At 50.9% G+C, this 71,142-nt stretch overlaps 3 protein-coding genes across 3 annotated transcripts; 2 read left to right on the top strand and 1 right to left on the bottom strand.

The window, feature by feature from the left end:
* Positions 1–11,148: 11,148 nt before the first annotated feature.
* Positions 11,149–12,126, top strand: LOC132320210 (olfactory receptor 14J1-like). The gene has a single exon (XM_059832482.1). It carries the CDS (start codon positions 11,149–11,151, stop codon positions 12,124–12,126), a length of 978 nt encoding a protein of 325 aa, XP_059688465.1.
* Positions 12,127–38,938: 26,812 nt separating this feature from the next.
* LOC132320209 (olfactory receptor 14A16-like) lies at positions 38,939–39,907 on the bottom strand. Its single transcript, XM_059832481.1, has one exon. It carries the CDS (start codon positions 39,896–39,898, stop codon positions 38,939–38,941), a length of 960 nt encoding a protein of 319 aa, XP_059688464.1. The 5' UTR covers positions 39,899–39,907.
* A 19,599-nt stretch (positions 39,908–59,506) lies between these two features.
* Positions 59,507–70,139, top strand: LOC132320208 (olfactory receptor 5AP2-like; the record flags this gene model as incomplete). Its single annotated transcript, XM_059832480.1, has 2 exons — positions 59,507–59,638; positions 69,270–70,139. Coding segments are annotated over 2 exons (1,002 nt in total), but the record flags the coding sequence as incomplete, so codon positions are not given.
* Between the last annotated feature and the right edge of the window lie 1,003 nt (positions 70,140–71,142).

Here is a 71,142-nt window from a genome sequence, read left to right as displayed (position 1 = left end):
TGCACCCCCACGCCAGGTTTCTAGCTGTCTCCTGGGTAGCCTGTTCCTCCTCTACCTTCTCTGCACTTCCTTCTGGTGTGTGAAATCCCAAATCAGGGCGTCCCTGTGCATACACACCAACCTCCTGCCAAGTCCTGCTCTGCTCCCTCCACATCAGACTGATGTGTTCCCAGGCTTTGAGGATGTTGTCCCTGAGGAGCTAAAAGTGCCTCACAGCCCATTTGCCCTCCAGTCAAAGTCCAAGCAGACCCTCCGCCAACTGAAATCAGCTCTCCTGCAGTCCGGCACTGTGATTCTTCCTGCTTTGATACCATCTCACAGTCATTACAGCCATGGCTGCCCTCAGAGTTCATGTCCCCATCCAGATCCACCTTGTCTCTGAGTAAGATACCAGCCCTGGTCAGCTCATTGACCGTCTGTGCCAAAATGTTGTCTTCAACACCCTCCAGGAACCTCCTGGGTTGCTTGTGCCTGTCCTACTGCCCTTCCAGCAGGCTGTGGGGTGCTTCAGCTGCCTCTGGTTTTGAGGAGCTGTGACCATGAGGCTTCCTCCAAGGCAAGGCTCTGTGCACACCAGCCTTCCCTTTGCCCCGAGCTCACCTCCACCTCCTCACCCTCCTGCCTGCCTTCCTGACAAGCCATCACCACCCACGGCTTCCCTCCCACCACCCGAGCTGTCCACCACGACTCTGCAGTCCCTGTGGACGAGCACATTTCTGCCTGTGCAGCAGCAATGACAGCACCGGTGAGGGGAGAGGAGAGGTCGGCAAAGGGGAAGTGCCTGGGAGTTTGGCTGGAAGGTTATTTCTGTTGTGGGAACAGGGAGATGCGAGGAGAGGCAGCCACGAAATGAGTTTGAAGGCCCTTTTTTTTGCAACAACTCAATTGGTCAGGTGCTGAGGCAGGTCTAGTGATGTCACCTGGAGTATCAGAAAACCTCCCCAGCAGTGCTAAGAGCTGAGGAGAGGGGAGAGGTAGAAGAAGGTGAAGGTGACATGGCTGGAAGGTGGAGTGTGATGCCATTTCTATTGCAGTAACCTGACTGACTTGCAGGCAGGCAGATACCATGACACCATCAAGCACACCAGAAACCCCAGTGTGACCCAGATGACACCTCAGAGAGGGGAGAGGGAGAGAGGTGGCTAAAGCCAACAGAGTTGGGCTGCTGCCTGTGAGGTCATCTCATCACAGCAACATGATTGGGCAGGAGCAGTCAGGCATCATGAGGTCCTAAAGAACTCCAGAGGCGAAAGCTGCAGGCAGATGAGTAGACCCCTGGTGAGGTCCTGCCCTGGGGTGAAGCCACCTGTACACGACATGGGAACCTATGGGCCATGGCATGAGAGATTTCAGGATGTGGCAGAGAAGAGTGTGAGAAGGGACCAGAAGTACAGGCAAGACCATGTGCGCTGACTGGATCTCACATGCCGTTGAAGGGTAGAGATGTGAGAAGCAGCCAAACAGCACTGATAACTGGAGAGGAGCGTTGAGGAGCTTCTAGGCAGACAAGACTGGAAAGGCCAGCAGTGCCAAGACAACCCCTCAGTGGTGCCATTTAGAGGCCCAGATGGCCAAGGCAATGGTATATGAACCAGGAAATGAGGGTACAACTGGTGAGGGGTGTTAAATGTGGAGGAGACTGGGGCAGAGAGAGGGAGAGGTCAAGATGGACTGGGAGGAAGAAGCCTGATCACCACAGTTTTGCTTTCTTATTAAACTCTGCTCCCGGCTATTGGCTGTGTGAGTGTACTCACTGTTGGGTGCGTGTTTGGGGTGCATGTATGTACATGCTTTGCTGGCCAGCTCCAGGTGAGGGTGGCTGGAGAAGGAGGACACCAGGATCTGGAGAGACCTAGGGCTGGAGCTGCCAAGTGGGTAACAGCCCTGAGCCTGGTCAGGGCCCCTGCACAGACCCAAAGGCCAGGCCCACACTGGAGGGACTGCGGGTGTTTTTGTGCCCATGGGTAAGTTCTGCAGGGGATGCACGGACCACTTGTGACCTTCACATCAGATCTGCCTGAGAGAGGGAAAGTATGGGGCTGTTTGTGCTGCTTATGATTGTTTGAGTGCTGCTGGTTGTGTGGTAGATGTAAAGGTGCTGTTCCCTGTTGGAGTTGGTCTCTGTATGATTGGCTGTGTCCATCCTGTGTGTGTGTGCACCTGTGTATGGCTACAGGATTGTGTGTTAGATTGTTCATGTGTGTACATGTGTGTGCATTTGCCTGTTGGCATGAGGAAGTTGGGGCTTCTGGGGCAGACTCTCCTTTTTGTTCATTCACCAACCACCTGGGCTTGATCTTTGGAGTGAGGGATGCTGCTTGAAGACCCCCATTGGGGTGGTGTACAGGGCCCCAGGTTCTCCTCCACATGCTCCCTCCTCCTACGGCTCTCACAAAGACCACCAGCTCCACAGAGAAGCCAAGAAAGGGCTCATCCTCCCCATGATCACAACTGAATCCCAGACCTCCAGCTCAACCCTGTCTGAGAATCACAGAACCACAGAATTACAGAATCACAGTATCAAAGAATGGTTGAGGTTGGAAGGGACCTCTGCAAACCTCCCTGCTCAAGCAGGGCCACCTAGAGCCAGATATGCAGGATCATGCTCAGAGGCTTTAGAATATGTCCAAGGATGAAGAATCCACATCCCTGGGCCACCTCTGCTGGTGCTTGGTCACCTTCACAGTCAAACAGTGCTTCCTGATGATCAGAGAGAAGCTCCTGTGTTTTGGTTTGTGCCCATTGCCTCTTGTTCTGTCGCTGGGCACCACTGAGAAGAGCCTGGATCCACCCTCTTTCACCCTCCCTTCATGGATTTATAGCCAATCAGAAGATCCTTCCTGAGCCTTCTGTTCTCCAGGCTGAACAGTCCTGGCTCTCTCAGCCTTTCCTCATGGGGGAGATGCTCCAGTGCCTCATCACCTTGATGCCTCTTTACTGGACTCTCTCCGGTATGCCCAAGCCTCTCTTGTCCTGGAGAGCCCAGAAATGGACACAGCACTCCAGGTGTGAGCTCACCAGTGCTGAGCAGAGGGGAAGGATCCCCGCCCTCGACCTGCTGGCAATACTTCAATGCAGGCGAGGATGCTATTAGCCTCCTTTGTCACAAATGCCCATTGCTGGCTCATGGTCAGCTTCGTGTCCACCAGAAACACCCCGGGCCTTCTCTGCCAGGCTGCTTGCCTGCTGGGTGGCTCTGAGCATGGACTGGTGCCTGGGGTTACTCCTCCCCAGGGGCAGGACATTGCACTTCTCCCTGTTGACCTGCATGAGGTTCCTGTTGGTCCATTTCTTCAGCCTGTCAAGGTGCGTCTGGTTTGCAGCAGGACCCTCTGGTGTATCAGCCACTCCTTTGCCCCATCACTCAGATCATTAATGAAGATGTTAGACAGGACTGGAACCACTATTGACCCCTGGGGTGCACCACTAGTTACCGGCCTCCAACTAGACTTCATGCCACTGATCACCATGCTCTGGGCCCAGCCATTCAGCCCGTTTGCAATCCACCTCTCTGTCTGCTAATCCAGCGCACACATCAACAGCTTCTTTACCAGGACCTTAGGGCAGACAGGGTAGAAAGCCTTCCTGAAGTCCAGGTACACAATAGCCACTGTTGTCCCCTCATCTCCCCTCATCAAGATAATCACGTAGGTCAAACATGATTTCCCCTTGGTGAATCCATGCAGACTCTTCCTGATGACCTTCCTGTCCTTCATGTGCCCACAAATGGTTTCCTAGGGATTGAGGTGAGGCTGACTGGGCTGTAGTTCCCTGGGTGATCCTTCCTGCCCTTCTTGAAGATGGGGGTGACATCTCCTTTCCTTCAGTCTCCGGGGACTACTCCCAGTCTCTGGGAGACCACTCTCTGGTGTTGATCAAAGATTATCGAGCGTTGCCTCACAAAAACATCTGCCAGCTCCCGCAGCACTCGTGGGTACAGCCCATCTGGGCCCAGGGACTTATGTCTGTCCAGTTTGCCTAAGCATTCCCTGACCAGATCTACTTCCACCAAATGCACCTCTTCCTTGCTCCAGCCTTTTCCCCTGGTCTCTGGGACCTGGGATTACTGAAGGCCAGTCTTGCTAGCAAAGACTGAGGCAAAGGTGGCACCTGGTACCTCAGCCTTTGCCATGTCCTGTGTAATCAGGTCTCCTGTCTTGTTGAGCAATGGACCTACACTTTTCCCTAGTCTTCCTGTTGTCTCCCATGTCTTTACAGAAGCCCTTCTTGCTGTCTTTGACATTCCTGGCCAGATCTAATTATTGCATTCCTTTTGGGCTTTAGCTTTTCTGTGTTAGTCCCTGGATTCTCAGACAATGTCTCTATAATGATCCCAGGTTACTTGTCTGTGGTGGGTTGACCTTGGCTGGACATCAGGTGCCCACCAAGCTGCGCTATCACTGCCCTCCTCAGCAGGATGGTGGGGGAGAGAAAAGGAGATGGAAAAAACTTGTGGGTCAAGATAAAGGCAGTTTAAGCCAAGGCCATGCGAAGAAGCCAAGGAAAACAAAAGGTTTATTCTCTACTTCCCATCAGCAGGAGATGTCCAACCACTTCCTGGGAAGCAGGGCTTCAGTACGTGTGGCGGTTGCTCTGGACAAGAAACGTCATCATAACAAATGCTCCCCTCTCCTCCTTCTTCCTCTTAGCTTTCATTGCTGAGCAGACATCATACGGTGTGGAATATCCGTTTGGTCAGTTTGGATCACCTGTCCCAGCTATGTCCCCTCCCAACATCTTGCCCACCCCGAGTCGAGTAGCCTTTGGGGGTGAGGGGGGAGAATGTTGGAGAGACAGCCTTGATGCTGTGCGAGCACCACTCAGCCAAAATACTGGTGTGTTATCAACACCTTTCAAGCTATCAGAACAAAGCACAGCATTATGAGGGCTCCTATGGGGAAAGCTAACTCCATCTCAAGCAAGTAAAAAAACCCTGGAGATCTGCGCCTGCTTCGCCACCTAACGTTCCACTCACACTCTCACTCTCGCCAGAGCCCAGCTCCAAAATTGAAAACATCCAGCAACTGCTCCTACATGGAAGGTTAAAGCACTAAATGCTGTTGCTGGCCCTCACCTTCCCTTGGCAGCGCTTCTTTCCTCTACTGGGGACTGGAGGCCCCAAACTCAGTGCAGTGCTGTGTGTGTGGTCTAGTGAGGACTGGATAGAGGGGGACAATCCCTCCCCCTCATCTCCTGGCCTTGCTCCTGTTCATACAGCCAACATGCTGTTGGCCTTCTTGGCTGCCAGGCCTCACCACCTACTTATATGCACCTTCATGTTCCCCACGACCCTCAGGGCCTTTTCTGCTGAGCTGCGCCCCAGCCAGGGCTGTTGCGCAGGGTTAGGCAACCCCAGTGGCAAGACTTGGAATTTCTCCTTTCTGAAATGTAGAAGCTTCTTGTTGGCCCACTCTTCCAAGCTGTTGAAGTTCCTCCCGAAGGCAGCCTTCCAGTGTATACACTGGTCCCCTGCCTCAGTTTTGTGCCATCTGCAAATTCTGTCAGGTCCTCTAGGACATTGATAATATCATTAAGTCCCAGGAGAGAACCCAATGCATCCAATCAGTCTTTTACTCACCTTTTTGCCCAGCCTCAACTGGGCAAGGAAGACAAAATATAATGAAAGGCTCGTGGGTTGAGATAAGGACAGGGGTATCACTCAGCAATCACCGTCACAGGCAAAAGAGACTCGAATTGGGGACATTAATTTACTTCATCGCGAATCAAATCAGAGTAGCATAATGAGAAAATAAAACCAAAACTTAAAACACCTTCCCCCCACCCCTCCCTTCTTCTTGGGCTCAAGTTAGTCCTGATTTCTCTACCTCCTCCCCCAGAGTGGCACAGGGGGATGGGGAATGGGCGTTGAGTCAGATCATCACATGTTATCTCTGATGCTTCTTCATCCTCACACTCTTCCCCTGCTCCAGAGTAGGGTCCCTCCCATGGGAGACAGTCCTCCAGATACTTCTCCAGCTTGGGTCATGTCCACAGGGTGCAGTCCATCAGGAACAGACTGCTCCTGTGTGAGCTCCCCACGAGGTCACAAGTCCTGCCAGCAAACCTGCTCCAGTGTGGGCTCCTCTCCCAAGGTGTCCACAGCTGCGTCCAGGAGCCTGCTTCAGCATGGGCTCTCCACGGGGTCACAGCCTCTTTGGGTGCTTGCCCCTGCTCCGGCAAGGGGTCCTCCATGGACTGCAGGTGGATATCTGCTCCAATGTGGACCTCCATGGGCTGCAGTGGGACAGCCTGCCTCACCATGGTCTTCACCAGGGGCTGCAGGGGAATCTTTGCTCCGGTGCCTGGAGCACCTCCTCCCCCTTCTTCTTCACTGACCTTGGTGTCTGTGGAGTTCTTTCTCTCACATATTCTCACTCCTTTGAGTGACTTGATCCCCACCCACTGATAGCTGTTCTCCATGGGTTCTGCCTCAAGGCACCAGGGTCTGGGAGACCTTGCTGATGAAGGCTGAGCCAAAGACAGCATAGAGCACCTCAGACCCATTTACACCTGCTCTTGCTAAATTCTGCAGTGGCCCCACATGGTCTTGGTTTCTTCTTTGACTCTAACGTCAGTGGTAAGAGCTCGTCTTGGTGCCATTGAATTCCCTTGAGAGAGTCAACTGGATGTCCATATGGGCCATTGCAGGAGGCTGTCCTTAAAGACCGGCTGTACTGAGCTCTGCTCAGTGTGCAGTACTTGTGCTCTGCCCTTCAGTGCTCCTGCCCCTAAGTTCCCCAACTGAAAACCCCCAGAACCGGCCACAGTTTACCCCTCTGAGGTCTTGCGTCTGCACTTGTACTCTCCTTTTAACACTCTGCTCAGGAGCTGGGACCCACTGCTCTTTCATGGTTGCTACAACAGAGTGTGACGCTGGTTTTCACATCCCTGACCAGCACTTCCATGTTTGCAAGTACCAGACCCAAGCAAACATCACCTTTGTTGGGCTCCCTGGCAGCTGTGAGAAGAAGTTTTCCCAAAAACCTCCAGAAACCTCCTGCACTGTGTTCCCAATCCACTGAATTTCAGGGTCATTGAAGTTCCCAGTAAGACCCAGTGTCATTGATCCAGAGAAAGCCTCAGGTTTTCAAAGAAGGCTTTGTCCACTTCTTTGCCCTGACTGGGGTTTCCTTATGTCCTGCCACAATATCACCCTTAATGGCCTCTCCTCTGGCTCTCACCCACAAGCGCTCAGCCCACCTCTTGCCCATCCCATAGTGGAGATCCATACTTCCCAGCAGCTCCATCAAACAAGTGACGAGCGTCTCCTGAAGAGCCTGTGTCCATCCCGCACATCCCCCGAGTTCTGCGAGCTGTCCCACCACACCTTGGCAGTTCTTCCATCAATGTGGCACTTCTGTGATGTCACGCGGGGCTCCAGCTCCTCCTGTCTGTGCCCCAGGCTGAGGGCATTGGTGCCCATTTGGGCTGCTGCACCTCAGCTGCTGCCTGCTGGGGCCCACCTCAGACTTGTCACAAACTAAACTGGAACTGAGTCCCAAGACAACATATATGTAAAGGCTTTGCTACACGGCAGAGATGTGCTTGGAATGGATCGAGATGGCAACGTGAAAGATGATATGAAATGGAGATGGAGATGTAGCTGTAGATGTAATGATGAGAAAGATGCCATGAGGGGTCCACAGAGTGAGCAAACCCTGCTCTCACTGACTCCAGATGGAAGAGGGCCTGGGCTGCACAGCCCTGGTAGGAGACCATGAGACACCATAGTCAATGGTGATCTAATACATATAGGTGATGGAGAAGAGAGAGAGAGAAACTTAGCTCTCCTCATGCAAAATAACTCCACTGGGGCAGACAAATACCTCTATAGGCTGCTTTGTCCATACCGAGTGGGGACAAGTTTCATTCTCCTAAATGTGGCCATCTGCTGTCATTTCAATTGGCCAAAGGAATTTCCCAACAGCCTCCAAGATGGACACTGCCCTGTGCATGAGAAATGCTCCACTAGAGCCTGCAGTTCCCTGCACATACCTTGGGCCACCTCTGGCACCTCAGATGCCACCAGGTATTTGCATCTGAAGCACTCACTCCTGCCCTCCATCTCCATTAATTAGCAGGGGAGCTGAGACTAAAAGCTCCCATGCAAATGTCCATTTTTGCACACCTGAAGAGAGGCAAGAGAAATCCCACCTCCTGTGGGTTTGTGGCAGGCATGGGAGGGAGCTGAGACCACTTCCAGCCCCAGGATTACAAACCCAGAATAAGATGCCTCGATTGCCTCAGCTGAATCTCCTCCCTCAGAAGTGGTAAAGGAGATCCCTCACACTCACTGGGTATTCTGCCTACTGATGGGACAAGGAAAGGTGATATTTAGATTGAACTCTCCCTCTGAGCAGGAAAATGACAGTGCTGGAAAGAAGCTTCTCTGTCCAGCTGAGAGAGGGAACAGCAGTGATTCCTTCAGCCTGTTTCACAGCAGGTTCCCCTGGAGCCCCAGGGACACCTGGAGGGAGCCCAGAGGGGGCAGAGGAAGTGCTGCCTTGGGCTGGTCCTCTGCTGCTGAGCTGGGCTGGGCTCCTGGGGTGGAGGGAGGGAGCTGATGGCAAGTGGGCAGTGCTGCAGAGAGACAGCTCTGCCCAGGAGCAGCTTTTCTTCAAAGCGCAGCCTGGCTGAGGGCACTGCCTGCAGGCACCGAGGGGAGAGGAGCGAGGCAGAGAGACTTTAAAGGCAGTGTGGCGTTGGAGGACAGAGGAGAGTTCACTGGCAGAGAAATCTTCACAACCCTCTATATGGTAAGTCTCTGAGCTGCAGGGCAATAATAATGAGTATTCTGCAGGACTCTCCTAGACCTGGTTCATCCCATAGCCTGTAGGAACTTCCAGGAGGACTCTCACAGATTCCCTAGTATAGAGGAGAAGGGTGTGCTCCACAGCAGGGATTCGTCTCTGCACTGTCAGAGGGACAGGGTATGATGGCTGCCTTCTCCCGGGGACAGCTGCAGGGGTGTGAAGGTGGGTGTGCATCCAGGGGTGCCCAGGGCTGTCCTTCCGAGCAGGGTCCCTGTAGGGACAGGGACTCCGCTGCCTGCCCGGGTCAGCACTCAGCCTGCCCAGGGAGCTCCCCAGGCCACTGCGGGGAGAAGCTCAGGGTGGAAGGAGTGACCGCTAGCCAGGCAGGGTCCTTCTGCTGTCGAGAGGGTGCTGCGTGTGTCAGGGCTGCTCACAGCTCCACATCACCCCCAGCACACTTCTGGAGCGGATCTTTCAAAGATGACAGTCAAAGCAAGGCTTTCCTGCTTCAGCTTGTGCATTCCTGAGTCTTTGCATTAAAGGTTATACTAGTTGGATGGGTGGGAATGGAAATGGATCTGTCAGGTGTGGACAACTCTCTGAGACACCTTAACAGTTACACTGAGAGATCCCAGGTCAAGCTCACCAAGTGACTCTTTCCAGAGGAGACTTTGCCATAGGAAGGTCAATGAAGTTGCTCTTTGAGACAGAGTTGCTTTCCCGACCCTCAGTTCATGTCCTGCACTGAGGGAGAGGAGAGAGGGCAGGGAAAGAGTGATGGAGGTGTTGAATTTGGACAAGACACTGAGACGCCAGAAGCATTGTACTGAGAGATGGGTAGGTCTGCAAGGAACCTCATCTAGTCCCCTAAGGCACTGCTCAGCCTACAGATAGCACGAGAGCATCACCTCGGTGGTGTCTGTGGGACTTGTTTGAGCTGCTCCTTAGCTTCTGCACAGACAGAGATGCCCCTGGGCAGTGCCCTGCTGCCAGGAGGTCTCTGCAGGGCAGAGCTGAGCACACAGCGGGTGCGTTGGGGTCTTGAGCACTGGCAGGGAGCAGATACGTGGGGACAGGGAAATAGCTCCTGGCAGGGAGAGCTCCAGGCAGCAGAGACATGGGCAGGGAGGGAGAGGGAGCTGCTCTCAGAAACACTGTCGGAGGGGGAACTGGGTACCTCCCTGCCATCCCCTGCAGTGCAGAAACCTCCCCTGGAGCACACACCACCCCCCATCAGGTCTCCTCTCCTATGTAGGTGAAGCACAGCCTGTGGCCCCAAGGCCATGGGATTTCAGGCTGAGTCACTCCTTCGCAGCAGGGCCCCTCATGAGGAGAAATTCCCAGGTACCCATTTGTCTATCCTGACGCTGTTCACAGGAGCATTGGGGCATTTATCCATGTTTCCTCTCCTGTCCATGCTGCCTTTGTTCCCACCTCAGTTGGAAGGTCTGGGCAATGAATTTTGTGGGGCTGGGAGTGAGCCAACGCTGATTTTGATCACCTCATCTTTAGGACGTTTGACTCTTTCCCTGGGGGTCCTGCTGGGCTGCAGGGTGCCCTCCAGAAGGGCACAGCTCACCCATGGCATCTCTGTGTTATACAGGAGCCCCATGGAGAAGACAAGTCAGTGCTAAGGCCACAGAAATGCTGCTGGGTGGCTCCACACAGGCAGCGGCAGTGAGCCCTCTGTGCCCCTGGCTGGGAGGGGAGAGCTGAGATCTTCCTTGGGTACGCTGAGGCAGGGTGAGGGGTTTGGAGGTCTGCACTTGCACACTGGATTTCTTTTGCTCTCAGCAGTGTCCAGTTTCTTTTGGGGGGAACACTTGAGTGCTATCGTCCTCCAGCTCAAAGAGGTGCCAGCACAAGGCAGCTGAGACCAGGGCTGATGGACAGACTGGCTGTCCTCACTCTGCACTAAGGGACGGCCCCTTTGCTTCTCAGAACCCACAAGGTTTCACCTGAAGGGCAGTACTAATGCCAAGGATTTCTGCCTTAAAAACACTCCTCGGGGGTGGTGGGGACACTAGACCAGAATAAACAAAACAAAATCCTCACACCTCTGCTCTGGGGTTGGGTGACTTGGGAGAGACAGTGAGGAAAAGCTCTTTGATATCACGAGCGGGTTTAACCATAGACCCTGCTTTCCTATTTCCCTATTGCTGTAGGGCAGCGCTAGCTCCCCCAGAGCCCACCTCAGAGTGCACTGCTGCCAGGGACACCCTCAGCCAGCACCAACCAGAGCTCACAAAAGGGACCTGCCAAACATGTTCTTGATTAGGGACAGGTGGTTTGGGGTTTTCTATAAGAAATGGAATAGATTTTGCTCAGAGAAATCAGTCCTAACTCATTGATGGCTTTTCCTCCATAAATAGGCTCCCATGCCATGAGGGACCAAATGTCCAATGGAAGCTCCATGACCGAGTTCCTCCTCCTGGCATTTGCAGACACCTGGGAGCTGCAGCTCTTGCACTTCTGGCTCTTCCTGGGCATCTACCTGGCTGCCCTCCTGGGCAATGGCCTCATCATCACCACCATCACCTGCGACGACCACCTCCACACCCCCATGTACTTCTTCCTCCTCAACCTCTCCCTCCTTGACCTGGGTTTCATCTCCACCACTCTCCCAAAGTCCATGGCCAATTCCCTGTGGGACACCAGGGCCATCTCCTATGGGGGATGTGCTGCACAGGTCTTTATGTTTCTATTTTTTCTATCATCAGAATATTTTCTTCTCACTGTCATGGCTTATGACCGCTACGTTGCCATCTGCAAACCCCTGCACTACGGGACCCTCCTGGGCAGCAGAGCTTGTGTCCACATGGCAGCAGCTGCCTGGGGCAGTGGGTTTCTCAATGCTCTGCTGCACACGGCCAATACCTTTTCACTACCACTCTGCCAAGGCAATGCCCTGGACCAGTTCTTCTGTGAAATCCCCCAGATCCTCAGGCTCTCCTTCTCAGACACCTACCTCAGGGAAGTTGGGCTTATTGTGGTTAGTACATTTCTATTTTTGGTGTGTTTTGTTTTCATTGTGCTGTCCTATGTGCAGATCTTCAGGGCTGTGCTGAGGATCCCCTGTGAGCAGGGACGGCACAAAGCCTTTTCCACCTGCCTCCCTCACCTGTCTGTTGTCTCCCTCTATCTCAGTACTGGCATATTTGCCTACCTGAAGCTCCCATCCATCTCCTCCTCATCCCTGGATGTGGTGTTTGCTGTTTTGTACTCGGTGGTGCCTCCAGCTGTGAACCCCCTCATCTACAGCATGAGGAACCAGGAGCTCAAGGATGCCCTGAGGAAACTGGTAACTGGATGTCTTTCAGCAGCCATAGGCTGCCTACCTTCCTCTGCAGCTGACTCCCAGTGTACGTCGTGACAGGCCAAGTCTGACTTTCCTACATTTTTTTTTTTCCTTTTCCCTCTTTGGAAGTTGCTGTTTTCAATTAAATATAATTTTTCCTCCCCTTAATGATCCACCTATCTTGTGTGAGCCAGAGACTTTTTATAAATGGCAAACCATTTTCTTTAAGAAAAGAAATGAACCTGCAGCAACTTCTTGGTTTATGATCCATCCTCAGCAAAGCAGAAATGAATGGGAAACAGAAACACCTTTATGGCTGCACGAGCTTGGGGCAGGCTGCCTTGTGCTGGGGGGATGAGGAGCTCTTGAGGAATGCAACGAGGAGGGCTCTTGTGCCAGCCTGGGGAGACGGGATGGCACGGAGGGGCTGCAGATCTCTCAGGATATGCTGGAGAGGAGAACAGGGGACACAGGGTGTCACTGACCTCCTAGTCCTTGTGGCACCCCATCTCTGGGGCTGACTCCTCTCTGCCCCCCAGGGGCTGCTGTGCCCTTCAGAGGGGCTGGGGCTCTGGGGTGAGTGCCCAGAGCTCTTCAGCACCCTGTGGCAAGTAGTGCTGTGGGGCCAGACCAGAGTGGGCTGGGCTGGAGAGAGGGCAGGGGAGGTAGGAGGTCTTGGAGGGAGCTGGGCTGAGCTGGAAAGTTCCTGCAAGAGAAAAACTTCAGTGTACAGCTTGTACTGCATGACTGTGCAGGGTGAGTGCTCGCATCAGGGGGCTTGTGGTGCACAGACAGGGCTCCTGGATGGACCCACACTTGAATGGACCACAGGAAACATCCATGATGCTGCAAAATGCATGAGCCTCCGAGAGGGAGGTCCCATAACTGCAGGGGAAGCGGGAAAGGTTTGTGAGACCCATGGGAGTGCAGGGAGAGAGCGGAGTGTGCCCACCCATGAGTGTGTTAAAGGCAGGAAGAAGGCCTGAAGTAGTGGCGGGGCTGAAGGGGGTGTCATGCTGAAGTGAAACAGGTTGATTTTGGATTTTGAGGCAGCAGAAGAAGGAGGACATGCATTTCAGTGCTGGGATATTGTGCTGGTTTTGGCTGGGGAAGAGTTAACTTTCTTCATAGCAGCTAGTATGGAGCGATGGTGTTTTTCTTCCCAAGTAACTGTTATGCATGATGGAGCCCTGCTTTCCTGGAGATGGCTGAACACCTGCCTCTCAATGGGAAGTAGTGAATGAATTCCTTGTTTTGCTTTGCCTGCCTGCGCGGCTTTTGCTCTACCTATTAAACTGTCTTTATCTCAACCCATGAGTTTTCTCACTTTTACTCTTCCAATTCTCTCCCCCATCCCACCTGGGGCTGTGTGGTGCTTAGTTGCCAGCTGGGGTAACACCACGACAGTCCTTTTTGGTGCCCAACGTAGGGCCCGAAGGGTTCAAGATAACGACAGGTTTGATTGGAATGCGCTCGATCAAATTTATTATAGCTGTTATTGCTGTTCAGCTATTAATCGGCAGGCTCCTGGGCTTGCCATGGGGCTTGCTTGCCTCACTGTATATTAGAGTCTAGTGCTCGTTAGTGGCTGCTTTTTGCTTTCGCTGCTCTCTCTACTGCCATACTGCTGATCATCTCCCTCTGCTGTGCCTGGGAACATGTTGATAACAGCAATGGCCATGCGCCTGGGCTGGCAGATGGCCAGGGCATCGCTGCTGGTTCTGTGCTGCTGTACTGGACAGGCTGGAACTCCAGTGTGAACTGGAGTCGGAGGGACTGTGACCTGTGGATGAGTCCACGTGGGAGCAGGACACCCCAAAGCATCTGTGTCCATGAATAAGTCCATATCAGAGCAGGTACACCTCGAAGTGTCTGTGGCCGTGGTTATGTCTGTGCCGCAGCAGGTGTATCTCTGAAGGGATTGTGGCCCAAGGATAAGCCCATGCAGGAGAAGGTACACCTGGAAGCATCTGTGGCTGTGGATAAGCCCATGCTGCAGCAGGTACACCTGGAAGCATCAGTGGCTGTGCATGAGGTCATGCTGGAGCACTTGAAAGTGTGAGGTCATGCTGGAGCACTTGAAAGTGTGAGGCCATGGGGGAGCCCACGGCAGAGCAGGTACACCCCTGGAGAGACAGCAGCCGTGGGTAAGATCATGTTGGAGCAGTTTTACTTCTGAAGACATTGTGACCCATGGATAAGGCCATGGTGGAACAGGTGCACCGCAAAGTGACTGTGGCTGTGGATAGCTCTGTGCCGCAGCAGGTATACCCCTGAAGAGACTGTGGAGCACAGAATAAGTCTCCACTTGGAGCAGGTACACCCCTAAGGGACTGCAGTCTGTGGGTAAGTCCAAGCCGGAGCAGGGGCAAGGGGAGGAGTTCATTGCAATGTTAAAATCTATGGTCTATTCCAAAGGGACCAGGGGTGGAGGTTGTAATAGAAAAACCTTTAAATTGTTGTAACCTGGGATCTGAGTTGCATGTTATAGGAATTCCTATAACAAGAACCCCTTGTTGCTTGCCAGGCTAGGAGCAAGGGGAGGAGTTCATTGCAATGCTAAACCCTAAAACCTGGCCCAAAGGGACCAGGGGAGGAGATTGTCATGGAAATACCTTTAAATTGCTGTAACCCATGATAGGAGTTGCATGTTAGAGGAATTACTGTAGCAGGAACCACCTGAACCAATGGAGGACAAGCCTTACAAGAAGCAGTGCAAGTGCAGCAGTGACCCCACCTGAGCTGGCTGTGGTGCCCAATAACTCCATGCAATACAACATCTCTCCTGTCCTGAGTGACCACCATAAGAGATGGAGCCCAAAGTTATGGACTAAATGAACTCAATGGACATTTTGTGGACATTTGTGGATATTTATGGACACTTTAAAGACATTTCACAGGAGTGATCCATAGACAAAGGGAATGATATCTGTGTACTATATCAAAGGATGGGTGTCGTGGTTTAGTCCCAGCTGGCAACTAAGCACCACACAGCCGCTCACTCCCTCCCCCAATGTTGGATGGGGGAGAGAATAGGAAAAGTAAAAGCGAGAAAGCTCGTGGGTTGAGATAAAAACAGTTTAATAAGTGAAATGAAATAAAATAAAATAATAATGACAATAATAATAAAAATTGTAATGAAAAGGAAAATAACAACAACAAGCAGGAAAGGCAAGTGATGCAAATGAAAACAATTGGTCACCACCCTCCGACCGATGCCCAGCCCAAGCAGCGGTCCCCCGGACAGCTTTTCCCCTAATTTATATACTGAGAATGGCATCATATGGTATGGAATATCCCTTTGGTCAGTTGTGGCCAGCTGTCAGCCTTTGACTCCAGTTCATATTGAAGTTCTAGCATGTCTGGTATGGCAGCACTCAGCGGCGGTGTGACTTCATTCAGGCCTCGATAGTCCACTGTTAACCGCCACTCTCCGTTAGATTTTTGCACAGGCCATATGGGACTATTAAAGGGTGAATGAGTCTTACTGATCACTCCTTGACTTTCCAGTTGATGGATCAACTTATGGATGGGAACCAGGGAGTCTCGATTGGTGCGATATTGTCGCCAGTGCACTGTCATGGTAGCAATTGGCACCTGCTGTTCTTTAACTTGCAGCAACGCCACCACAGAAGGATCCTCTAAGAGACCAGGCAAGCTAGACAGCTCTTTAATTTCCTCCGTATTCAAAGCAGCTATACCAAAAGCCCATCGATACCCTTTTGGGTCTCTGAAGTACCCTCTCCTGAGACAGTCTATGCCAAGGATGCATGGAGCCTCTGGACCAGTCACAATAGGGTGCTTTTGCCACTCATTCCCAGTTAGGCACACTTCAGCCTCCAACACAGACAGTTCTTGGGATCCCCCTGTCACTCCAGAAATACAGATGGATTCCGACCCCTTGTAATCTGATGGAATTAGAGTACACTGTGCACCGGTGTCCACTAGAGCTTTCTACTCCCGTGGGGCTGATGTGCCAGGCCATCGAATCCACACAGTCCAGTAAACTCGGTTGTCCCTTTCCTCCGCCTGGCCGAAGGCAGGGCCCCTCTGCTCCTGGTCTGAGTCTTCATTACTTGGTTTTTGTACGTGCATAACAGAAGTCCCTTCATCAGGATCAAAAGTACCGTCAGCCCTTCTACTTTGTCCAACAGACACTGGAGCAGTCATTTTTCTGGACGGATGCTTTTTAGCTGTTGTTTTTCCTTGCAGTTCCTGCACCCGAGCTTCTAGTCTCCAGGGAGGTTGACCATCCCACTTCCTCATGTCCTCCCACTGCTCACACAGGAAGAACCACAGGGCTGCACGTGGTGTGCGCCACCGGTACCCTTTCGCCTGAACAGGGAAAAGCTGACTCTTAATAGCCGAGGCTCTGGTTGGAGTGGATGAGGAAAACCTACCCTTCTCAGCTTGCTCAAACATGTTTTGAGTCAGTCTGTGTCTGTCCACAGCCGAGACACAAGCACACATGGAGGGAGCAAGGTTATCTTCGTATTCTCGGAGTTGCCTGGCCAGTTCATCTATAGTTGGTGCCTCAATGTCTGTCCAGTTCATTATCGCCAGGGTGTGGGTGTACGACATTGCTGCATTCCGTACAAACTTGCGCCACATGGACTGTGTGCATTGGATTTCATCCGGGTCTTTGCATGCGTGGTCATTATAGATTACCTCCAACACGGCTAATTCCCTTAGATACTGGATGCCCCCCTCGATGTTGGTCCATTTCCTTCGAGAGTTTGCGAGTTCTTCCTTGAAGGGATACCTGTCCTTCACACTTGATAGGAGTCGCTGCCAAAGACTGAGGACCCCTGCCTTTTTTCCAATACCTTTGTCAATGGCCTTGTCCTTAGCAAGGGATCCCAGCTGCCGGGCTTCCTTACCCTCTAATTCCTGACTCCTGGCCCCAATATCCCAGCATCGAAGTAACCAGCTGAGAATTACCTCACCTGGTTGACGGCTGAAATCTTTTCTCATATCTCGCAGCTCACTTAGGGATAGGGAGCGGGTGGTTTCCATTTCATTGATTATCTCAGTCTCTTCGTCCTGTTCTTGTGGCTGCTCTGCTGCAGAACAGGCTGCCTCTTCTGATTCTTTTTCCCTCTTAGGAGAAGCTTCTTCATCCCTTACTAAACGAGCTGATTTCCGCTTCCACTGTTTCTTTTTAGTTATAGGGGCGACGGATACAGTGCCTGATTTATTTCCCCTCTCTTCTCCCTGAGGGTGCTACATAGTATCGAGCAGTGTTTGGTAGATGCTGGCCAGGGCCCAGCACAGCGCGGTAAGTTGTGCCTCTCTGGAGTAGCCATGGCATTTTTTTTTCAAATATTCTACCACTTCATCAGGATCCTGTAGTTGTTCAGGTGTGAAAGTCCAGATCATTGGAGGTGAGAAGTTCTCTAGATACCTGCCCATATTCTCCCACATGCCGTGCCACCCATGACCATACTCTCGTGGAACCTGGGTCATATTCCTAAATTGCTTGTTGACCTTAGAGAAAACTGAAGCAATATGTCTAAGGAATATCAATAGAAGTATTTTAACTGCCCAAGGATGTTCAAGGTACTGAGAGGCCATTGTCATGAGGGAGACAACATCACAGAAGAAGGAAGCAAGGGTGCTGTTCTGTACTTCCTCCACAAAAAAACTCTCAGAAGAAGGAGTATAATTGTTAAGTATCTCCACGAGATGGTACCCAAAATACAGTAATGGCTTCAGCACAGAGACCAAACACCAGATTACCCAGCTCAAGGTCAGTGTTTTAAAAACAAATCTTCCAGGCAAAATGTCACTCATTACTTCAGAGCACAGCATACTGAAAAAGCGCAGGCCAATCTTTAACAGGTATAGCAAAAAGAAGATCATGGTGCAAATTAAACAAACTAATGTTGACCTATAACTTTTAAAGGATAGAAGTTCTGTTGAATCTGTTATTATCTCGAACCCTTCGAGCCCCACGTTGGGCGCCAAAAAGGACTGTCGTGGTTTAAGCCCAGCTGGCAACTAAGCACCACACAGCTGCTCACTCACTCCCCCCAGGTGGGGTGGGGGAGAGAAACAGAAGAGTAAAAGTGAGAAAACTCGTGGGCTGAGATAAAAACAGTTTAATAGGTAGAGCAAGAAACACCGCGCGGAGAAGCAAAGCAAAAGAAGGAATTCATTCACCACTTCCCGTCGGCAGGCAGGTGTTCAGCTATCTGCAGGGAAGCAGGGCTCTATCACGCGTAGCGGTTGCTCGGGAAGACAAACGCCGTTACTCCGAATGTCCCCACCTTCCTTCTTCCTCCCCCGGCTTTATATACTGAGCATGATGTCATATGGTATGGAATATCCCTTTGGTCAGTTGGGGTCAGCTGTCCCGGCTGTGTTCCCTCCCAACTTCCCGTGCACCCCCAGCCCACTCGCTGGTGGGGTGGGGTGAGGAGCAGAAAAGGCCTTGGTGCTGTGTGAGCCCTGCTCAGCAGTAACTAAAACATCCCTGCTTTATCAACACTGTTTCCAGCCCAAATCCAAAACACAGCCCCATACAATCCAAAACACAGCCCCATACTAGCTGCTATGAAGAAAGTTAACCCCATCCCAGCCAAAACCAGCACAGGCCCCAGAGGGATCCCCCTGTGCTTTGTGTGCCCCAGCTGATGCCCAGAGAGGAGCACATATGTATTTCACCGATCATTGCGGCAGGGGGGCAACGGGGGCCAAGAAACTCTGCTCAGGACAGCGCATGACTAAACAACACTGGTGCCCAGGCACTACAGTGGATGATCCTCAGCACGGCTTTGTCAACTGTCCTGGGCACATCAGAGGTGTCGCTGCGACAGACACCTGGAGGGAGGATGCTGCCTTTCAGGCCTCAGCTCCAGGGAGTGCCTCTCCCTGGGACTCAGGGGATGGCGGCCTCTGGTCTGGGAACTGAGGAGCAGGTGAAGGTGTGTGAGGAGGGGAGCAGTCAGTGCAGCATCGAGAATGGCAAAGAGGAGAGAGACAGGGTCCTTGCAGAGACCCCGCAGAGGAGAGATCCCGGTCACTTTGGAGCAAGGAAGTAGGGACAGCAGGAGACCACCCCAACGGAGCACTGACTGGAGAGTCCTGCCCAGGGGGAGGCTGGGGACTTGTGCTGCTGGAGGAAGGCTCCTTCTAAGCTGCAGATCTGCAGCTGCAGAGCAGGGACTCTGCTCTGGCAAGAGGTGAAGGAGCAAGCAGGGCTGGGGCAGGCTGGAAGAAGGCAGATGGGCTCTGCCAAAATCTAAGGGAGAAAATCATTGCTGAAGCCCGGCGTTGAACCAGGGACCTTTAGATCTTCAGTCTAACGCTCTCCCAGCTGAGCTACTTCAGCCCTGCCCCAGCAGCCCTTCTCCCTCTGCCACCCATGCCAGGCCACAGGCTGACACACAGGAGGAGCGCTCCTCGGGAGGCTTCCCAGGGAAAAGCTGTGCCCAGCCGCGGGCAGAGGGGACCTGGCCTCTCCCTGCTCCAAGGCCAGGTGGGCTCCAGGTTTGGTGGAGGCCAGCTTACACTGGGTGTGCCAAGATGTCTGAGGGCCTTGCACAACCGCGACAGTGGCAAAGGCAAGTGGGCAGATTGGGCATGTGCAATTGCAAAGGCTGAGGGTGGAAGAAGCGTGGGGCTGGTGGAAGACCTTGTCTCCTTCCCCATGGAAGGTGTCCTCCCACCCTTTTCTTCCCAGCTCAACTTACCTCCTTCGTTCCCAACTCTTCTACCTCCTCCTCCCTGAGCAGTGCAGGGGGATGGGGAGTGGGGGTTGCAGTCAGTCCGTAACCGTTCCTCTCTGCGTCTCCTTCCTTCTGACACTTCTCCCATGGGGTCCCTCTTACCGCTACAGTCCTTTGAGACAAACCTGCTCCAGCATGGGCTCTCCTCAAGCCACCATTCTTCCAGGAAATAGCCAATGTCTCCAGTATTGGGTCCTCCAGAGGCTGCAGGGCTGACCTTCTCCACTGTGGTCTTCTCCAGGGGCTGCAGGAGACTATCTGCTCTGGCACCTGTGTGGAATCTGGATAATGAGGTGGGATTCCTGTGCACAAAGAGCTGTTAAGACTGCCCTTGCTATCTCTTGTGCGACCCGGGGGAGTGGAGACTCGCCTGGCTAACACAGGGTGCAGATAAGGAGGGGGCCCTGTGGAGGCAGGACAGCCCTGCTTATGGTCAGCGAAGACAGTAAGATAACAGGAATGTGAGAGGTCCTTTGTTCTTCGAAAAAGGCTTCGTGTCCGATAACTGACCTTTGCCCTTTGCCTCATTACCTGTGAAATGCATATTACAACTCACACCCCAGCATATGCTAATGAAGATTATAGAGGTCATGCTAAACATATATGACTATAGCACTCGTCTCTCCACCCAAATCATGCTACACGTCACATATGGGGGGGGGGAACCTCGTAGTTTTGGGGATAAAAGACAGAGAAAATGATTGTTAAGGTGGGAGAGAAGAACCTCGATACCTGACGGACCAGTCGACGGGCTGTGTTCTCTTCCTCCACCCCAGGCAGGGACGCCTCTCTGGGTAAGCGCTGCGCCTCTCACCCTCTGGGTGAAAGTTATCCCCGGGTTCTCGTATTACTATCAAGTTTGCTAGCAATATTAACCTTAATTAGTAGCACTATTGTAGTTAGTGAATTTATCAACGGCAATCTCGAATCTGTTTCTGTCGCTTTCAATAAACTGAACTAATTTCGATTTTTGTGCATCTGCTCAGTGCAAGTCCTTTTGTTGGGGCTCTGATAAATGGGTCAGTGAAAGTCCTGGGACTCTGACAGACAAATTTCGAAACTGCATTCCTTTTAACGCGACAGTAAAAATTGGCGTCACGGACAGGATTGCCATGGATAAACTGCTACAAAAATATAAATGTGCACTGTCCCAAGCGGGACTAGAATGGGCCCAGAAATTCTGGAAAAATGAAAATAAAATAATAGAGCGAATTGAACAGTGCAGGAGTGAGCAGAAGGTTAAAGATGGTAAGGGTAAAGGAATTGTTTGTGCTATTTTAGGAGCTTGTTTATCCTGTGCACAGAAGGAGGCTAAGGAATCCCCACCTCCTGAACGAATTGCAGATGTGGAATACGTTACCTTAAAGTCACACAATGATGTGTTACAGAAATCGCTAAATTTTGAACGTGAACAGTTAGGAAGGCGAGTAGATACCCTCCTAATAGAAAATGCAAATTTAAAGAAGGAAAATGAGCTGCTTAAGACGTTATTGTTGGCTGTTGGTGAAAAATCTATAGAAAGTCCATTCCGGGAAAAGTTGCGCTCTGTGCTGGAATCAATGCAGACAGCTAGCAATCCCGCAGCACAGATCCGCAAAATTGTTCGGCATACTGACCCTGAAATATGGGATGGAGATATCTGGTGTGATGATTATGATTCTGATGAACCAGAGGAGGGTTCCAATTATGATTATACCCCAGAGCCGGTATCTGTACGGCCACTTATTAAAACTGAAGTCACAAATGAGGGGAGAGATGATGTTCGTACCACTATGCGAACTGTCCCATGGTCTCCTACTGACTTAGCCAAGCTGCGGGAAAAATACTCGCGGCGCCCAGGGGAGTCCGAGACTGAGTATGTGTGGCGCGTCTCCCTCACAGGAGGGGATAACATTTTGTTAAGTGAAGAGGAAGCAAGAGGTTACTGGGGTCCTGGAGTGTTTTTAACCACCACGCCGGGTAATCATAATTATTCATTGACAACAAGGGCTGCTTATTGGGCTGGTGGTATTGACCCGCAAGATAGGGGAGACCCCCGTGTGATAAAGACTTTGGGGTTCTCTGACTTGAATGCATCTGTGCAAAAGGCAGCCTGTATACAGGCCATGTATGAGCGAAACTTGTTACGGAGCTCCCCGATGTTAGCCCCTATTGATCCAGCTAGATTAACCCCCCTTATCCGTGGACTCCCAGACAGTCTAAAGACGTATGTGGCAAATGTGCAAGATTGCTTACGGGCCACCCACAATGCTGGGCAACAGGGTGGTGCACGACAGAGAAGACAGGCAGAACAGGCTCGTGTAACTACTTGGGGGGAGTTTGTACAGGAATTGGTAGATTATGGACGCAGGATGGGCTGGGTTGATTTGAGTGTCGAGAAGCCCCACAACCACACCCCTTGCCGAATCCGTCAAGTCTATACTCCTAAGCCAAAACCTGAGGTCAAAACTAAATTTGATAAGGAGCGCAATGACCTCTGGCGACAGGCTGTGGTGATAGGAGTGCCTCGACGGTTGTTACACGGCTCATGCACTGCTGATCTCCGAGCTCTGGTAAAAGCGCTGAGCAGGAGAAGTGACTTCCTAAAGGGAGGTCTGTCACCAGGGAGACCTTTGGCCCCTGATAAACCCACACCCTCAGCACCACAGGGGGATTTGATTGGCATGAAAGATAACCTGCCAAAAAACGCATGTCCCCGGGGAGGACAGTGAGCCATCCTGCCCGGAGAGTGTTAGCTATGCAGTGGCTCTCTAGTAAATATCATGAACCAATTATTGCTATACCAGTGGGACCCCGCAGAGTTTTTGTAGATTTTCTTATTGATACTGGCGCCCAAATATCAGTGATTACTAAGGAGACGGCAGAACGCCTAAATATCAAACCTGGTCACCGCAAACTAAAGCTCACAGGGATTGATGGGATCGTAAAAGAATGCCCCACAGCAAAGATCACTTTATGGCTCCCGGGAGAAGATAAACTGACTCGAACTGAGGTATTAGTAGGTGCAGCCAATACTAACATATTGGGATTTAATTTGTTATTTGGTAGAACATGGGAACTCCCTGATGGCTCAGTTTGGAGCTTTGCTGGGCAAGTTAACACAAAAGGGGATGAGACAAAAAGCATAAATTTATTAGAGATGTCCATACCCTTGCCCCCAACAAAAATTACTAATGTGAGACAATACCCACTGCCAGCAACCGTGCAGTCGGGCATTGACGGGGTGGTAACAGACTTGGAAAAAAGAGATATTATCACTCGCACTCACTCCCCGTATAATTCTGCTGTCTGGCCAGTAAAAAAGCCAAATGGACAGTGGCGTCTTACGATTGACTATAGGCGATTGAATGCCAATACAGCACCTTTAACTGCCGCTGTACCAAATATTGCAGAGGTAGTGACCCAAATCCAGAGAGCATCTCACACATGGATGGCAACCCTAGATATAAAGGATATGTTTTTAACAGTGGCAATGGTATTAACAACCCCAAAGAATTTCTATACTTGAGAAGCAAAGAACAGTTCTGGGAAAATACACCGAATTAGTACCAGATGGGTGGTACCTACCTTTTAACTTAACTCTGCCGGTCACAATACGACCGAGCATTCTCTTTTGTTTTTCCTTGCAGAAACATTGACAACAACAAAATTACACCTGGAACCACGGTCTATCCTACATGGAGTTGGAGCGTCCTCAAGGCTTGCTAATAGCTCTAACAATCTGACTTGCTCTCATAGTATTGATGATAGTTTGGCAACTGAAAGTTTTAACCATGATGCTGGTAAAATATAGTTTGAGTATTCTGTTGTTGACTAGCTATGGATGGGGTTCTTCCTCAAATCTGATATTGCAATTGATCCGTGCTTTTGGGCACATACATAATGTCAGTCAAATAACTGCATGTTTGCCTCTACCCAAGTCGGCTGCTTCAGCTTTGGACTGGGGAATTTTAACCCTTGATCTAAATCGAACCTTCACAGCCATGACAAAAACTAGTGTGGGCAAGATGAAGTTTGGAAACATTACAATATATTCTCTCGGCTGGTCGTACATTGGTCAAAAGGAGACCTGCTGGGAGGGTAAATATTCTCCTGCAACAATCAAAACCACATGTGACAAATTTCCCTGGGGAATGCACTTACCCAAAATATGGGACGCACCCCAAACGGGTGACTGGCATTACATGCAGACCACTGACTGGTGCATTGATTGGGATGGGACTATTGGACCATCAAATACCCTCATTGATGTATATACCAATTTTAAGATTTCCCGTTCGGTTAAACCAAAACACTATAATTGGAACTGTACTAAAGTTTACAATTGCAATAGCAAAAAGAGTGAAATTCAGAAATTGGGCCCGATAGCTCGAGCCCTTCGCCTGGGTTGTATTTGCCGTAACTATGCCACCTCTATCAATGACACCTGGTCACGCTTGACAGTTAACGATACCCATATAAATTGTAAGAAGCTAACATTGCCGTCTATGGGACGCACTGTTTGGGTTAGTAGTGATGGAACATGGACTACTGATCTGCCAGTGGAAGGTCCACGACGTCAGCACACATTGGGATTGTTGACACTTTGTCCTCTCTGGCGAAAACAACCTCTTGTGCCACCCCTATGGGGGCGGATCAAACGGGAACCAGAAGACCCTTGGCAGCATCCGACCACAGGAACGGTAGTTGGATGGACTTTGGAGTCTATCTTTACACCCCAGATAATGGCTTTCCAGAATCGCATGATGCTGTATAACCTTACAGGACAAATTGAAGCATTGGCTAATGAGACTCGGGTTGGACTGGAGAAATTAAATGAACAACTGCAAGCAACGTCGAGAATGACATTGCAAAATAGACTAGCTTTGGATCTGCTATTGCTGCATGAAAATGGAGTATGCGGATATTTGGATTTAGCAAATGATACTTGTTGTGTTCATATACCAAATGTAACTAAAGATCTTGACGAACAACTAGATCACATAAAACGTGTGGCAAAGGCCAGCCGGGAATTGAGAGAAGGGATGGAAACAACCTGGTTGAATAAGCTGCTACATGGATTGGGATTTTCACTATCAGGATGGCTTGCTTCTTTATTGCAATCTGTGATTATTGTAGTTATTGTAATAATTGTTTTTTGCATGATACTGGCTTGTGCCAAATCTATGTTTACCCGGGTGTTAACTCATCAGGTGCGTATGATCTCTGACTGTACAGAATCAAAGGTGAGTCCTGGAGTGGAGGAAAAGAAGTCTAATGTGAGGGATACCCCCAAAAGTGATTTTATGCGAGTGTGATTTGGATTTCGATCCGAGTGACTATAGTCACGGGGTGGATAATGTGGAATCTGGATAATGAGGTGGGATTCCTGTGCACAAAGAGCTGTTAAGACTGCCCTTGCTATCTCTTGTGCGACCCGGGGGAGTGGAGACTCGCCTGGCTAACACAGGGTGCAGATAAGGAGGGGGCCCTGTGGAGGCAGGACAGCCCTGCTTATGGTCAGCGAAGACAGTAAGATAACAGGAATGTGAGAGGTCCTTTGTTCTTCGAAAAAGGCTTCGTGTCCGATAACTGACCTTTGCCCTTTGCCTCATTACCTGTGAAATGCATATTACAACTCACACCCCTGCATATGCTAATGAAGATTATAGAGGTCATGCTAAACATATATGACTATAGCACTCGTCTCTCCACCCAAATCATGCTACACGTCACATATGGGGGGGGGGAACCTCGTAGTTTTGGGGATAAAAGACAGAGAAAATGATTGTTAAGGTGGGAGAGAAGAACCTCGATACCTGACGGACCAGTCGACGGGCTGTGTTCTCTTCCTCCACCCCAGGCAGGGACGCCTCTCTGGGTAAGCGCTGCGCCTCTCACCCTCTGGGTGAAAGTTATCCCCGGGTTCTCGTATTACTATCAAGTTTGCTAGCAATATTAACCTTAATTAGTAGCACTATTGTAGTTAGTGAATTTATCAACGGCAATCTCGAATCTGTTTCTGTCGCTTTCAATAAACTGAACTAATTTCGATTTTTGTGCATCTGCTCAGTGCAAGTCCTTTTGTTGGGGCTCTGATAAATGGGTCAGTGAAAGTCCTGGGACTCTGACAGACAAATTTCGAAACTGCATTCCTTTTAACGCGACAACCTGGACCACCTCTTCTCCCTCCTTCTTCACCAGCCTTGGGGTTTGCAGGGCTGGTTCTCACACTTTTTTTCCCTCACTCCTCTCCCACTCTGGCTGTTGTGTCCTTTCTTAAATACGCTTTCACAGAGGTTCCACCAGCTTCATTGACGGGCTCAGTTTTGGCCAGTGGTGGGTCTGCCTTGGAGATGGCTGGAACCAGCTCTGTCTGGCACAGAGGCAGCCCCTGGTCTCTTCTCACAGAGGCCAGCCCTGCAGCCCTCCTGCTACCACAACTTGGACATGGACACCTGTTGCGTTAAAAGGAATGCAGTAATAAACAAGTAATAAACAAGCTCCTAAAATAGCACAAACAATTCCTTTACCCTTACCATCTTTAACCTTCTGTTCACTCCTGCACTGTTGAATTCGCTCTATTATTTTATTTTCATTTTTCCAGAATTTCTGGGCCCATTCTAGTCCCCGATGGGACGGCGCACATTTATTTTTTTCTAGCAGTTTATCCATGGCTATCCTGTCCGTGACGCCAATTTTTACTGTCGCATTAAAAGGAATGCAGTTTCGAAATTTGTCTGTCAGAGTCCCAGGACTTTCACTGACCCATTTACCAGAGCCCCAGCAAAAGGACTTGCACTGAGCAGATGCACAAAAATCGAAATGAGTTATTTTATTGAAGGCGACAGAAACAGATTCGAGATTGCCGTTGATAAATTCACTAACTATAATAGTGCTACTAATTAAGGTTAATATTGCTAGCAGACTTGATAATAATACAAGAACCTGGGGATAACTTTCACCCAGAGGGTGAGAGGCGCAGCGCTTACCCAGAGAGGCGTCCCTGCCTGGGGTGGAGGAAGAGAACAACGCCCGTCGACTGGTCTGTCAGGCGTTGAGGTTCTTCTCTCCCACCTTAACAATCATTTTCTCCGTCTTTTATCCCCAAAACTACGAGGTTCCCCCCCCATATGTGATGTGTAGCATGATTTGGGTGGAGAGACGAGTGCTATAGTCATATATGTTTAGCATGACCTCTATAATCTTCATTAGCATATGCAGGGGTGTGAGTTGTAATATGCATTTCACAGGTAATGAGGCAAAGGTCAGTTATCGGACATGAAGCCTTTTCAAAGAAACAAAGGACCCCTCACATTCCTGTTATTTTACTGTCTTTGCTGACCATAAGCAGGGCTGTCCTGCCTCCACAGGGCCCCCTCCTTATCTGCATCCTGTGTTAGCCGGGCAGGTCTCCACTCCCCCGGGTTGCACAAGAGATAACAAGGGCAGTCTTAACTGCTCTTTGTGCACAGGAATCCCACCTCATTATCCAAATTCCACAACACCAATGCACAGTGTAAATTGTTGCCTTGCTGAATGACGTCCCCTGCTCTTCCCTCCTCAACAAATGCAATTTCCTCGCTGGGGGGGAAGAGAGAGAACCGAGAAGGCCTTGATGCTGTGCAAACATGGTTCAGCAATAGCTACAACACTGGTGTGTTGTCAACATTGTTTTGGTCCCAAATCCCAGACACAGCACCATACGGGCTGCTATGAAGAACATTAACTCCATCGCAGCCAAAACCTGTACTGTGTGCCCGGAAATATTTTCCAGCATGAGCTGCTCGATCGTCTCTCTCTTCCCAGGGCGAGAGGTGAGGCTGACTGGCCTCTAGTTCCCTGGGTCCTCCTTCTTGCCTTTCTGGAAGATAGGAGGGACATGTGATTCCTTCCAGTCTTCAGAGGACTGTATTGTGTGCACACCTCAACTGAGGCAAGAGGAATCCCACCACCTGTGGGTTTGGGGCAGGCATGGGAGGGAGCTGAGTCCCTGTGACGGATGCACTCCACTCCCTGACCAAACCGGTGTGGTTTGGTTCAGGCTCCAAAGGAGATAAAGGCCGAGGTGCAGCCGGGCCAAGAACCTCTCTAGTTCCAATCTGATCTCTGGAAACCCACACAGGAACAGAGAGACATGGTGACCGCTGATGCATATGGGCTTGGAAATTGGAACAGCGACCATGTGATGAACACGTGAAGAGCAGGTGGTTCCTCCAAGACTCATTTATCAAGGAACAAAGTAAGTTGTGGGGACAAGGAGTCTCATGCTTGCCTTTTCCACTGCATGTTATCTGACTACAAGCCAACTACTTTATCCCGTAAATATGACAGCCTAAGTGAGCCTTCTTTGAGCTCTCCCTGCTAGGCAGCATGGCTGCATGGCAGTGATCTCCCCTTGAGCTGGGACACCTCTCACGGTTACTCCTCGAGGTTGAGAGACCTCTTAGCAAATTCAGATCTTTGGTAAGTGGCTGATATTGCGCAAAACCTTAGTGCACTAAGATTTTGTATTGGTAGCTTTGAATCATTGTTATATCCTTTGTGCAGTAAGCAATTGAGTGAGCCTGGCCATCAAACATGTTACGTTTCAAGAAAACCACTTTTGCCGATACCTTTGGCAGTGGTTCTTTAAGCGGTCTAAATTGCCCATCCACGACAAATTGGTGTAGTCAGCAGGATTCTGAATGAGGATCCGCGACAGGAGACCTTATTGCAGCCATGCAATATATAAAGGAGGCTTATGAGAAGATGGAGAGAGACATTGTTCCAGGGCCTGTAGTGATAGGACAAGGGGCAACGGTCTTAAAGTAAAAGAGGATAAATTTAGATTGGACATAAGAAGAGATTTTTGATGGTGAGAGTGGTGAGACACTGGAACATATTGCCCAGAGAAATTGTGGATGCCCCATCCCTGGGAGTGTTCAAGGTCAGGTTGGATGGGGATTTGAGGAACCTGTTCAAGGGGAAGGTGTCCCTGTCCATGGCAGGGGTGTTGGACTAGATGATCTTTAAAGGTTCCTTTCCAACCAAAACCATTCTATGCTTCTATCAGTCTATGATTCTGTGACTCTATACTTACCAGCTTCCCTCTTGTTAGCATCAGGCAGGTGAGTAGAGGTGCAGAGAGAGGAGAATAGTCAATGGCTGAGAAGACAGGTACAGGGGAGGGCACCGTGGTGAGGACCTTGCAGCAATGCCGTGGTGTTGTCATTCAGGTCTTGGCACACAGTCCCTGGGCCCCTTTGAGAGGCCCTGGGGTCTCTGCCCCACACCAGCTCTAGCAGGGCATGGCTCTCCTGGAGGTTTGCTGCTGTGTTTGCCTACTGAGTGGAGTTGTGTTTGTCACCCAGGCACCTGGCATGGCACTAGAGGCTTTTTTTCTTTTAATGGCATTAAAATGAGAGCCCTGAAATAAAAGTCTTCAGTGCAGGGATGTGGATGTGTCTTAGCTCTAGAGTGACTGGAGCTTTAGTGAGTACATTGGCAAGAGAGAGACCAGGGTCTCCTCCTGGGGCACTCCTTGGTTTGATCAGCTCAGGGGGACACTTGACAAGGCACATTCAGGTGCCCTGAACATCTGGTGTGATTGTGGGTGGCCAAGGATATCCCCCTTCCCCCTCTGGCCCTCAGCTGATGCTCAGGAAGGACCTGGGTATGCTCAGAGATTTTCCATCAGAGCTTGCAAACACTTGCACATGTCTTGGGCCACCTCTGGCACCTTGATCATCACAGAGTATCTGTATGCGAGCACCTGAGTCCGTGCTGAATAAGGGCAAGGGGCTCAGAGCAGGGGCTCACACGCTGGCAACTCTTTTGTGCACACCCAAAGTGAAGCAGGAGGATTCCCAGCTCCTCTGGGTCTGTGGGGTGCATGGGGAGAGCCGAACCGCGCTTCAACCTGAGGGCTTCCTAGTCAGGAGGAGATGCTTGCACCGCCTCAGCTGAATCCCTGCCCTGCACAAGGGAAACCAACCCCTCCCTGTCCCTGTCTGTGTCTTCTTTTTTGTTATGGGTTAAGAATGTTGGTGTCCAGAGGGGAACATTGACACCTGTCATAGAGAACCACACTCGGGTAGGAGAAACCATGCTGCTGGAATCAGTCTCTCTCCACTGTTGGTGATTACTTGAGGTGATGTTGCAGCACATTCCCCAGGGGTGACCCTGCTGCCTTTCAGGAGCTGTCAGCCCCAGAGCCACAGTGACATCTCCAGTGAGCCCAGAGGGGGCAGAGAAGGTGCCGCCTTGGTCTGGTCCTCTGCTGCTGAGCTGGGCTGGGCTCCTGGGATGGAGGGAGCTGATGGCAAGTGGGCAGTGTTGCAGAGAGACAGCTCTGCCCAGGAGCAGCTCCTGTGCAAAGCGCAGCGGGGCTGAGGGCACTGCCTGCAGGCACCGAGGGGAGGGGAGTGAGGCAGAGAGAGGTTAAAGGCAATGTGGAGTAGGAGGACGGAGGAAAGCTTGTTGTGGGACAAATCTTCAGACTCTTCACACGGTAAGTGTCTGTCCACAGGGCAATGCACAAGGGTATCCTGATGGGATCTCCAAATGCTGGCACAACACACAGCTTACAAGATCTATAAGTACAACTATCACAACATTTCTACCGTAGAGGTGAAGGATGTGCTGCAGAGCAGGGATTCCCTGCTGCACCGTCAGAAGGACTAGGCGTGATGGCTGCCTTTTCCTGGAGATGGCTGCAGGGGTGCAAAGCCATTTGTGCAGCCAGGGCTGCCCTGGGCTGTCCTTCAGAGCCGGGTCCCTGTGCCCCAGGGGACTGTGTACTGGGACACAGTAAACAGTAGGTCTGCTAGGAGCCTCTTAATATGCCTTTAGCCACTGCTCTGCCAACGGACAGCACCACCTTTTCTGGACACATCAGGGTTGTCTCTGACCTGCAAAGTTAGAGTCCATCAGGTACATCAGCATCACGCGGCCATCGAGTGAACCAGAGCATGGGGGAGGGCAGTGGAGATGCCGGTCATGGTGACATGACTGGGAGCTCAGGTTTGTCAGGGGGCAGCAAGGGACAACTGCTCTGGAAGGCACAGGTAGTTGGGAACCCAGGGGTATCCCCAGGTGAGCAGGGAGGGGGCTCACCAGCCTGAGCTCCCAACAAGGGAGCAGGACAGGCAAGGGGCCTCACAGCTGGAGGCAGTTCAGAGTCCAGATCATCTGGCAAGGTTCTGATGAGGGAGCAGGTCCAAGGTCAAGCCAGGAAGTTGATCCACAGGTTGGGGTCAGGATGAGGCCCAGTAAGGGATACTAGGGACAAGCACAGCCCAGAGCTGTGCAGCAGAACCTCAAGCAGAGGAGTGTATCTCCTGCACCTCTCCCCCGTTATGCCCCTTCCCCTCTGCCTGACAAAGGGGCTGAAAGCGACTGTGCTGTGGCTGTGGGAGGTGGTGTGCAGAGCTGGGTAAGGTGAAGGCCCTCCCGAGTGCCCGTCTGTCTCTCCCTTGGCAGGAGGATGACACTGTTGCTCCTTGTTTTCCCCACCTGTGTCCGCTGCTCTTGTTCTAGCTCCCGGGCTCTCTGGCATGGGGCGTTCAGTTGCCTTTCAGACACTTGACCCTGTGGGTCCTGCCATGGAAGTGTCGGCATGGAGGTGCCCAAGACCCCTTCTAACCTGTGGGGCTCCAGGCAATGCAGTCCATGAGGTCTACGTCTATAGCCTACAGCATACGGCTATGAGGCCTACGTCTCCTTTAAACCACACAATCACAGAATCACAGAATCACTGAGGTTGGAAAAGACCTGTAAGATCCTCAAGTCCAACCATCAACAAAAAAAAACCCACCACCATGCCCATTAAGCCATGTCCCACAATGCCACATCCACGTCCACAATGCTACTGTCTTCTTGTGGGAGTTCTTCCAGGCTGTCAGTTATCCTCCAGAAAACAACAGCTCTCCCTTTGCAATAGCTGTGATATCTGTGGTATCTGTGATATCTTGGTTTTGTCCTTTGAGTCAGGGGATTTATGCATCACTCCTTCTTGGTCACTTTCTCCATTTCTGGGCTAAGAAAGGCAGAGGAGTTGGGAGATCTGCACTTTGAAACCGCACTCGTCCATTTTTAGCACACTACAGTTTCTCTTTTGGGGGCAACTCACGAGTATGACTGCCTTTTAGCTGAGAGCACATGGCAGCACAAGACTTGCATGGGCAGATCAACTCTCCTGACTGCAGTAAGCCACACCTCCAAGGCTCACGACTTTCACTGATAGCAATGGAAATGCTTTCTACCCCTGCAGAGAACACCTTCCCAGGGGGATAGGGGCATCTAGAAAGTAATTGAAGGAAGAACTAAGCACCTCTGCCCCACCTCATGCTGTAGAGAAGAGCATGGGAGAAACTCCCTCTGGGGACGAACATGGACATCCAAGCTGGTCACCTCCATTCCCCGTAGTAGAGTGACTGCAGAAAGAGGACAGACCGTACACTGATGTGAGGACAGAGTTTGTCTCATTGGAATGACGACGCCTAGAATGGGGTGGGTCACCCCTGACTTCACATCCCTAGTTATCTCCCGAGGCTTGGGTGGGAGCTGGTGGAGATCAGCACAGTGGTTACAGACACAGTTTTAGGCCCAGAAGTCCAACAGCCTCCAACTGCTGGAAACACGGAGCCCGCTAAAGACCATCAGATAGCACTGGGCCAAAGAGGACGTCAGAAAATCCAGCTCTTGCCAGTCCTGGGCAGGCAGTGTTTTCACTGCAATAACAAAGTCTACAGGAAGTCCAGTGGACTAACTGATACCCAGAGACAGACTTCTCTTGCTAAGTGCTGTCAGAAGAGCTCTTTGTACAAGGCAGTCTTTGTTGGGCTCTGGATTGTGCCATAAGTCACAAGGAACCAGATCCCTGAGAGTGAACACACAGGATATTTGAATGCCAGAGCATGGCAAAAATGACTGATTTCTGATTGTGTTGCACATTCTCTATCACCAAATGCTGACTAGGTTATTACAATTCTTACAGTACATAGGAGACTACTGACAAGCAAGCCACTGAAAACCTCTCAGGAAGCATCATCAGTTCTCTCTGCTAAAGAACCGCCCTCCATGCTTTCTTCTGCTCAGCCTGGAGTAGGGAAGACCATCCCAGGGGAGATACCGTCCCTGTCTACAGCTATCTTATGGGATGATGCAGAGGAGAAGGAGTCAGACTCTTCCCAGGTGGGCACAGTGGAAGGATGAGAAGCCATGGGGAAAAGCTGGGACATGGGAAATTCTGACTAGACTTAAGAGGAAAGAATCTGCATGGGAAGGTCTATCAGGCACTGGGAACAGGCCCTCAGAAAGGCCGTGCAATCTCCACAATGCAGATAGTCAAGCCTCACCTAGATGTAGTGCCACAGGGGTTTTTGGATAGTAATGGGTGACTACCTCATTCGGGGGACAGAGGCACCCATCTGTCAGCCCTACCAACCATCTAGAGAGGTTTGCTGCTTGCTGGGGACCAGGATCCAGGATGTTGTGGTGGAATGTTCAAAGCTCGTCTTGCCTTCTGACTACTACCCCCTGCTCTTATTCCAAATGGGCACAAATGACACTGCCAGAGGAAACCTGGACAGGATCAGAAGTGGCTACAGAGCTCTGGGGGTGGTAGTGAAGGGCCTGGGGGCCCAGATGGTGTTCTTCTCAATCCTGTTCGTGAGGGGAAGGGGTGTGAGCAGAAAAGCTCTAGTAGGACAAGTTAATAATTAACTGCGGCACTGGTGTAGGAGACACGGTTTTGGGTTCTACGACCATGGAACCCTGTCTGCAGACCAGCGTCTGCTTGGGAGAGATGGGATCCACCTCACTAAGCAGGGCAAAGCTATTCTTGCCAACAGCCTGGCTGACCGCATAAGGAGGGCTTGAAACTGAAGGGGGGAGGAAGGGAGTTAATGAGCAGTCCTCTAAGGGAGTGACAGACAGGATCAATGAGCAAAGGGCATGGAGTGCTGTGATGGGAAGGGATCACAAAATCAACAAAATGGGCCTCAAGTGGGGTTCAGGATCCTGAGGAGAAGAAGGAAAGTAAAAAGCAATCTCAGAACCCCCGATTTAAGGACAGTGGAGTCTGGCCTCTTCAAGTATCTGCTTGGAAGAGCCCCATGGGATGTGTCCCTGGAGGGAAGGGGGGCCCAAGAAAGCTGGTTAATATTCAAGGCTCACCTCATCCAAGCTCAAGAAGGGTGCATCCCATCAAATATGATGTCAGGCAAAAATGCCAGCAGGGCAGGGTGGATGAACAAGGAGCTGTTGCGTTAAAGGACTGAGCAATTTGGCAGAAAAGAAACCCCTCTGCGTTCCAGCTTGTCCTCAGATATCAGAGGGGCTGGGGGCGGCTAGGCTTAGATTCTAAGTGATGCCCAATTTCCTGTATTACCTGTCCGGTCGTGTTCAATATATATACATATACACACATATATGTATATATATAGAATCCTAACAATTACATATGCACTTGTAACTCCATACAATTTCAGTCTAACCGTGTTGCATGAACTATCACGGCCACACTTAAGGAATTTGGTCACATTCAATGAGAACTCTTACGACTAGATTAATGAATAGTGTAGTTTATTAAAGTGACAGATGCACAAATTCTTTTGGATTGCCGGTGATAGAACTACTGCACACAAAGATGGTACACATAGCAAGAATATGAATAATACAGCCTCGCCAGAAGCACGCTAGATCACAAAACAACTCTATAGAGGTTTCTAAATCTCCTGGGGAAACACTTGGTCTAGCCAAGTGTTAATATAACAAATATAGCCAGCTACAAGCGCATTCAATCACAAAAGAACCCTATAGAGGTTTCTAAATCTCCCGGGGGGGACACTTGGTATAGCCAAGTGTCCAAATCTTACCCAAAGGCATCCCTGTTGGGGGGGAAGAGAGGTTTAGCCCATCGACTGATCCCAGGTGTCAGAGCAGGTCTGCGATGGTATCGTCCCTAACACCCCTCCTCTCTTAAGCTTTTTTATACTATTTTCACTTTACAGGTGGAGCTTGAGTGACTCTAGTCATCTATTTCTTTGTTGTAATTGGTGCAAAAGTTTCTCACTTTGCTTTTAAAGGTATAGACCAAGAAAAATTCAGAGTGCAGGCTCAGTGAGGGGTGGTCGCACCTTGGAGGTGGGTAACTTTAGGATGGAGGTGTGTCTTTTAGTATTATAATGAGATTATAATGAGTATTTTGTCAAAGGTGACAGACTGTGGGCCCATTCCCAGGTACTCCACTACCCACCATTTACACCCTAAATAGGTTATTGTCTCTTTGTACAATAGCATTGTCTTTGACCAGGTATGTTTCCCAATTATCAGGGTGGGTCTTCATCTCATTGTTCCATAGAACCTTCCAGTTCCCGTCTTATCACAGAACCTAGCCGCGGTGTCTCCACTCCGCTCCACGCTCCATACATTTTCTCTTAAAGTCAGCACACCAAGCTCCCCTGGCGTTGCCAACACTTAAGGTTGCCTAGGAAACTTTTGTGGACTGGAACTCTTGCATGACCGCCACACTCCACCCTGAAAGTTTCTTCAATGCTGTACCTTTCCAAAAAATGCAAATATAAATTTAATTTTTAAGTCACCTCCAGCACTAATTCCACAGGAGCCCCTGGCCAAACTCATACAGAGGGTGGGAACAAGGACAGGTAACATGGGAGAACACAGAGATGTTGTCTGAGCATGCAGGGACAAAGGTAGGAAAGCTAAAGCCCAAATGGAATGGGATTTGGTGAGGGATGTCAAAGAAAAGAAGAAGGGCTTCTGTAAATAGACAGGTAACAAAAGGGAAACTAGGAAAAATGTGGACCAACTGCTCAAGGAGACTGAGGACATGATGACACGGACATGCGAAGGGCTGAGGCACTGAATGCCTTCATTGCCTCACTATAGAATCATGGAATCATAGAATCATTTTGGTTGGAAAAGACCTTTAAGATAATCAAGTCCAACCGTTAACCTAACACCGCTAAGTCCACCACTATCCCATGTCCCTAACAAGTCCCAGTAGTTGCCAGCAAGACCAGCCTTCAGGAATCCCAGCTGCCAGAGAGCAGGGGGCAAGTCTGCAGCATGGAGATGTGCCTGGGTAGAAGAGGATCAGATGAGGCAATACTAAGGCAAACTGGACATACTGAAGTCCCTGGGCCTTTACTGTCACAGAATCACAGAATCACTAAGGTTGGAAAAGACCTGTAAGATCATCAAGTCCAACCATCAACCAACAAACCCCACCATGCCCATTAAACCATGTCCCACAATGCCTCGTACACACATTCCTTGAACATCTCCAGGGATGGTGACTCCACCACTTCCCTGGGAAGTTTATTCCAGTGTCTCACCACTCTCTCAGTAAAGAAATTTTTCCTAATATCCAGTCTGTATCTCCCCTGGTGCAACTTGAGGCCATTTCCTCTTGTCCTGTCACTCATCACTTGGGAGAAGAGGCCAACACCCACCTCACCACAGCCCCATTTAAGGTAGTTGTAGAGAGCGATGAGGTCTCCCCTCAGCCTCCTCCAGGCAGAACAACCCCAGCTCCCTCAGCTGCTCCTCATAAGACTACTCCTGACGGTTTTCTTGTTGTTCACGTACACTGAAATGGTTTCCGGGATCAGCTGCTCCATCACCTTCCCAGGGACAGAGATGAGTCTGACCTGCCTGTAATTCCCTGGGTCTTCCTTCTTTTCTTTCTTGAAGACAGGGTTGACATTTGCTTTCCACATCTGTTCTCTAGGGCTCTTTGTATGGCTGTGCTCTAGGCCTCTGTGTATCGATTGAGGTCTGGCATTTGGCAGGCCATGGTGTTATGCCATTGTACATCCCATAAAGATCCATTGTACATCCCATAAAGATGTGGCCAGCTCAGAAGAAGGGATGATATGATGGAAGTGATAGCAGGTGTGGCCATTTCTTGATGGCAAAGAAAGAGAGGGTGATCTATCCAACTTCTCCAACCTTCATTGCTCCGAGCTCCCTTTAGATATGAAATGTACATGCACAATACGACAATATAAATGTGTCACCAGAACACAGTTTCCCCATTTGAAGCGTTGGCAGGAAATACATTTTTGGAAATGGCTGTATAGATCACTATTTACATAGAGGAAGAGAAAGTATCATCATCTTGCTGGTCCATGTCCATGGCCTATGAAAAAATTCATGAGGATTTACAGACCAATGTGAAAGTTCTGAAAATGTAGAAGTTTTACACACTTATTACACCAAGGTCTCTTCTGCACATGGTTCAACTTTTGCATAAAATCTTCACACAGGGCTTGATGCAGTTGCCCACACAGTGGTGGCCACTGTCTCCAAGATACGTGGGGGTAGCTGAAGCCCCCACAGGGCACTGGAAAATGTGGCTCAGGACCTATGGGAGCCCTTCTGGAGCAGGGCCTGGTGGACAGGCAGGGAAGGCCAAGGCATCTCAGCTGAGACAGCTGATTTCTCTCCCTTGTCTAGAAAGGGAAGCCTGGAAAATGGCACCCACATTGTGCACATTAGAGGAGGTCACTCTCATCCCTGCCTTCACCTACAATGGAGTCACATGTAGTTTACCCTGCAGGGAATGAGAAATGGATATTTCAGAGTCTCCTGTAACCCAGATACATTGGGGTTAGTGCAGAACCCCTCAACCTGCACAGAACATTGGTTTAGAACAATGAGAATTAACACACCACTGACCATTTGTCTGTACCACCTGCACGGGACAAGCACGTGCTGATCCTGCATGGGACAAGTGCATACCCATTACACGAGCAATGGTAACTGATTAGTCCACTCCCTAACATGAGTGATTTGATCCGTCTACACAACTGTATTGTAGCGCATATAAACCCTGCTTTCCTCTGTATTGTGGTCCTGCATGCATTAGGCTGAGTTGCCACTGTATGCACAGCTAAAATAAGAGAATAAATTACCTTGGAAATGCTATGCTGAGCATCCTTGTCTCCCTCCTCAACCAGCAAATAAGTGACTTTTATGTGCCACTTTGCCCTCACTGGCTGTTCCTTCCAACACAAAGCCGTGGTTACCTGAGGATTTGCCAATGCCTGTGAGTTCCCCACAACCCATCCGGTTTCTTCCAATGCCCTGCTAATTCTCCTCTAGCACCCAAAATGTCCCGTTCCACCACTTGCTTGACTCCTGTACATATCTCCATATCCCACCACTGAAATGCATGTCCTCCTTCTTCTGCTGCCTCAAAATCCAAAATCAACCTATTTCACTTCAGCATGACACCCCCTCAGCACCGCCTCTACTTCAAGTCGTCATGCCTTTAACACACTCACGGCTGTGCACAGACCGATCTCTCCTTGCACTCCCATGGGTCTCAAAAATCATTCCCACTTCCCCTGCAGTTATGGGACCTCCCTCTGGGAGGGTCATGCATTTTCCAGCATCATGGATGGTTCTTGTGGTCCATCCGAGTGTGGGTCTATGCAGGAGCCCTGTCTCTGCACCACAAGCCCCCTGATGCGAGCCCTCACCCTGCACAGTCATGCAGTACAAGCTGTACACTGATGTTTTTCTCTCCCAGGAACTTTCCAGATCAGCCCAGCTCCCTCCAAGACCTCCTACCTCCCCTGCCCTCTCTCCAGCCCAGCCCACTCTGGTCTGGCCCCACAGCACTACTTGCCACAGGGTGCTGCAGAGCTCTGGCCACTCACCCCAGAGCCCCAGCCCCTCTGAAGGGCACAGCAGCCCCTGGGGGGCAGAGAGGATTCAGCCCTCGAGGTTGGAGACCACAAGGACAAGGAGATCAGTGGCACCCTGTGTCCCCTGTTCTCCTCTCCAGCATATCCTGAGAGCTCTGCAGCCCCTCTGGGCCATCCCGTCTCCCCAGGCTGGCACAAGAGCCCATGTCCCTGCAGTCCTCAGGAGCTCCCAATCCCTCCAGGACAGAGCAGCCTGCCCCAAGCTGGTGCAGCCAGAAAGGTGTTTCTATTTCCCATTCATTTCTGCTATGCTGAGGATGGATCATAGACCAAGAAGTTGCTGCAGGTTCTTTTATTTTCTTAAAGAAAATGGTTTCCCATTTATACAAAGTCTCCAGGTCACACAAGATGGGTGGATCACTAAGGGAAGGAATCATTTTATGTATTTGAAGATAACAACATTAAAAGTGGAAAAAGGAAAAAAAAAAAAAAAGAAGAAAAGGCAGGCTTGGCCTGTCATGACGTACACTGGGAGTCAGCTGCAGAGGAAGGTAGGCAGGCTATGGCTGCTGAAAGACGTCCAGTTACCAGTTTCCTCAGGGCATCCTTGAGCTCCCGGTTCCTCATGCTGTAGATGAGGGGGTTCACTGCTGGAGGCACCACTGAGTACAAAACAGCAACCACCACATCCAGGGATGAGGAGGAGGTGGAGGGATACTTCAGGTGGGCAAATATGCCAGTGCTGAGAAACAGGGAGACCACAACAAGGTGAGGGAGGCAGGTGGAAAAGGCTTTGTGCCGTCCCTGCTCAGAGGGGATCCTCAGCACAGCCCTGAAGATCTGCACATAGGACAGTATGATGTAAACAAAGCACCCCAAAAATATAAAAGCACTAACCACAATAAGCCCAACTTCCCTGAGGTAGGTGTCTGAGCAGGAGAGCCTGAGGATCTCGGGGATTTCACAAAAGAACTGGTCCACAGCATTGCCTTGGCAGAGTGGTAGTGAAAAGGTATTGGCTGTGTGCAGCAAAGCATTGAGAAACCCACTGCCCCAGGCAGCTGCTGCCATGCGGACACAAGCTCTGCTGCCCAGGAGGGTCCCGTAGTGCAGGGGTTTGCAGATGGCAACATAGCGGTCATAGGCCATGACTGTGAGAAGAAAATACTCTGCTGACAACAGAAAGAAAAAGGCAAAAATTTGAGCAGCACATCCCCCATAGGAGATGGCCCTGGTGTCCCACAGGGAATTGGCCATGGATTTGGGGAGAGTGGTGGAGATGCAGCCCAGATCAAGGAGGGACAGGTTGAGGAGGAAGAAGTACATGGGGGTGTGGAGGTGGTGGTTGCAGGCGATGGTGGTGATGATGAGGCCATTGCCCAGGAGGGCAGCCAGGTAGATGCCCAGGAAGAGCCAGAAGTGCAAGAGCTGCAGCTCCCGGGTGTCTGCCAATGCCAGGAGGAGGAATTCAGTCATGAAGCTTCCATTGGACTTTTGGTCCCTCATGGCATGGGAGCCTATTTATGTAGGAAAAACCATCAATGAGTTAGGAGTGATTTCTCTGAGCAAAATCTATTCCATTTCTTATAGAAACCCCCAAACCACCTGTCCCTAATCAAGAAGACGTTTGGCAGGTCCCTTTTGTGAGCTCTGGTTGGTGCTGGCTGAGGGTGTCCCTGGCAGCAGTGCACTCTGCGGTGGGCTCTGGGGGAGCCAGCGCTGCCCTACAGCAATAGGGAAATAGGAACGCAGGGTCTATGGTTAAATCCGCTCGTGATATCAAAGAGCTTTTCCCCACTGTCTCTCCCAAGTCACCCAACCCTGGAGCAGAGCTGTGAGGATTTTGTTTTGTTTATTCTGCTCTAGTGGCCCCACCACCCCTGAGGAGTGTTTTTAAGTCAGAAATCCTTGGTATTACTACTGTCCTTCAAGTGAAACCTTGTGGGTCCTGAGAAGCAAAGGGGCCGTCCCTTAGTGCAGAGTGAGGACAGCCAGTCTGTCCATCAGCCCTGGTCTCAGCTGCCTTGTGCTGGCACCTCTTTGAGCTGGAGGACGATAGCACTCAAGTGTTCCCCCCAAAAGAAACTGGACGCTGCTGAGAGCAAAAGAAATGCAGTTTCCAAGTGCAGACCTCCAAACCCCTCACCCTGCCTCAGCGTACCCAAGGAGGAGCTCAGCTCTCCCCTCCCAGCCAGGGGCACAGAGGGCTCACTGCCGCTGCCTGCGTGGAGCCACCCAGCAGCATTTCTGTGGCCTTAGTGCTGACTTGTCTTCTCCATGGGGCTCCTGTATAACACAGAGATGCCATGGGTGAGCTGTGCTTGTCTGGAGGGCACCCTGCAGCCCAGCAGGACCCCCCAGGGAAAGAGTCAAATGTCCTAAAGATGGGACATCCAAAAGGAGCATTGGCTCTCTCCCAGCACTGCAAAATGCATTGCCACCGGCTGTGCTACATCTACATGGGAGAGGAGACCTGATGGGGGGTGGTGTGTGCTCCAGGGGAGGTTTCTGCACTGCAGGGGATGGCAGGGAGGTACCCAGTTCCCCCTCCCACAGTTTTTCTGAGAGTCGCTCCCTCTCCCTTCCTGCCCATGTCTCTGCTGCCTGGAGCTCTCCCTGCCAGGAGCTATTTCCCTGTCCCCATGTGTCTGCTCCCTGCCAGTGCTCAGAGACCCCAACGCACCCGCTGTGTGCTCAGCTCTGCCCTGCAGACACCTCCTGGCAGCAGGGCACTGCCCAGGGGCATCTCTGTGTATGCAGAAGCTAAGGAGCAGCTCAAACAAGTCCCACAGACACCACCGAGGTGATGCTGTCCTGCTGTCTGTAGGCTGAGCAGTGCCTTAGGGGACTAGATGAGGTTCCTTGCAGGCCTCCCCATCTCTCAGTGCAATGCTCCTGGAGTCTCAGTGTCTTGTCCAAATTCAACACCTGCAGTACTCTTTCCCTGCCCTCTCTCCTCTCCCTCAGTGCAGGACATGAACTGAGGGTCGGGAAAGCAACTTTGTCTCAAAGAGCAACTTCATTGACCTTCCTATGGCAAAGTCTCCTCTGGAAAGAGTCACTTGGTGAGCTCGACCTGGGATCTCTCAGTGTAACAGTTAAGGTGTCTCAGAGGGTTGTCCACACCTGACAGATCCATTTCCATTCCCACCCATCCAACTAGTACAACCTTTATTGCAAACACTCAGGAATGCACAAGCTGAAGCAGGAAAGCCTTGCCTTGACGGTCATCTTTGAAAGATCCTCTCCAGAAATGTGCTGGGGGTGATGTGGAGCTGTGAGCAGCCCTGACACACACAGCACCCTCTCGACAGCACAAGGACCCTGCCTGGCTAGTGGTCACTCCTTCCACCCTGAGCTTCTCCCCGCAGTGCCCTGGGGAGCTCCCTGGGCAGGCTGAGTGCTGACCCTGGCAGGCAGTGGAGTCCCTGCCCCGGCTCACAGTCCCCTGGGGTGCAGGGACCCTGCTCTGAAGGACAGCCCTGGGCACCCCTGGATGCACACCCACCTTTACACCCCTGCAGACATCCCCGGGAGAAGGCAGCCATCATACCCTGTCCCTCTGACAGTGCAGGGAGGAATCTCTGCTGTGGAGCACATCCTTCTCCTCTATACTAGGGAATCTGTGAGAGTCCTCCGGGAAGTTCCTACAGGCTATGGGATGAACCAGGTCTAGGAGACCCCTGCAGAATACTCATTATTATTGCCCTGCAGCTCAGAGACTTACCATATAGAGGGCTGTGAGGATTTCTCTCCCAGTCAACTCTCAGCTGTCCTCCCACTCCACACTGCCTTTAAAGTCTCTCTGCCTCGATCCTCTCCCCTCGGTGCCTGCAGGCAGTGCCCTCAGCCCTGTTGCGCTTTGAAGAAAAGCTGCTCCTGGGCAGGGCTCTCTCTGTACAGCACTGCCCACTTGCCATCAGCTCCCTCCCCCTACCCCAGGAGCCCAGCCCAGCTCAGCAGCAGAGGACCAGCCCAAGGCAGCACTTTCTCTGCCCCCTCTGGGCTCCCTCCAGGTGTCCCTGGGGCTCCAGGGGAACCTGCTGTGAAACAGGCTGAAGGAATCACTGCTGTTCCCTTCCTCAGCTGGGGAGAGACACTGCTTCCCAGCACTGCCATTTTCCTGCTCAGAGACAGAGTTCAATCTAAATATCACCTTTCCTTGTCCCATCAGTATGCAGAATACCCAGTGAACGTGAGGGATCTCCTTGACCGCTTCTGAGGGAGGAGATTCAGCTGAGGCAATCGAGGCATCTCATCCTGGGTTTGTAGTCCTGGTCCTGGAAGTGGTCTCAGCTCCCTCCCATGGCTGCCACAAACCCACAGGATGTGGGATTTCTCTTGCCTCTCTTCAGGTGTGCAAAAATGGACATTTGCATGGGAGCTTTTAGTCTCAGCTCCCCTGCTAATTAATGGAGATGGAGGGCAGGAGTGAGTGCTTCAGAAGCAAATACCTGGTGGCATATGTGGTGCCAGAGGTGGCCCAAGGTATGTGCAGGAAACTGCCGGCTCTAGTGGAGCATTTCTCATGGACAGGGCAGTGTCCATCTTGGAGGCCGTTGGGAAATTCCTTTGGCCAACTGAAATGACAGCAGATTTAGGACAATGAAACTTGTCCCCGCTCAGTAAAGACATGGCAGCGTATAGAGGTATTCGTCTGCCCCAGTGGAGTTATTTTGCATGAGGAGAGCTAAGTTACTCTCTCTCTCTTCTCCATCACCTATATGTATTAGATCACCATTGACTATGGTGTCTCATGGTGTCCTGCCAGGGCTGAACAGCGCAGGCCCTCTTTCGTCTGGAGTCAGTGAGAGCAGGGTTTGCTCACTCTGTGGGCCCCACATAGCATCTTTGTCATCATCTGCAGCTACATCTCCATGTCAATCTCCATCTCATATCATCTTTTACGTTGCCATCTGCGATCCATTCCGAGCACATCTCTGCCATGTAGCAAAGCCTTTACATATATGGGGTCTTGGGACTCAGTTCCAGTTTAGTTTGTGACAAGTCTGAGGTGGGCCCCAGCGGGCAGCAGCTGAGGGGCTGCAGCCCAAATGCGCACCAATGCCCTCAGCCTGGGGCACAGACAGGAGGAGCTGGAGCCCCGCGTGCCATCACAGAAGTGCCACATTGATGGCAGAACTGCCAAGGTGTGGTGGGACAGCTCGCACAACTCGGGGGATGTGCGGGATGGACACAGGCTCTTCAGGAGACGCTCATCATCTGTTTCATGGAGCTGCTGGGAAGTATGGACCTTCACTATGGGATGGGCAAGAGGTGGGCTGAGCGCTTGTGGGTGAGAGTCAGAGGAGAGGCCATTTAGGGTGATATTGTGGCAGGACATAAGGAAACCACAGTCAGGGCAAAGAATTGGACAAAGGCTTCTTTAAAAACCTGAAGCTTTCTCTGGATCAATGACACCAGGTTTTACCAGGAACATCAGCAACCCCGACATTCACTGGACTGGGAACACAGTGCAGGATGTGTGCTGGTTTTGGCTGTGGGACAGTTAATTTCCTTCTTAGTAGCTAGTATGGGGCTGTGGTTTGGATTTGTGCTGGAAAAAGTGTTGATAAAGCAGGGATGTTTTAGTTACTGCTGAGCAGGGCTTACACACAGTCAAGGCCTTTTCTGCTTCTCACACCACCCCACCAGCGAGTAGGCTGGGGGTGCAGAAGAAGTTGGGAGGGGACACAGCCGGGACAGCTGACGCCAACTGACCAAAGGGATATTCCATACCATATGACATCATGCTAAGCATATAAAGCTGGGGGAAGAAGAAGGAAGGGGGGACATTCAGAGTAATGGCGTTTGTCTTCCCATGTAACCGTTACGCATGATAAAGCCCTGCTTTCCTGCAGATGGCTGAACACCCGCCTGCCGACAGGAAGTGGTGAATGAATTCCTTGTTTCGCTTTGCTTGCCTGCCCAGCTTTTGCTTCACCTATTAAACTGTCTTTATCTCAACCCATGAGCTTTCTCGCTTTTACTTTTCCAATTCTCTCCCCAGTCCCACCTGGGGGCAGTGAGCAAGCGGCTGTGTGGGGCTTAGTTGCCAGGTGGGCTTAAACCACGACAGGAAGTTTCTGGAGTTTTTTGGGGAAACTTCTTCTCACAGCTGCCAGGGAGCCCAACAAAGGTGATGCTTGCTTGGGTCTGGTACTTGCAAACATGGAAGAGCTGGTCAGGGATGTGAAAACCAACATCAGACTCTGTTGTAGTGACCATGAAAGAGGGGTGGGTCCCAGATCCTGAGCAGACTGTTAAAAGGAGAGTACAAGTGCAGAAACAAGACCTCAGAGTGGTTAACTGTGGCCTGTTCTGGGGGTTTTCAGTTGGGGAACTTAGGGGCAGGAGCACTGAAGGGCAGAGCACAAGTACTGCGCACTGAGCAGAGCTTTAAGGACAGCCTTCTGCAATGGCCCATATGGACAGTCAGTTGAATCTCTCAAGGGAATTCAATGGCACCAAGATGAGCTCTTACCACTGAAGTTAGAGTCAAAGAAGAAACCAAGACCATGTGGGGCCACTGCAGAATTTAGCAAGAGCAGGTGTAAACAGGCCTGAGGTGCTCTATGCTGTCTTTGGCTCAGCCTTCATCAGCAAGGTCTCCCAGACCCTGGTGCCTTGAGGCAGAACCCATGGAGAACAGCTATCAGTGGGTGGGGATCAAGTCACTCAAAGGAGTGAGAATATGTGAGAGAAAGAACTCCACAGACACCAAGGTCAGTGAAGAAAGAGGGGGAGGAGGTGCTCCAGGCACCGGAGCAGAAATTCCCCTGCAGCCCATGGTGAAGACCATGGTGAGGCAGGCTGTCCCACTGCAGCCCATGGAGGTCCACGGTGCAGCAGATATCCACCTGCAGTCCCGGAGGAACCCATGCCAGAGCAAGGGGATGCACCCAAAGGAGGCTGTGACCCCGTGGAGAGCCCATGCTGAAGCAGGCTCCTGGACGGACCTGTGGACATGTTGGGAGAGGCGCCCACACTGGAGCAGGTTTGCTGGCAGGACTTGTGACCTCGTGGGGACCTCACACGGGAGCAGTCTGTTCCTGAAGGAGTGAACTCTGTGGAGATGACCCAAGCTGGAGAAGTACCTGGAGGACTGTCTCCCATGGGAGGGACCCTAATCTGGAGCAGGAGAAGAGTGTGAGGATGAAGAAGCGTCACAGAGAACATGTGATGAACTGACTCAACCCCCGTTCCCCATCCCCCTGTGCCATTCTGGGGGAGGAGGTAGACAAATGAGGAGTAACTTGAGCCCAAGAAGAAGGGAGGAGAGGGGGGAAGGTGTTTTAAGTTTTGGTTTTATTTTCTCATTATGCTACTCTGATTTGATTCGCAATGAAGTAAATTAATGTCCCCAAGTCGAGTCTCTTTTGCCTGTGGCGGTGATTGCTGAGTGATACCCCTGTCCTTATCTCAACCCACGAGCCTTTCATTTTATTTTGTCTCCCCTGTCCAGTTGAGGCTGGGCAAAAAGGTGAGTAAAAGACTGATTGGATGCATTGGGTTCTCTCCTGGGACTTAATGGTATTATCAATGTCCCAGAGGAGCTGATAGAATTTGCAGATGACACAAAACGGAGGCAGGGGACCACTGTATACACTGGAGGGCTGCCTTCTGGAGGAACTTCAACAGCTTGGAAGAGTGGGCCAACAAGAAGTTACTACATTTCAGAAAGGAGAAATTCCAAGTCTTGCCGCTGGGGTTGCCTAACCCTGCGCAACTGCCCCGGCTGGGGCAAAGCTCAGTAGAAAAGGCCCTGAGGGTCGTGGGGAACATCAAGCTGCATATAAGTCGGTGGTGAGGCCTGGCAGCAAAGAAGGCCAACAGCATGGTGGCTGTATGAACAGGAGCAAGGCCAGGAGATGAGGGGGAGGGATTGTCCCCCTCTATCCAGTCTTCACTAGACAACACACACAGCACTGCACTGAGTTTGGGGCCTCCAGTCCCCAGTAGAGGAAAGAAGCGCTGCCAAGGGAAGGTGAGGGCCAGCAACAGCATTTAGTGCTTTAACCTTCCATGTGGGAGCGGTTGCTGGATGTTTTCAATTTTGGAGCTGGTCTCTGGCGAGAGTGAGAGTGTGAGGGGACGTTAGGTGTCGAAGGAGGTGCAGATGTCCAGGGTTTTTTACTTCCTTGAGATGGAGTTAGCTTTCCCCATAGGAGCCCTCATAACGCTGTGCTTTGTTTTGATAGCTTGAAAGGTGTTGATAACACACCAGTATTTTGGCTGAGTGGTGCTCGCACAGCATCAAGGCTGTCTCTCCAACATTCTCCCCCCTCACCCCCAAAGGCCACTCGAGTCGGGGTGGGCAAGATGTTGGGAGGGGACATAGCCAGGACAGGTGATCCAAACTGACCAAACGGATATTCCACACCGTGTGACGTCTGCTCAGGAATGAAAGCTAAGAGAAAGAAGGAGGAGAGGGGAGCATTCGTTGTGATGACGTTTCTTGTCCAGAGCAACTGCTACACGTACTGAAGCCCTGCTTCCCAGGAAGTGTCTGGACAACGCCTGTTGATGGGAAGTAGAGAATAAACCTTTTGTTTTCCTTGGCTTCTGCGCATGGCCTTGGCTTAAACTGCCTTATCTTGACCCACAAGTTTTTTCCATCTTCTTTCTCTCCCCCACCATCCTGCTGAGGAGGGCAGTGATAGAGCAGCTTGGTGGGTACCTGATGTCCAGCCAAGGTCAACCGACCGCAGACAAGTAACCTGGGATCATTATAGAGACATTGTCTGAGAATCCAGGGACTAAGACAGAAAAGCTAAAGCCCAAGAGGAATTCAATAATTAGATCTGGCCAGGAATATCAAAGACAGCAAGAAGGGCTTCTGTAAAGACACGGGAGACAACAGGAAGACTAGGGAAAAGTGTAGGTCCATTGCTCAACAAGACAGGAGACCTGATTACACAGGACATGGCAAAGGCTGAGGTACCGGGTGCCACCTTTGCCTCAGTCTTTGCTAGCAAGACTGGCCTTCAGTAATCCCAGGTCCCAGAGACCAGGGGAAAAGGCTGGAGCAAGGAAGATGTGCATTTGGTGGAAGAAGACCAGGTCAGGGAATGCTTAGACAAACTGGACAGACATAAGTCCCTGGGCCCAGATGGGCTGCATCCACGAGTGCTGCAGGAGCTGGCAGAAGTTTTTGTGAGGCAACGCTCGATAATCTTTGATCAATGCCAGAGACTGATCTCCCAGAGACTGGGAGTAGTCCCTGGAGATTGAAGGAAAGGAGATGTCACCCCCATCTACAAGAAGGGCAGGAAGATTCACCCAGGGAACTACAGCCCAGTCAGCCTCACCTTGATCCCTGGAAACCATTTCTGGGCACATGAAGGACAGGAAACTCATCAGGAAGAGTCTGCATGGATTCACCAAGGGGAAGTCATGTTTGACCTACGTGATTATCTTGATGAGGGGAGATGAGGGGAGAGCAGTGGCTACTGTCTACCTGGACTTCAGGAAGGCTTTCTACACTGTCTGCCCTAAGATCCTAGTAAAGAAGCGGTTGATGTGTGCGCTGGATTAGCAGACAGGGAGGTGGATTGAAAACGGGCTGAATGGCTGGGCCCAGAGCATGGTGATCAGTGGCATGAAGTCTAGTTGGAGGCCGGTAACTAGTGGTGCACCCCAGGGGTCAATAGTGGTTCCAGTCCTGTCTAACATCTTCATTAATGATCTGAGTGATGGGGCAGAGGAGTGGCTGATACACCAGAGGGTCGTGCTGCAAACCAGAGGCACCTTGACAGGCTGGAGAAATGGACCAACAGGAACCTCATGCAGGTCAACAAGGAGAAGTGCAATGTCCTGCCCCTGGGGAGGAGTAACCTCAGGCACCTGTCCATGCTCAGAGCCACCCAGCAGGCAAGCAGCCTGGCAGAGAAGGCCCGGGGTGTTTCTGGTGGACATCAAGCTGACCATGAGCCAGCAATGGGCATTTGTGACAAAGGAGGCTAATAGCATCCTCACCTGCATTGAAGTATTGCCAGCAGGTCGAGGGTGGGGGATCCTTCCCCTCTGCCCATCACTGGTGAGCTCACACCTGGAGTGCTGTGTGCATTTCTGGGCTCTCCAGGACAAGAGAGGCTTGGGCATACCGGAGAGAGTCCAGTAAAGAGGCACCAAGGTGATGAGGCACTGGAGCATCTCTCCTATGAGGAAAGGCTGAGAGAGCCAGGACTGTTCAGCCTGGAGAACAGAAGGCTCTGGAAGGATCTTCTGATTGGCTATAAATCCATGAAGGGAGGGTGAAAGAGGGTGGAGCCAGGCTCTTCTCAGTGGTGCCCAGTGACAGAACAAGAGGCAATGGGCACAAACCGAAACACAGAAGCTTCTCTCTGATCATCAGGAAGCACTGTTTGACTGTGAAGGTGACCGAGCACCAGCAGAGGTGGCCCAGGGATGTTGTGGATTCTTCATCCTTGGACATATTCTAAAGCCTCTGAGCATGATCCTGCATATCTGGCTCTAGGTGGCTCTGCTTGAGCAGGGACGTTTGCAGAGGTCCCTTCCAACCTCAACCATTCTTTGATACTGTGATTCCCTAATTCTGTGGTTCTGTGATTCTCAGATGGGGTTGAGCTGGAGGTCTGGGATTCAGTTGTGATCATGGGGAGGATGAGCCTTTTCTTGGCTTCTCTGTGGCAGCTGGTGGTCTTTGTGAGAGCCGTAGGAGGAGGGATCATGTGGAGGAGAACCTGGGGCCCTGTACACCACCCCGATGTGGGCCTTCAAGCAGCATCCCTCACTCCAAAGATCAAGCCCAGGTTGTTGGTGTATGAACAAAAAGGAGAGTCTGCCCCAGAAGACCCAACAAATGCACACACATGTACACACATGAACACGCAAACACACAATCCTGTAGCCATACACAGGTGCAATCATACACAGACCAACTCCAACAGGGAACAACACCTTTATATCTACCACACCACCAGCAGCACTCAAACAACCATAAGCAACACAAACAGCCCCATCCTGTTCCCTCTCTCAGGCTGATCTGATGTGAAGGTCACAAGTGGTCCATGCATCCCCTGAATGGGGTGAACTTACCCATGGGCACAAAACCACCCGCAGTCCCTCCAGTGTGGGCCTGGCCTTTGGGTCCGTGCAGGGGCTCTGACCAGGCTCAGGGCTGTTACCCACTTGGCAGCTCCAGCCCTAGGTCTCTCCAGATCCTGGTGTCCTCCTTCTCCAGCTAGCCCCACCTGGAGCTGGCCAGCAAAGCATGTACATACATGCACCCCAAACACGCGTCCAACAGTGAGTACACTCACACAGCCAATAGCCGGGAGCAGAGTTTAATAAGAAAGCAAAACTGTGGTGATCAGGCTTCTTCCTCCCAGTCCATCTTGACCTCTCCCTCTCTCTGCCCCAGTCTCCTCCACATTTAATACCCCTCACCAGTTGTACCCTCATTTGCTGGTTCAGATACCATTGCCTTGGCCATCTGGGCCTTAAATGGCACGACTGAGGGGTTGCCTTGGCACTGCTGGCCTTTTGAGTCTTGTCTGCCTAGAAGCTCCTCAACACTCCTCTCGAGTAATCAGTGCTGTTTGGCTGCTTGTCCCATCTCTACCCTTCAACGGCATGTGAGATCCAGCCGGGGCACATGGTCTTGCCTGTACTTCTGGTCCCTTCTCACACTCTTCTCTGCCACATCCTGAAATTTCTCATGCCATGGCCCATAGGTTCCCATGTCGTGTACAGGTGGCTTCACCCCAGGGCAGGTCCTCCCCAGGGACCTACTCATCTGCCTGCAGCTTTTGCCTCTGGAGTTCTTTAGGACCTCATGATGCCTGACTGCTCCTGCCCAATCACATTGCTGTGATGACATGACCTCACAGGCAACAGCCCAACTCTGTTGGCTTTAGACACCTCTCTCCCTCTCCCCTCTCTGAGGTGTCATCTGGGTCACACTGGGGTTTGTGATGTGCTTGATGATGTCACGGTATCTGCCTGCCTGCCTGCAAGTCAGTCAGGTTACTGCAATAGAAATGGCATCACACTCCACCTTCCAGCCGTGTCACCTTCACCACCTTCTACCTCTCCCCTCTCCTCAGCTCTTAGCACTGCTGGGGAGGTTTTCTGATGCTCCAGGTGACATCACTAGACCTGCCTCAGCACCTGACCAATTGAGTTGTTGCAAAAAAAAGTGCCTTCAAACCCATTTCATGGCTGCCTCTCCTCGCATCTCCCTGTTCCTGCAACGGAAGTAACCTTCCAGCCAAACTCCCAGGCACTTCCCCTTTGCCGGCCTCTCCTCTCCCCTCACCGGTGCTGTCATTGCTGCTGCACAGGCAGAAACGGGCTCGCCCACAGGGACTGCAGAGTCCTGGTGGACAGCTCGGGTGGTGGGAGGGAAGCCGTGGGTGGTGATGGCTTGTCAGGAAGGCAGGCAGGAGGGTGAGGAGGTGGAGGTGAGCTCGGGGCAAAGGGAAGGCTGGTGTGCACAGAGCCTTGCCTTGGAGGAAGCCTCATGGTCACAGCTCCTCAAAACCACAGGCAGCTGAAGCACCCCGCAGCCTGCTGGAAGGGCAGTAGGACCAGGCACAAGCAACCCAGGAGGTTCCTGGAGGGTGTTGAAGACAACATTTTGGCACAGGCGGTCAATGAGCTGAACAGGGCTGGTATCTTACTCAGAGACAAGGTGGATCTGGATGGGGACGTGAACTCTGAGGGCAGCCATGGCTGTAATGACTGTGAGATGGTATCAAAGCAGGACAACCAGAAGAATCACAGTGCCGGACTGCAGGAGAGCTGATTTCAGTTGGCGGAGGGTCTGCTTGGACTTTGACTGGAGGGTAAATGGGCTGTGAGGCCCTTTTAGCTCCTCAGGGACAACATCCTCAAAGCCTGGGAACACATCAGTCTGATGTGGAGGGAGCAGAGCAGGACCTGGCAGGAGGTTGGTGTGTATGCACAGGGACCCCCTGATTTGGGATTTCACACACCAGAAGGAAGTGCAGAGAAGGTAGAGGAGGAACAGGCTACCCAGGAGACAGATAGAAACCTGGCGTGGGGGTGCAGAGGTGGAGCCAGGAACGCTAAAGCTCATCTGGAAATGGTGAGGGGTGGGGAGGGTGACCAAAAGGGCTTCTTAAATTTGATACAGGCACAAGGAAGGCAGCTAAGGAAAACATGGTCCCAGTGCCCACTGAGGCATGGTCGAAGGCATGTGCAGGTAACTGCAAACTCAAATGGAGCAGTTCATAAAGACAGGGCAGCATCTGGAGGCATCCTCTTGGAGGCTGTTGGGAATTTCCTTTGGCCACCTGAAACGACAGCTGATGCCCAAATTAAGGGCAGCTCAACTCATTATGTTCAGGACAGCTTATAGAGTTATTCATTGGAATGCTTGGAGCCCTGAGCCATAGGGAGAGCTCAGTCTCTCTCTTTCCCTTCTCCATCAGCTCAGTTTACTAGATCTCCATTGGCTACCTTGGCATTTGCCTCATGCTCAACCCCATAGTGCCTGACAGAATTCAGGGCAGCTACTCAATTTAATACTCAGACCCAGGCCCACAGAGCTACATGAGATGCCAGGGCTTGCAGGAACTGCATAGGACTTACAGGAAAGCAGTTCCCATTCAGACACCCCAGACAGCATTGCAGGGAGTGTGATTTGCTGCCTGTGTGCCATTGACTGAAGCCGTCAGTCAGAGGCATCAGTCATCAGATGCCCTCAAAGAGGGAAGGTCTATCCCTTCTCTACACAATAGCTACAGGCACTGTGTGAACGTGAAGCACATCACACTGGGGTCTGTACTCACACCCATGAGGTTACAGTCCTGGGACATATAACCATTTTCCTAATGTACCTGGATACATCTTGTCTTCAAGGACAGCATCCTTCAGGCACAGCAACGATCCTTATAAGAACTCAATTGAAACTGAAAAGGGAATGCAACGGGAACCAAGATGAGCTGTTGCTAAATCAGGAACACTTAGAGAAGAATCAGAGATACTGTGGGACCACTGCTGAATGTGGTAAGAGTAGGTGTAGATAGATCTGAGATAGTCTATGTCCTCTTTGTCTCAGGTACCACCAGGAGATCTCCCAGGCCTTTGAGCTTTGAGGCAGGACTCTGGAGGAGAACAACCAGCAGCAGATGTGGATCAAGCCAGGAGTTACTTGAGTAAACTACACCCTCACCAGTCTGTGGGACGGGAGAGGTTGCATCCAAGGGTGCTGGTCAGCAAGATGAGCTCATGTGGATGACTGAGCACAGCCACCCCCAGCAGCTGGCATGCCCCATCTGCATGGCCGAGGCATGCACTCAAGGTGGAAATGTCTGTATCAGCCCTGACTGGCACAGGAGGGACCTTCCTTCCTGCTGGATTCTCAGGACAATCCTCTTCCTCCTCCTCTACCTGCAGACATCCACCGCTTTCCATTGCTGGGCTCAGACATGTTGTAAGGATTTGCTAAAGCCATCAGCCATCAGCTTATTTCTCACTGACATCCCCCCAAACCTCTCCCCCAGACCTACAACCAGCCAGACACTGCTGCTCAGGGCCACTCACTCTTCGGAAGAGGCCTTCCTCTGATTATTACAAGCCTCCTAGCTCCCTCCAGAGCTCATGCTGAGCTTTCTTGGCCATAACAGGGCCTTTATCACCATCTCTTATGAAATGGTTGTCTTTTGATGATCATCTGTGCAGAAAGCGTAGTCACAGAAAAGCACCAAACACATCAAAAGTGATGCCAAGTGAATTGCCAGTAAGAACCAGGGGAGCTACCTCCATGTCTGTGGCTTCCTGGCAAGGAGTCTGTCCTGAGCAGGGGATCCAGCCTCTGCCACTCTCTGGAGAGGGAAATCTGCAGTGTCCATGCCACCTGGGGACACAAAGGGTGGCTTCTGCAAGACCACCCTTCATCTGAACTGCTTCAGATATGTACTTGTCGATTGGGTATCATGCTGTATATTGCAAATACTGATTGAATTGGCATTGCCCCACGTGGCTACCACAGATGCAGATTGCTCCACTGCAGATATTGATATTTAGGCACATTAAGGCTTTTGTTGTTGTTGTTGTTGTTGTTGTAGATACTGATATTCTTAGGGAAATCACACAAACCCTTGAAGGATAACTGGAGGATTACCACTTTAGTGGCCCTCCAGTGAGCTGGTTCCTGTTTGTCAATGTCTCACTGTCATTGTGCAGGGTGTGGTGTAAAAGGTGCTGAGCAGAGGCAGATAATCACTTCTGGCTGTGCTTCTGCTCATACAGCCCAGGATGCTGTTGGCCGCCCTTTCTGCCAGCTCATGTTTTGCCTAATGTAACTCAAGCACCACCAGAGCCATTTCCACAGAGCTGCTGCCCCACCATGCAGCTCCTGGTATCTGTCACTGCAGCCTGTAATTGCCCTGCTCAGTCCTTGTGTCTTTGTAGAAGATGTATCTAAGGTTTGCTTTTTGCTTTCTCCTGTCATGATGACCTTCCAAAATGTATCAGAGCAGCCCTGCTATGACATCGGCCTGGTCTCTCAACATCCTTGGATTTGTCCCGTCTCGTCCAATGGACTACCAAGGGTTGACCTTCCCTAAGTAATCCCTGTCTTGATCTCCATCCACTCCTGGATTTCTCCTGGGGTTCTGCCTCCTAGGCACAAGGAACTGGGAGACCTTGCTGGTGAAGACAAAGGTCAAGATTACCTCACACCTATCTACACCTCCTCTTCGTAAATTCAGCAGTGGCCACACATTATCCTCATTTCTTCTTTAACTGTTCCTCAAGTCATAACAGCTCACTGTTGTGCCCTTGAACTCCCTTGCAAGCGTCAACTCTATGGGAGCTTTGGCTTTTCTCAAACCAACTGTATTTCTGAATTCCTCCTTTGTTTAATCCTTGCATCCATCTCTTGTATGCTTCCTGTTTCCTATGGAGCTTCCCCATGATTTTCCTGTTTCCCCAAACTTCTCTCCTGATTTCTCTGCTTCTTTTCCTGACTACTGGTATGGACAGTCTAGTACTTGAAAGACGCTGTCCTTGAAGACCAGATGTACTGAGCTGTGCTGCACTTCTATGTTGCTCACGTGGGCTCCCCCACTAAAAGTCGCTAGACTGGGCCAAAGTCTGCTCCTCCGAGGTCTGGCATCTGCACTTTCATATTGTCCCTATTTCATGATTGTGGCAGCTAAGGCTGACACTGGTTTTCACATTCATGTCCAGCTCTTACTTCTTTGTGAGTAACAGATTCAGATGAGCGTCACCATTGTTGGCCCATCTGGTACCTGTGCTATATAGACCTGTGTCCCAAGCTGTGTCCCAAGACCCTCCAGAAACCTCCAGGATAATTTGCATGCTGTTGTGCTCCCCCTCCAGTGACTGCCAGGGTGTTCGGTCATTAAATTCTCCAAGGGGACTTTGTCTCCCTCAACAGTGTCACCTTTACCAGTCTCTCGTCTGACCCTCACCCGCAAGGGATCACCGAACTAGTCCATCCCATAGAGGAGCTCCACACACCTAAGCAGCTCCTTCACACCGAGGACACCCACCTCCTGGTCTTCCTGTCCTGATGATCCTGATCATCCTGTACCCACCCATCCCAGCACCCCAGTCATGTGATCTATCCCAGCACCCTTGAGCTGTTATTCCCTCGAAGCGGAATGAAGAGGTGGCATGCAAGGCTCCAGCTCCTCCAGTCTGTGCCCCAGGCTGAGGCCATTGGTGCATGCCTGGCTTGGAGGTGAAGCTGATCTCAGGAAGAGATGATTTTGAAAATGTTTTTGGCTGTGGACTTCCGAAGACACAGGCACACTGTGAAAATTGTTGGCCTTAACCTAAAAGGTTAAACGATGGGGAAGAGAAGAACCAGCAGAGTTTAAGAGTGAAGGAACAGGTGTGGAGACCCCAGCGTGAGGCGTTTTCTATTCAAGTGCTGTCCTGCATCGACTGGATAGAGAAGGGACAAACCTTACATCGCTGCCATCGTGGGATTCGGTCACTGGCCCAAAGGCACTGAATTGGTTTGAGATGCCCTGGGTGGTGCCCGTCATGCAACTAGTCTGAATGGGGACAGGGTTCCTGTATAGGACCTGTGCTCTCTGTCGCTACATGCAGTTGTGCTGGAGAGCCCTGGCATCACACATAGCACTCCAGTCCTGTATTTGGACGTCAGAGTGAGATTCAGCTGCCCTGAATTAGGTTAGGCAGTGGAGGAGTGTATATGGGTAAAAAACTGGCTGGATGGCCGAGCCCAGAGAGTCATGGTGAATGGAGCGAAATCCAGTTGGCGGCTGGTCACAAGCGGAGTCCCCCAGGGCTCAGTTTTGGGACCGGTCTTGTTTAATATATTTATCAACGATCTGGATGAGGGGATTGAGTGCTCCCTCAGCTAGTTTGCAGACGACACCAAGTTGTGCGGGAGCGTTGATCTGCTTGAGGGTAGGAAGGCTCTGCAGAGGGATCTGGACAGGCTGGATCGATGGGCCCAGGTCCATTCTATGAGGCTCAATAAGGCCAAGTGACGGGTCCTGCACTTCCGTCACAACAACCCCATGCAATGCTCCAGGCTTGGGGATGAGAGGCTAGAAAGCTGCCCGGTGGAAAAGGACCTGGGGGTGTTGATTGACAGCCGGCTGAAGATGAGCCAGCAGTGTGCCCAGGTGGCCAAGAAGACCAACGGCATCCTGGCCTGTATCAGAAAGTGTGGCCAGCAGGAGTAGGGAGGTGATCGTGCCCCTGTACTTGGCGCTGGTGAGGCCACACCTCAAATCCTGTGTTCAGTTTTGGGCCCCTCACTACAAGAAGGACATAGAGGTGCTGGAGTGTGTCCAGAGAAGGGCGACGAAGCTGGTGAGGGGTCTGGAGCACAAGTCTGATGAGGAGCGGCTGAGGGAGCTGGGGTTGTTCAGTCTGGAGAAGAGGAGGCTGAGGGGAGACCTTATCGCTCTCTACAACTGCCTGAAAGGGGGTTGCAAAGAGGTGGGTGTTGGTCTCTTCTCCCAAGTGACAAGTGACAGGACAAGAGGAAATGGCCTCAAGTTGCACCAGGGTACGTTCAGGCTGGATATTAGGAAAAATTTCTTTACTGAGAGAGTGGTGAGACACTGGAATAAGCTGCCCAGGGAAGTGGTGGAGTCACCCTCCCTGGAGGTATTCAAGGAACATGTGGATGTGGTATTGTGGGACATGGTTTAATGGGCATGGTGGTGGTTTTTTTTGGTTGATGGTTGTACTTGATGATCTTACCGGTCTTTTCCAACCTTAGTGATTCTGTGATCTGTTATGAGACAACTGCCATTGTACTTAAAGGACATGAGGAAAATACAGCTGATGGTGGAGAGAAAGAGAAACGGATCTTTGCCTATGATACATGACTCCATGTGCTCAGCTAAATAGCTCTGCAATCTGCCCAGAACACAATGAGTAGGGAAAGGTTCCGTTGTCCTACATGTGGGCTTCTGCTGTCATTTAACCTGAAAGAAGGGATTCCCCACCAACCTCCAAGAAAACACGGGTGGGTGCTGCCCTGTCTCCCAGCATTGCTCCATTACAGCTTGCAGTGAGCTCCATGTATCTTGGAGCACCTCTGGCACCTCAAATATCACCAGGTGTTTGTGTCTGAACAACTCACTCCTGACCTCCATCTCCATTGCTTACCGTGGGAGCTTATACAATGGTATTTTGTGCACAACTGAGTTGAGGCAAGAGGAATCCCACCTCCTGTGTGTTTGTGTCAGGCATGGGAGGGAGCTGGTCTCTCTGCTGCTGAGCTGGGCTGGGCTCCTGGGATGGAGGGAGGGAGGGAGCTCATGGAGGACCAGCAGCGCTGCAGAGACACAGCTCTGCCCCGGAGCAGCTCCTCTGGGAAGCGCAGCAGGGCTGAGGGCACTGCCTGCAGGCACTCAGGGGAGGTAAGGGAAGAGAGAGTTGTTCCAGACAGTCTGGGGTGGGAGGATGCTGAGAGCTCATGGGGCGGGGCGGGGGGGAGTGAGACAATTATCACAGCCATCTACACAGTGAGTCTCTGGCTGCAGGGCAATGCACATGAGGATCCTGGAGAGGTCTGCAAAAGCTGGCACATCCACAGCTTACAAGGTCTGTAAGTACAATGCTCACAATTTCTCTAGTGTAGAAGAGAAGGACATGCTCCAGAGCAGGGTTTCCCTGCTGCACCATCAGATAGACAGGGCATGTTGGCTGCCTTCTCCCAAGGACAGCTGCAGGGGTGTAAAGGTGGGTGTGCAGCCGGGGGTGCCCAGGGCTGTCCTTCAGAGCAGGGACCCTGTGTCCCAGGGCTGTGTGCTGGGGCAGGGTCTCTGCCACCTTCCAGGGTCAGCTCTCAACTTGCCCAGGGAGCTCCCCATGACACTGTGGGGAGAAGCTGTGGCTGGAATGGGTGACCTCTGGCAGGGCAGGGTCCTTCTGTTGTCAAGAGGGTGCTGCGTGGGTCGGGGCTGCTCACAGCTCCACATCACCCCCAGGACATTTCCCAGGGCACTTCTCAAGAAGCACATGAAGGCAGGAGCCGCCTGGAAGGAAAGCTGCTTTCCAGGGTGTTTGCTTTCAGTTCCCTGCTGTGGTGGTGAAACGGTGATGGAGCTGGAACGTTCAGACAAAAGACCAAGACTCTTACAGCAATACAGTATGTGAACAATAGGTTCTCAAAAAGTCTGATGAAGTCCCTTCAGCCACTCCTTTGCCTACAGAAAGCACAAGAAGAGGTGGGAACAGAGGAACAGCTCCCCAGGGAGAGTTCCAGGCAGCAGAGACAGGGGTTGGGGGTGAAGTGAAAGTGCTGACAGCAAAGGCTGGGAGGGGGGATTTGGGCACCTCCCTGGCAGCCTTTCACTAAACATGTTTTTTCCACACCAAACCCTCTTAGAGTCCTCTCCCACTCTGTAGAGCCTCTGTCCTCAAGACCATGGGGGCCAGGGCAGAAGCTGCCTCCTCTACAGCCAGAGCTCCAGGATGGAGACTCTCCTGAGTTCCCATCTGTCCTTCCCTGCCCTTGCCTCCCTTGGCAGATGCACTGTGACATTTCTCCTTGTTTCTCCACCTGTCTCTGCTGTTGCTGTTCTTGTTTTCAGGCTCTCGGGATGGGGGTTTCACTCAGCAACTGCTCCTGCAAGTGCTGCCACTGCTGATGCCTCTCTCCATGGAAGCAAGGTGCCAAAGCCCCCTCCTAACATATGGGGCTCTCGGCAATGCAGTCCTTGGGGTGGGGACAAGGCTGACCCTCCATTAAGTATACTTCATTTCCAGAGCATCCAGAAGCTCACAGCTCTTCCCTGGGCAGGGGAGTGTGGAGGTCATTTGCACTTTCAGAGTGGATTCCTCTGCTCTCAGCAGTATACATTTTCCTTTCAGGCAAATATCTGAGTGTGATCACCATCCAGACCAAAGAAGCGTGAGCCAAGAACATCTGGGAGCAAGACTGACCAGCTCTCCTCCCTGTGCACTAAGGGTCTGTCCCTTTGCCTCCCAGGACTCAGTATAGCACTGGCAGAAATAGAGCATTAGCAGAAATGCAAGGGATGTCTACCTTCAAAAAACACTCCTCAGATGTAAGAGGGGAAATAGGAACAATATAAACAAGCCTCCCACCCCAGCCCTGTTCAGCAATTGGGTGAGTTGGGAGGGACAATGCTGAAAAGCTCTTTGATGTCACAAGTAGATTTAATCGGAGATCACTGCTGGTTCCTATTTTGCTGTTGCTGCACAGCAGTTCGGATTCCTCCACAGCAGTTCTGACTCCTCCACAGCAGAGGCCCCTGCTCCCCATTGCACCCAAAGCCAGCAAAACTCAGAGCTCCAGCCAGGGAGCTGCATGAAGGTCTTCCTGGAAGCACAGGGGCCATGTGGGCGTGGTCTCTGAGAAATGAAATAGATTTTGCTCAGAGAAATCCGTCCTAACTTATACCTGCTTATTATTCCTTAGGCCCCTGTTACCAGAGGGATCAAATGTCCAATGGCAGCTCCATCATGGAGTTCCTCCTCCTGGCATTGGCAGACACCCGGGAGCTGCAGCTCTTGCACTTCTGGCTCTTCCTGGGCATCTACCTGGCTGCCCTCCTGGGCAATGGCCTCATCATCACCACCATCGCCTGCGACCACCACCTCCACACCCCCATGTACTTCTTCCTCCTCAACCTCTCTTTTCTTGATCTGGGCTGCATCTCCACCACTCTCCCTAAAGCCATGGCCAGTTCCCTCTGGAACAACAGGGCCATGTCCTATGATGGATGTGCTGCCCAGGTCTTTCTGTTTATATTTTTTATATCATCAGAATATTTTCTTCTCACTGTCATGGCCTATGACCGCTACGTTGCCATCTGCAAACCCCTGCACTACGGGACCCTCCTGGGCAGCAGAACTTGTGTCCACATGGCAGCAGCTGTCTGGGGCAGTGGGTTTCTCTATGCTCTGCTGCACGCTGCCAATACATTTTCAATACCCCTCTGCCAAAGCAATGTCCTGGACCAGTTCTTCTGTGAAATCCCCCAGATCCTCAAACTTTCATGCTCAGACACCTACCTCAGGGAAGTTGGGCTTCTCATGATTAGTGGCTGTTTACTCTTTGGGCTTTTTGTTTTCATGGTGCTGTCCTATGTGCAGATCTTCAGGGCCGTGGTGAGGATCCCCTCTGAGCAGGGACGGCACAAAGCCTTTTCCACCTGCCTCCCTCACCTGGCTGTTGTCTCCCTGTTTCTTAGCACTGGCATGTTTGCCTACCTGAAGCCCCCTTCTGTTTCCTCCCCGCTTCTAAATATGGTGGTGTCATTTCTGTACTCGGTGGTGCCTCCAGCAGTGAACCCTCCCATCTACAGCATGAGGAACCAGGAGCTCAAGGATGCCCTGAGGAAACTATTCGAAAAGATGCTACTTCATCATCAATACTGTGACCATCAGTTTCATAGGACCTCTAGGGTATCTCAGGAATAGCCAGGACTATATTGTTTTCATATCTGTCTTTTTATTTTGGCTTTTTTATTTTTGTCTTTTTTTTTTTTTTTATACCTCTGACAATATTATTTCCCTTTAGATAATGTTCTTCTTGGCATCCTATCTGCCTGGATTTATTGATCAACAGACCTCATGTACATATGGAGCCAAGCTCCCTGTGTAGGTAGACACAATAAAGAAACCAGCAGAAAATTATTTGTCCAAGCTCCCATCTCTTATATGTTTTCTGGAGCTGAGAGTGCAGCCGCAGTACGCAGGAGGGGTTCAGGAGCAAGAGCGCAGATACAGCATGGAGGACCTACGCCCTTTCAATTGCCCTCCAGTGAGAGAAATGGCAGGGCTGGGGAGGTGAGGAATAAGGTTGTCCATGCAGTGCCTGACCTCAAGGGGAGCTGTTCCTGCCCATCCAGACTTCATTAGGAGACCCCCTGCATCAATAGGGATTGGCGAATTCTGCTATCGCTTCTTCTGTAAAGTGAAAAAGTAATAAAATAACAGGAGTTATTCTTCCCCTGATGTAGAACTGGCCACTTCTCCTTGTAAACATCAAGTTTGTTGGCTGAATCCCAGAATCCACATTCTCCTGGACTGAAGCTCTGTTTGGTCAGTTGTTAATGTTTGTATGCAGATGGCTTACCCTGATGGTGTCTCACAAGAAACCACAATGAGTCATGGCATGGCACTACAGACAATGAAAGAAGTTACTAGTTTAATTTCTGAACCAAGGAGGAATTACCATGACAACCATCTCTGAAACACCAGAGGAGGGTATAAAGCAAGCAATACAGGGCCAGTGGAGAAAGAGTAAATTAGGGTTGGTATGCTAGAGTGTGCTAGTGGAAAATGTATACTTACACAGAGACCCAGAAAATATGGCTCCCTCCAGGAGCTGGTCTTAGACTCTCCGTCTACCCTGGACCTGGCCCACAGTCTTCTGCCCTCTCATGCTGACCCCTCAGCTCTCATCTGACTCAGACACAAAAAGAAAGCATACAGAAGGGGTGAGCAAGGATGGGTAACCTGGGAGAAATACAGAAACATTGTCCAAGCATCCAGCAATGGAGTTAGGAAAGCTAAAGACCAAATGGAATTAAATCTGCCCATTGATGTCAATGAAAACAAGAGGGGCTTCTATAAGTACATAGGAGACAAAAGGTAGATTAGGGACAGTGTGAGTCCGTTGCTTCCATTGGAATTGGATCAGGTCAGGGAATGGTTAGGCAAACGACATACACACAGAGCTGGCAGACGTTATAGTGAGGCCACTCTCAATAATCTTTTATCAATCAAAGCAACTGGGAGAAATTCCTGAAGATGGAAGGAAAGAAAGTGTCACCCTCGTCTTCAAGGAGGGCAGGAAGGAGGACCCAGGGAACTACAGCCCAGTCAGCCTCACCTCGATCCTAGGAAGCTGATGAAACAACTAATCTTGGAAACCCTTTCTAGGCACATGAAGGACAGGAAAGTCATCAGGAAGCATCATCACGGATTCACCAAGGGGAAGTCATGCTTGACCAACCTGATTACCTTCTGTGATGAAGTGACTGACCTGGTAGATGAGGGGAGAGCAGTGGCTACTGTCTACCTGGACTTCAGGAAGGCTTTCAACACCGTCTGCCCTAAGATCCTAGTAAAGAAGCTGTTGATGTATGCGCTGGATAAGCAGACAGGGAGGTGGATTGAAAACGGGCTGAATAACAGGACCCAGCGGGTGGTGATCTGCAGTGCAACGTCTGGTTGGAAACCAGCAAATAGCTCCAGCAAATCTCTGTCTTTCTCATAGTGGGGAGCCCTGCACTGGACACAGCACTCCAGAAGTGGCTTCACCAGTGACAAATGGAGGGGAAGGTTAACCTCTCTCCACCCCCAGCAACACTCTTCCTAATGCAGCACAGGAAGGTGATGGCCGCCTTTGCCACAAGCGTGCACTGCTGGCCCATGTTCAGCTTGTTGTCCACCTGGACCACAAGGTCCTTCCTCACAAAGCTGCTTTCCAGTCAGTCAGACACCAACATGTACTGGTGGCTGGCATTATTCCTTCCCAGGGGAAGGACTTTGCATTTCTCTTTGTGGAACTCTGCGAGGTTCCTCTTGGCCCAGTTCACCAGCCTGTCCCGGTCCCTCTGAATGGCAGTGACGCTATCATCTGGGGTATCCACAACTCCTCCTTTTTTTGTGTAATCTTCAAACTTCTGGAGGGTGCACTCAGTCCAATCACCTTGGTCACATAATGAAGCAGTTCAACACTGTTTGACCCAGTGTTGATTCCTGGGGCACACCGCTAATGACTGGCCTCTAGATGGGCTTTGTGCCCATGACCACAGCCCTCTGGGTTCGGCCATTCAGCCAGTTCTTAGTCTACGTCCCTTTTGTCATGGTTTAAGCCCAGCTAGCAACTAAGCACCACACAGCCACTCACTCACTCCCCCCAGGTGGGGTGGGGGAGAGGATCAGAAGAGTAAAAGTGAGAAAACTCGTGGGCTGAGATAAAAACAGTTTAATAGGTAGAGCAAAAAACACCGCGCGGAGAAGCAAAGCAAAAGAAGGAATTCATTCACCACTTCCCGTCGGCAGGCAGGTGTTCAGCTATCTGCAGGGAAGCAGGGCTCTATCACGCGTAGCGGTTGCTCGGGAAGACAAACGCCATTACTCCGAATGTCCCCCCCTTCCTTCTTCCTCCCCCAGCTTTATATACTGAGCATGATGTCATATGGTATGGAATATCCCTTTGGTCAGTTGGGGTCAGCTGTCCTGGCTGTGTTCCCTCCCAACTTCCCGTGCACCCCCAGCCCCCTCACTGGTGGGGTGGGGTGAGGAGCAGAAAAGGCCTTGGTGCTGTGTGAGCCCTGCTCAGCAGTAACTAAAACATTCCTGCTTTATCAACATTGTTTCCAGCCCAAATCCAAAACACAGCCCCATACAATCCAAAACACAGCCCCATACTAGCTGCTATGAAGAAAGTTAACCCCATCCCAGCCAAAACCAGCACATTCTCCACCCCTTATTCCATACCATTTACATCATGCTCAGGTCTCACACCATCCAAAATGTTCTCATTCCCTATCATCGCCCTTCCCATCCTTTGATATAGTACACAGATATCATTCCCTTAGTCTATGGACCACCCCGGTGAAATATTTGTAAAATGTCCATAAATGTCCATTGAGTTCATGTAGTCCATAACTTTGGGCTCCATCTGTTATGGTGGTCACTCAGGACAGGAGAGATGTTGTATTGAATGGAGTTATTGGGCACCACAGCTAGCTCAGGTCGGGTCACTGCTGCACTTGCACTGCTTCTTGTAAGGCTTCTCCTCCATTGGTTCAGGTGGTTCCTGCTATAGTAATTCCTGTAACATATAACTCAAATTATGGATTAGTTTCACCCAGAATTAAATTACCTTGAGGTACACACTGGACTTCCCCATTCTTCTGCATTACCCACCAAGTGCACCCAGGTCCTTGAGCAAAAACAACCTGATGAATAGGTTTACCTTTTCCTGAGGAAGGAATAACCCAGACTGTTTTTCCCAGCAAGTTCCTTATATGTACTATGGGGATCTTATCTCCTTCCACAGTGCGCAGGGGTTTTGATTGGGCAGGGCCAGGTCGACTGGCAGAGCCTCTAGTGTTAACTGGCCAAGTGGCTTCTGCTAAATGTGTATCCCAATGCTTAAATGTCCCAGCACCCATTGCTTTCAGTGTAGTTTTTACCAGTGCGTTGTATCGTTCCATTTTCCCGGAGGCTGGTGCATGGTAGGGGATGTGATACACCCAGTCAATGCCGTGCTCCTTGACCCAGGTGTTAATGAGATTGTTTCGGAAATGAGTCCCATTGTCTGATTCAATTCTTTCAGGGTGCCATGTCGCCATAAAACTTGCTTTTCAAGGCCCAAAATAGTGTTCCGGGCAGCGGCGTGGGTCATGGGGTATTTTTCCATCCATCCGGTAGTTGCTTCCACCATTGTAAGCACATGCTGCTTCCCGTGGCGGGTTCGTGGTAGTGTGATATAATCAACCTGCCAGGCTTCCCCGTATTGATATTTCAGCCATCGTCCTCTATACCAAAAAGGCTTTAGCTGCCTAGCGTGTTTGACTATGGCACATGTTTGACATTCATGGATGATCTGTGCAATAGCATCAACGGTCAAGTCCACCCCTCGATCACGAGCCCATTTGTATGTTGCATCCCTTCCTAAATGTCCTGATGTGTCATGGGCCCATCGAGCTATAAATAGCTCACCCTTATGTTCCCAATCCAGATCCACCTGAGCCACTTCAATTCTAGCAGCTTGGTCCACCCGCTCATTGTTTCGATGTTCTTCAGTGGCACGACTCTTGGGTATGTGAGCATCTACATGACGTACTTTTACAACCAGGTTCTCTACCCGAGCAGCAATACCTTGCCATAATTCAGCAGCCCAGATGGGTTTACCTCTGCGCTGCCAGTTGCTCTGCTTCCATTGCTGTAGCCACCCCCACAGGGCATTTGCCACCATCCATGAGTCAACAGAGAGATAAAGTACTGGCCATTTCCCTCGTTCAGCAATATCTAAAGCCAGCTGAATGGCTTTCACCTCTGCAAACTGACTTGATTCACCTTGTCCTTCAGCAGTTTCTGCCATTTGTTGTGTAGGACTCCACGCAGCAGCTTTCCACCTTCGATGTTTTCCCACAATACAACAGGATCCATCTGTAAACAGGGCATATTGCTTCTAAGTCTCTGATAATTCATTATACAAAGGGGCCTCTTCAGAACGAGTCACCTTCTCTGGTGACACTCCGAAGTTTCGGCCCTCTGGCCAGTCCATGATCACTTCCAGGATTCCCGGGCAGTTGGGGTTTCCCATCCGAGCCTGTTGCGTTATCTGTGCAACCCACTTACTCCATGTAGCATCAGTTGCATGATGCGTAGAGGGGATCTTCCCTTTGAACATCCAGCCCAGCACAGGCAATCGAGGGGCCAAAAGGAGCTGTGCTTCAGTACCAACTACTTCCGAAGCAGCTCGAATTCCTTCATATGCTGCTAATATTTCTTTTTCAGTTGGAGTGTAACGGGCTTCAGATCCCCTATATCCCTGACCTCCAAAACCCTAGAGGTCTCTCCAGGCGCTTTCTGCCAGAGGCTCCAGGTGGGGCCGTTATCCCCAGCTGAGGTGTAAAGCACATTTTTTACATCTTGTCCTGTTCGGACTGGCCCAAGCGCTACTGCACGAACTATCTCCCGTTTAATTTGTTCAAAGGCTTGCTGCTGTTCAGGGCCCCATTCAAAGTCATTCTTCTTCCGGGTGACTCGATAGAGAGGGCTTACGATCAGATTATAACCTGGAATATGCATCCTCCAGAAACCCAGAACACCTAAGAAAGCTTGTGTTTCCTTTTTGTTAGTTGGTGGAGACATGGCTGTTATTTTATTGATCACATCCATTGGGATATGACGACGCCCATCTTGCCATTTTATTCCTAAAATCTGAATTTCCTGTGCAGGCCCTTTGACCTTACTTTGTTTTATAGCAAAACCAGCTTTCAGGAGAATCTGGATTATTCTTCTCCCCTTCTCAAACACTTCCTCCGCTGTGTTGCCCCACACAATGACATCATCAATATACTGCTGGTGTTCAGGAGCTTCACCTTGTTCCAGTGCATTCTGTATCAACCCATGACAAATGGTAGGACTATGTTTCCACTCCTGGGGCAGTTGATTCCAGGTCTCCTGGATACCCCTCAGCGGCAGTGTGACTTCATTCAGGCCTCAATAGTCCACTGTTAACCGCCACTCTCCATTAGATTTTTGCACGGGCCATATGGGACTACTAAAAGGTGAATGAGTCCTACTGATCACTCCTTGACTTCCCAGTTGACAGATCAACTTATGGATGGGAACCAGGGAGTCTCGATTGGTGCAATATTGTCATGGTAGCAATTGGCACCTGCTGTTCTTTAACTTGCAGCAACGCCACCACAGAAGGATCCTCTGAGAGACCAGGCAAGCTAGACAGCTCTTTAATTTCCTCCGTACTCAAAGCAGCTATACCAAAAGCCCAGCGGTACCCTTTTGGGTCTCTGAAGTACCCTCTCCTGAGACAGTCTATGCCAAGGATGCATGGAGCCTCTGGACCAGTCACAATAGGGTGCTTTTGCCACTCATTCCCAGTTAGGCTTACTTCAGCCTCCAACACAGACAGTTCTTGGGATCCCCCTGTGACTCCAGAAATACAGATGGATTCTGCCCCCTTGTAATCTGATGGAATTAGAGTACACTGTGCACCGGTGTCCACTAGAGCTTTCTACTCCCGTGGGGCTGATGTGCCAGGCCACCGAATCCACACAGTCCAGTAAACCCGATTGTCCCTTTCCTCCGCCTGACCAAAGGCAGGGCCCCTCTGCTCCTGGTCGGAGTCTTCATTACTTGGTTTTTGTAAGTTCAAAACAGAAGTTCCTTCCTCAGAATCAAAGTTACAGTCAGCCCTTCTACTCTGCCCCACAGACACTGGAGCAGTAATTGTCCTGGGTGGATGCTTTTTAGCTGTTGTTTTTCCTTGCAATTCCTGCACCCGAGCTTCTAGTCTCCAGGGAGGTTGACCATCCCACTTCCTCATGTCCTCCCACTGCTCACACAGGAAGAACCACAGGGCTGCACGTGGTGTGCACCACCCATACCCTTTCCCTTGAACAGGAAAAGGCTGACTCTTAATAGCTGAGGCTTTGGTTGGAGTGGATGAGGAAATCCTACCCTTCTCAGCTTGCTCAAACATGTTTTGGGTCAGTCTGTGTCTGTCCACAGCCGAGACACAAGCACACATGGAGGGAGCAAGATTATCTTCGTATTCTCGGAGCTGCCTGGCCAGTTCATCTCTAGTTGGTGCCTCAGTGCCTGTCCAGCTCATTATCGCCAGGGTGTGGGTGCATGACGTCGCTGCACCTTGTATAAACTTCCGCCACATGGACCGTGTGCACTGGATTTCATCCAGGTCTTTGGATGCCTGGTCATTATAGATCACCTCCAACACAGCTAATTCCCTCAGATACTGGATGCCCCCCAGAATGTTGGTCCATTTCCTTTGAGAATTTGCAAGTTCTTCCTTGAAGGGATACCTGTCCTTCACACTTGACAGGAGTCGCCGCCAAAGACTGAGGACTCCTGCCTTTTTTCCAGTCCCTTTGTCAATGGCCTTATCCTTAGCAAGGGATCCCAGCTGCTGGGCTTCCTTACCCTCTAATTCCTGACTACTGGCCCCAATATCCCAGCATCGAAGCAACCAGCTGAGAATTAGCTCACCTGGTTGATGGCTAATATCTTTTTGCATATTTCACAGCTCACTTAAGGATAGGGAGCGGGCGGTTTCTGTCTCACTGATTATCTCAGTCTCTTCCTCCTCCTTTTCTTGTGGAGGCTCTGCTGCAGAACAGGCTGCCTCTTCTGATTCTTTCTCCTGCTCCCTCTTAGGAGAAGCTTCTTCATCCCTTACTGAACGAGCTGACTTCCGCTTCCACTGTTTCTTTTTAGTTATAGGGGCGACTGATACAGTGCCTGGTTTATTTCCCCTCTCTTCTTCCTGGGGGTGCTGCATAGTATCGAGCAGTGTTTGGTAGATACTGGCCAGGGCCCAGCACAGCGTGGTAAGTTGTGCCTCTCTGGAGTAGCCACAGCATTTTTTTTCAAACAGTCTGCTACTTCATCAGGATCCTGTAGTTGTTCAGGGGAGAAAGTCCAGATCATTGGAGGTGAGAAGTTCTCTAGATACCTGCCCATATTCTCCCACATGCCGTGCCACCCATGACCATACTCTCACGGAGCCTGGCTCATATTCCTAAATTGCTTGTTGGCCTTAGACAAAACTGAAGCAATATCTCTAAGGAATACCAATAGAAGTATTTTAACCACCCACGGATGTTCAAGGTACTGAGAAGCCATTGTAACGAGGGAGACAACATCACAGAAGGAGGAAGCAAGGGTGCTGTTCTGTATTTCTTCCACAAAATAACTCTCAGAGGAAGGAGCACAATTGTTAAATACATCCATGAGATGGTACCCGAAGTACAGTAACAGATTCAGCGCAGAGACCAAACACCAGATTACCCAGCTCAAGGTCAGTGTTTTAAAAACAAATCTCCCAGGCAAAACATCACTCATTACTGCAGAGCACAGCAAACTGAAAAAGCGCACAGCAATCTTTAACAAGTACAGCAAAGAAAAGATCATGGTGCAGATCAAATAAACTAATGTTGACCTGTAACTTTTAACAGATAGAAGTTCTGTTGAATCTGTTATTATCTCAAACCCTTTGTGCCCCACGATGGGCGCCAAAAAGAACTGTCATGGTTTAGTCCCAGCCAGCAACTAAGCACCACACAGCCGCTCGCTCACTCCCCCCCAGGTGGGATGGGGGAGAGAATCGTAAGAGTAGAAGTAAGAAAACTCGTGGGTTGAGATAAAGGCAGTTTAATAGGTAGAGCAAAAGCTGCGCAAAGAAGCAAAGCGAAAGAAGGCATTTATTCACCACTTCCCGTCGGCAGGCAGATGTTCAGCTACCTGCAGGAAAGCAGGGTTCCATCACACGTAACGATTGCTTGGGAAGACAAACGCCATTAGTCCGAATGTCCCGCCTTTCCTTCTTCCTCCCCCAGCTTTATGTGCTGAGCATGACGTCATATGGTCTGGAATATCCCTTTGGTCAGTTGGGGTCAGCTGTCCTGGCTGTGTCCCCTCCCAACTTCCCGTGCACCCCCAGCCCACTCACTGGTGGGGTGGGGTGAGGAGCAGAAAAGGCCTTGACTCTGTGTAAGCCCTTCTCAGCAGTTACTAAAACATCCCTGTGCTATCAACACTGTTTCCAGCACAAATCCAAAACACAGCCCCATACTAGCTGCTATGAAGAAAGTTAACTCTATCCCAGCCAAAACCAGCACACCCCTTCCTCCAGACACTGCTCTTCGTCCTCTTGCTCATCATCTACACTGCGACTGTCTTTGGGAACATCCTCATCGTTGTGCTGGTGATGGCAGAACAGCACCTGCACACCCCCATGTACTTCTTCCTGGGCAATCTCTCCTGCTTGGAGACCTGCTACAGCTCCACTATCCTGCCCTGGCTGCTGGCCAGCTTCCTGACTGGGGACAAGACCATCTCTGCTCCCGGCTGCATGGCTCAGTTCCACTTCTTTTCTAGTTTTGCTGGTACTGAGTGTTACCTGCTGGCGGCCATGTCCTATGATCGGTACTTGGCCATAGGCCAGCCTCTGCTCTACGCAAGCCTCATGACCTGGAGGGTGAGTCTCCAGTTGGCAGCTGGGTCGTGGCTGGGGGGACTGCTGCTATTTGCAGCACTCACCTTCCTCTTATCTCAGTTGCAGTTCTGTGGCCCCAAGGCAATTGACCACTTCTTCTGTGATTTTAGTCCATTGCTGGAGCTCTCCTGCAGTGACACCAGGGTGCTTACACAGGTCGCTTTAACCTTTGGCTTCTCGCATGTGGTATTCCCTTTTCTGTTCACGCTGGCCTCCTACGTGTGCATCACAGCTGCCATCCTGAGAATCCCGTCCCTCACAGGCAGGCAAAAAGCCTTCTCCACTTGCTTCTCTCACCTTACTGTCGTCACTGTCTTCTATGGCACTCTCATCACTGTCTACATGCTGCCCAGAACAGCCCCCCTGAGGCAGCTCAACAAAGCCTTCTCCTTTTTCTACACCATCCTCACGCCCCTGGTCAACCCCCTCATCTACAGCTTGAGGAACAGGGAGGTCAGGGAGGCCCTCTGGAAGGTGCTCAGGAAAGCCAAGGCCTGCTCCTGGTAGGAGAGAGACAGTAGGGACAAACCACTTGCAGGTCTTTCACAAGGGCAAGCGCTGCAGCCTGAGTGCATCTCCAGAAGTGTGTGCCTCTGAGCCTGCTTCAAACTGGTATGGATGGGGATGAGAGGAGAGCTCTCAGAAAGAAAGATTCTTGTATAGGAGAGACTGTGAAAAATGTAGCGGGTTGGCTTTTCCCTTCATAATAAACGCGTTGGTGATCTTATCAATGTGAACCGTTGAAATGACAAAGTACTCCTTTACTAAGAAAGTAGAAGAAGAAATTTGGGATGACATCTGAGTATCTTCCACAGACAAGTGTCGGGGCACATCTTTCCCTGCCACAGCTGTGTTCCTCTGGCTCCAGCTGGAGCTTTGTTCCTTTCTCTTCACCTTCTGGTAGGGAAACAGGGACAGCCCCCATCCTAGCTCCTTCACCCTTGGAGGATCAGGCTTTCCTTCTCAGCCATATTTCTCTACCGGAAAGCCTTTACTCAGCCTTCCTCCAGAGCCCAGGGAGAGGAGTGGGCTTGGGGGCTGGATTCCCACAGATCTTGACTCCTTCGGTCCCCTTTGAGATGGGAGCCTTTGCCACCAGGGCACACAGCCGACTCCTCTTCAGCTTCCTCACCAAGAGCCCCATGGCCTCTTCTGCAAAGCTGTTCTCTGACCACTTGGCCCCTCTGGCTTTTTGCATGGGGCTTTTGGGTTTACTCCACCCCAATGTGCAGGACTCTGCCCCTGCCTTGGCTGGATTTCAGCATGCTCCTGAAAGTCCCATTCTGCAGCATGTTGAGAACCCCCTCAATAGTGAATCCAGAATCTCAAGCAGCAGCTAACAGAGACCAGAGCTCTTGGGTCACTGGCAGATGGGCACTGAAGGATCCTCCCCTGGTTTAACCTAGGAGAGGCTCAAGAGAGAGTCTATAACCTTGTCACAAAGGGATAAAATGATCCTCGGTCTCCTGTAAAGAGCAAACTCCTTGTGGGATATTGAACGAGGTTTGTG

Source organism: Gavia stellata, chromosome 34, assembly GCF_030936135.1.
Source record: "Gavia stellata isolate bGavSte3 chromosome 34, bGavSte3.hap2, whole genome shotgun sequence".
Lineage (NCBI taxonomy): Eukaryota > Metazoa > Chordata > Aves > Gaviiformes > Gaviidae > Gavia > Gavia stellata.
This window is presented reverse-complemented; position numbering and strand designations above follow the sequence as displayed.

What these genes read in the sequence shown, in the direction of transcription:
- LOC132320210 (XM_059832482.1), top strand. Translation starts at nt 11,149, where the DNA reads ATGTCCAATGGAAGCTCCATGACCGAGTTCCTCCTCCTGGCATTTGCA.
- LOC132320209 (XM_059832481.1), bottom strand. Translation starts at nt 39,898, where the DNA reads ATGACTGAATTCCTCCTCCTGGCATTGGCAGACACCCGGGAGCTGCAG.